Below are 72,089 nucleotides of genomic sequence, written 5' to 3'. Positions count from 1 at the left end.
AGCTAATAGCTGATTGGATTATATGTTTCAGTGATCGTGTGCCCTGCTGAAAAGAAGGTAGAGTTGAATTTGGAAGACTTGACTGTGTTTTCACTAACTATGTAAACTTCAGTAGTCAACCTAAGTTTTAGTCTTACTAACTTGAGAAGTTAACAACTATTCTGCCTGCAACATATGGTTGTTGAAAGGATTACATGAGAAAAATAAATGTTATAAAAATTGCAATTCACAAAAAAATTAATTGTTTCTGTCATACTGTTTTAATGAACCACAAAGCCCTTCTGAAAATATGGAGTCCAGGGACCAGTTCTTGTTCAAATGCATATCATTACATAAAAATATATAGTTAATAAATCCAGCTTCATATCCATGCACATGGAAAGAAACAAAAGGAAACTCTAGAGCTACATTTTAAAAAATAATTTTAGGTATCAGGAAGTTATAAGGTCAAACAATAATTACGTTCACTTGAACACAGCCTTATTGTCCTATATTGAATTTTCATTATAAAAATGCATGTTTATCTAGCCAAATGGACTAAATACTTTGAAGCAAACTGGTAAATACATCAGAAAATAACTTGGAATAAAAAAAGTTTAATTTGTTCTTGGATGACTGTACTGTCAATGAAAATAATATGAATGAGACATAGCCTAGAAGTGAGATTGTCTTACATTTAAAAGAAAATATTTAAGAAAGGCAAATCTGTTCTCCAACTAGATATTGTTGTGACTGTAGAAATCTGAACTCAGTGCCTGGAAAGTTTAACAGAATCCTACAATGCAGTTAATCTTCTGAAACCAGAAATAGTGAGCATTTATTACTGAAGAGTGAGTTGTAAAACTATCAAGCATTACCAGGAAAGTCAAGTATAAAAAGAAAAAAAATAGCTCAAAACAACTTTCCTATTCCATGACTGTTTTTCCTAAAATTTATTTTAAAGTATAATTGCTTTTTCAGTATAAGTTTTATCTCAAAATAATATATTCTTTTAACATTAATAAAAGAATCTTCAATAAATTATAAATGTTTATACTTATTGCAAATAAATAACTCCATAGTAATTTCAATATAATTTCTGTGACAGGAATTTTGCTATTTTTCTTAAGATATATTCATTTATTTATCCAATACATAACGTTGGCTATACATTGATACTTCCCACCAACTGTTGTGCTGGGCAGTAGTAATATATGCCCCTACCCTCAGGAAGTTGATATCCAAGTGGGGAAGAATATACACTAGAGGTGCCAATGTTATAAGAAGATATTTAATTTGATCAATCTCAAATGCTATAAAATATTAGAGCATTGTACAGATTTTAACATCCTAGGAACAGTATTCTTAATAAGCCCTCATTTATCTCCTACTTTACATTTTCAAAATCTTTTTCCCAGTTTTTGTCCTCCTCCAACCCCACTGCCATATGCAGTCAACAAAAAGTCAGAAATAAAATGATTAAACAGTTAATCCCAGGCACAGCCAAGTATGTGTTTTATATTACAATTGTTATGCTCCCAGAACATTTAACAAATGAAATAATATGCAAGCCTGAGGTTATGAACTTTTTCTACATTACTTTTAAAATATATTTAAGAACATATTCATTATTTGAAACATAGGTACATAGTTACGGAGAGGGAAGAATGATCCAAGTTCATGTAAAATTTATTCCATATAAAGGAATAATCTATATAATGTCTATATACTATAAATTCTCTAGAGAGAACCATATAAATGTCACAAATGCAATTCTGAGTATTAAGTATGCATAAAAGATTTTGTCCTCAAGCATTGTATAAGATTGTCTAATTAAATGGTATTATGATATCTCATAGTAATTAAAGAAAAGTGAATAATTCCAGAATCCACCCAAACTCTTTAGCTAGAAAGCATAACAATGTAAAATGATCTCAGGAACTAAAACCACCGTGATTGGAACCAAATTGTCCTCTATTTTCAAAGTTAGGAAACACTATATGTTGTTTTCCCATGACCTCATGGTGTCTTATGTTTCATTAAATACTGCCATTCTTTTCCGAAGCATTTCTACCTCCAAATAATCACGTAGATTTGGTTACGCAGGAAGAAGCAAATGAGAACTGAGGGCAAAGATGGAAGTTTTGATTGTGATATGGCCAAATGAAGGGAGAACCAAAAGAAACACACCGCTGAATTCCATTATTAATGTAGAATAATTCTAATAAACATGGATTTTCTGTAAATACCTTTAGGAAACCTAATTCTTCATGTTTTCTCAATGCCACAGGAATCTCAAAGCATTTAACCGCATTCTGGCAGGACAGAGGCACGCACCACAACTGTAATATGCCTTGGCAATCAAACTGTTTGAATCCTGATCTAAAAGCTTACCAGTTGTGTGACCTTGGACAAGTTACTTAACCTCGTAGTGTCCAAATTTCCTCACATAGAGGAAGAGGCTGTGGTAGATTGCATTTCCAGTCTCCTTAATTCAATGCCTCTAATTCGGTACCCCTCCCTGTGGAAGAACCATACATTCCCAACATATTGAATTCAGTCTGACCACATGACCTTGTCTGACCAATGAAGTAAGCACAGAAATGACATGAGCATCACTTTCAAACTGATGGGTCAGGGGAGCAGCACGAGGTATACATGGGATCTGTCCTTCTGCCACAAGGTCTGGCCATGTCCTCAGACAACATGGAGTAAAGCCTCAGCAAGCCCACCTTGGATACATAATACAAGAGAGTAACTTGTGTTTATTAAGCCACTGAGCTGTTCCATTTGTCCATGAAGGCAGTTTAACCTCGCCTACCCTGATTCATACAGGGTATTCACAGGTGCCAAAAAGATCAGATTAGATTGTACGAGGAAAGAACTTAGAGGCACACCTGATATCATAAAAACTCAATTCATTGTAGGAATTCTTAAGATTATAGTATATACTCTTTTCATTAAAAAATCTTTAAAAGTTTTCAGAATGTATCTTAAATGCACAAATAATGTGTATTTGTGGCTATTTATTAAAATGGTGCCCACTTTCTCAGATTCATTTATTTCTAACACTTCTTGAACATTTCTCCTTTGTAAAAAGTATTAGTTCATCTGAAATATTTTTGTTTGAAAATTAAAATTTGTGCCTGCATTTCCTTGTATATGCAAAAGGGATAAGACTGCTTACATCATAAGGTTGTTATGAAGAAGAAATATATTAACATATGTAAAGCACTTAGGACAGTAACTGACATTTAGTTAGTTCCATACAGTTATTATTATTATTTTAATTATTATTAATGATATAATTCTCTATCTTGTCCTATTGTATTTCCCTGTAGATTACTACAGTATTGCCAACCACAGGAATTAATTTCCCTCTATACAATTAATTGAGGATTTTATTTTTCTATTTAGTTAGAAAATAAGCAAGTATTTACTGTGATTCTATTATGTACTTACAATAGTGGGAAGTAAGAGGGAGATTATTTAGTGTTAAAGTTGGTCAGAAAAGAGGTGAAGAAATAAATTGATCCAAACAACAATAAATGACTTAGTGTTGAAAGAGCCAGAGAAAGTGAAAATTCCATCATTCCCAGTGTAAGTCTCTCCTATCTCCATTAGAATACCCTTTCTTATAGCTGATCTTTGACTAGTCACTTTGCCTTTTAAAATCACTTTGTAGATAAAGTCACCTTTTTCTTCTCCCTGTATTCTTGATCAAATTTAGCCTAGCCTTGAGAGGACAGCACAGCATTTCCACCTGTACTCTCCTTGAGAAACGTGTTAGCTTTGTTTCTGTCAGAAGAGGGTTAAGAAGGTCAGCTACTTTCCAATGTCAGGTGCACCAATGTTAACTTAAGTTTGTTTCCTTCTCTCTCAGGTCCCATGGTATTCAAATAAGGTACTGGGTTTGCATGTAATTAAAAGTATGCATGTAATTAAAAGTATGGTGATTTTGAAAAAGAAATACAGAATGTTCTTTACTGAGTATATTTCACCTTATCTAGGGGATTAAAGAAGTTGGCTCTTGAAAGGTGCTCTTCACCATTGAAAATAAGTAGAAAACTAATAATTAGCAACAATCTGAGGAAAGCCTTCTAAAATGAATGATAGAACATTCTTGGTTGTGGGGGTTTTTCTTTCATCATTTTGAATATATCATGCCACTTCCTTCTGGCCTGCAAAGTTTCTGCTGAAAAGTCAGCTGATTGTCTTATGGGAGCTCCCTTATACTTAGTTAGTTGCTTTTTTCTTGCTGCTTCTAAGACTTTGTCTTTATCTTTAATTTTTCCATTTTAATTACAATGTGTCTTGGTGTGGTCTTCTTTGAGGTGGTCCTGTTTGGGACTCTCTGTGCTTCCTGGACATGGATGTCCATTTCCTTTTCCAGATTATAGAATTTTTCAACTATCATATCTTCAGATATGTTCTCTGCCCCTTTCTCTCTCACTTCTCCTTCTAAGACCCTTATAATACCAATGTTAGCATGCTTGATGTTGTCCAAGAGGTCTCTTAAACTGTCCTCATTTTTAATTTGTTTTCTTTCTTATGTTCAGCCTCAGTGATTTCCACTACACTGTCTTCCAGTTCACTGGTCCATTACTCTGTAACATCTAATCTACTGTTGATTCCTTCTAGTGTATTTTTTATTTCAGATATTGTACTCTTCAGCTCTGTTGGTTCTCCTTTATATTTTCTAATTCTTTGTTAAAATTCTCACTGTGTTCATTCATTCTTCTCTAAAGTTCATTGAGTTCTTTATGATCATTACCTTGAAATTTTTGTCAAATAGATTACTTATCTCCACTATGCTTAGCTCTTTCTCTGAGGTTTTGTCTTGTTCCTTAATTTGGAACATATTCCTGTCTCTTCATTTTGCGTAATTCTCTATGATTGCTTCTATGTATTGGATAGATTGATTATGTTGCCGATCTTGGAGAAGTAGCCTTATGCAGGAGATAACTATGGTGCCTAGTAGCACAGTCCCTTCTGGTTGCCAGAGATATATGCTCTAGGAGTGCCCCTTATGTGGGCTGCAGGTGCCCTTTTGTTGTGGTAGGGCAGGTTACTGTGGTGCACTGGTAAGTCCCTGGCCTAGTTGGCTGCCAGGCCTTGCCTCATGTGGTAGCTACTGGCCCTCTGGTAGGTGAAGCTGGTGGTGAGGCCAGGTCTGCTGTAACTGGCCTCAGGAGGGCCCAGGGCTACAGTTGGCCCACAGGTGAACAGTTAAGCCCCAGCACAAATAGAGTAGAGGGAGGATTCCAAAATTGCATTTGCTGGTGCCTGTGTTCTTGCAGTAGAACTAGCTCCCAAAAATGGTTGCCCAGATGGAATCCTAGTTGCCTCCTGCCTCTATTGGAGACTCTCCAAGATCAGCAAGTGGGTCCAATCATGCTGCTTTCAAATTACTGCCTCTGCACGGGGACTACTGGGATTTGGAGTATGTGAGATTCTGTGTGTGCCCTGTAAGAGCTTGTTGGCCTTCCAAGCCAGGCGTTCTGGAGACTCGTCCTTCTGATGCAGTAACCCCATGCTGGGAAGCCTGATGTGGGACTCTGACCCCTTGCTCCTTGGGGATACCCTCTGTAATTATAATTATCCTGCCATTTGTGGGTTGCTTACCTGAGTGTGTTGTGTCTTGACTATACCATGTCTCCACCCCTCCTACCCTTCTTGTGGTTACTTCTTTATATCTTCAACTGTGGAAAATCTTTTCTGCTAATCTTCAGGTTGTTCTCATAAATATTTGCTCTGTAAATACATTAAGTCCCCTACATATGAACCTTCAAGTTGTGAACTTTCAAAGATGCAAACATGCATTTGCATGTCCAATCACATAAGTTAGTTCAGGTGTCTGGCATACGTTGTCACGTGCGTGCATCCTCTACAAGTGGTTGTGCTTTTGTGTACTTTACTGTACAGTACTGTATAGAGTACAGTAGTACAGTATCTTTATTTCAAACCCAGGATGTCTGGAAACAAGCGTAAAAGCAGCGATGGGGTAGCTGATACTGCTAAGAATCTCCAGGAATTGGAGGCCCCGAGAAAGGACGAAGAGAGACAAGAGGAAAAAGAAGTAACTGAAGAACCAAAGAGATTCACAACACAGGAAGTGGCAAGGGGATTTTCTTTGTTTGAGGAGGCACTGTTAGTTTTTGAGGCAGAGGACCTGAACATAGAACGGTACACGAAGGTTGCAGCAGCCATTCAGAATGCAATCCAGTGCTACCGTGTCATCTATGATGAGAAAAAAAGAGCTACTACCCAGACATCACTGGATCATTTTTTCAAGAGAGTAGATAGAATTGAATCCAGCAAGGAACCAGAACCTGTACCATCAACGTCAGGTGTGAGTGAAATTGCAGCTTGCCCTCCGTCTCTTATTGCTGACAATCCTTCAGCTCTACCATCTCCACGTCCTCTCCCTCCTCCAGTCAGTGACTCTTCTTGCGTGTTCACTCCATGCCAGCCCCTGTATGCCAGCTGTTGTAGGACTATTGTACTTTTCAAGGTACTGTGCTGTAAAATTTAAAATGTTTTCTTTATTTTTTGTGTCTGTTTTTTTTTTTATGTATTATTCATGTGAAAAGTATTATAAACCTATTATGGTACAGTACTATACAGCCAATTATGTTAGTTGGGTACCTAGGCTAACTTTGTTGGACTTACAAATGAATTGGACTTAGACATAGAACAGAACTCGTTCTATGTAGGGGACTCACTGTAGTTGAAATTTTGGTGTGCCCATGAGAGGAGGTGAGCTCAGCTGGTCTTCTTCCTTCGCTATCTTGGCCACATCTCTGACAAATGTGAGTCAGAACAGTCCTTGTAGCAGTCCTCAAGTGGGAAATTGTAACTTCAGCCCTGGTCCAATCTTTGAAACTTGCTTACTTTGTAATTACTTTTAATCTTTACATTCAAGTAAAGTAGCTGAGTTCTAGATCCTGCACTAGACCCAGAAATAAACAGAAACATCATCCATCCATCCACTTTTAAAATGAACCACTACTGGAAAGCAGAATCTTTGAGCCAGAGTTTATCATGAGAAATTAAGTTTTCTGGGTAACACACTGAAATATTAAAAAGTTATTAGGCTTTTAAAACGTCATGATATAGCATTTTAGAAACAATGTTTCTGTACTTTAAGGTTCAAGGGTATTATAAAAGACATAAAGGCCCATAACATTGATAAATTTGGACATGATCTTGCAGTTAGTGGTAATTTGTTAAAGCAGAATAACATTAAATTTTGGAGTTTGATCATTTGTGTTAATAATCTGTCTTCAATGTTGTGAATAGATTTGTTAGATCCAAGTCTACATACAAGGAAACTGGTTAAGAAGCTATTGCAGTAGGAATAGAAGAAAAAAATACACATATTTGAGAATCTGAGACCTGGAATCAGTAGCTTTGGGACTGAGTAGACATGAGAAGTAAAAATGGGAGAAGAAAGTAGGATTGTGCCCAGATTTTTAATTCTTGGACTACGTAACAGGGACAGCTAGTATTCCAGTGTCCATTGTGTGACACTACAATCATCTGTTCAGCTGGCTCATGTCTGCCTAGAATAATGGCTACATTAACCAGCTTTTTTAAAGTTTCCTGTGGTCATGTGACTAAGTTCTGGCCAGTGGGCTATAAGCAGGAGTGATGTGTGCACCTAAATGGAGGTGACCTTAAATGGAGCAGATATGTTCTTTATTTTTAATCTGATGGCTAGTCTGATGTGTTGTCAGAAACTTCACCAGCTATCTGTGACAATGCAAACTGGAAGAACAATATAGGGATGGCAGAGGGATAATACGGAAGCAAATATTTTTTTAAAAATCCATGACTCTGTCATACAAGCCCAGAACTGTTGACTTCTGACCTTTGTATATGACAGAATAAAATCTGGGATTATGAAAACAACATCAATTTGGGTTTTCTGTCACATTCATTACCTTAACTAATGCACCCATCTCTATTTTATGCTGACATCATTCAATGGTAAGAAATACAAGAAGAGGAGTTTCTCGGGGGAAAAAAAAAGGAGATCAATTCTGATTGTATGGGCTTTGGGATTTAAGTTGCTTATGAAACATTCGGACGGAGATATCAGTGAGATAAGAAGAGGACCTAAGATAGAGACTTTTAAAAAGAAAAAATAATAATCTGCTATAGAAATAGAAGCCAGGAAAAACACTAAAAATAGAGGCTAGAAAACCATGAAGTTGTGACAGCACAAAAGACAAGACTGGAGCTCGTTTCAAGAAGGATCAAGTGGTCAACAGTGACAAATGTTGAACTGTTAAGTAAGTACTGAAGCATGTGTCTCGAATAAGGCATAAAGTTATTGGCAGCCTAGGTGAAAGCAGTTTCATGAAAGAAGAGGTGGCAGAAGGCAGATTGCAAGTGGGTTGATGTCTGAGCGGCTGGTGAACAAGTAGAGACAGGCAGCACAGTGGAATGGCACCAACCTCATCTTCACCATTATGTGGCACAACTCTTCCTCCCAGAAAGTAAACTTGGTGCCCACCCTTCTATAGCCATGGCACAATGTTTGTCTTCTCCCATATTCTTTTATAATTCAGTTCAGTTTTGCCCATTAGCTGAGACATACTAGATTTTTGACACACATCTTTCCACCCCTTGGTCATTTTAAGCACTTCTGTTATCCACTCAGCACTATTCCAAATTTAGTCGATTCTCTTGAAATTCCTACCTAATTCTTAAACCCCTAAATCCACAAATAACATCATCTACTACTTCCTAAAGCCAGGTTCTCAACTCCAGCACTATTGATATTGGGGGAAGGGTGTATTATAGGACGTCCAGTAGCATCCCTGACCTCCACCCATTAGATGAAAGTAGCAGCCCCACCAGTTGTGACAACCAAAAATGTCTCCAGATATTGCCAAATATCCAGCGAGGAGGTAAAATTGTCCCTGGCTGGCAACCACCAGAAACAATTTGTCAAGAACTTTTTCACCTTCTTTTTCCCACAGCTACAGATTCAATACCCTTTCACATTCCTCACATAGAGACACAAATGGTAGGACTCTCATTTTGAGAAATAACTTTGCAAACCTTTGTGTCCTTTACTTTTTCCTCTCTATTGAATTGTTTCCCCTTGACCTATATGTAGGTTGGTTCACCCTGATAAAATAACTATCAGTTCTGAATCTCCTTTAGCTATCACCCTTCCTCTAACCTTCTCTGGAAAGTCAATCTTTATAATTCTCTCTAAAAGTCTCACCTCGGGGCTTCCCTGGTGGTGCAGTGGTTAAGAATCCACCTGATAATGCAGGGGTCACGGGTTCGATCCCTGGTCCGGGAAGATCCCGCATGCCATGAAGCCTAGAAAAAAGCCCGCGCGCAGCAACGAAGACCCACTGCAAGCATAAATAAATTAATTAAAAAAAAAAAAAGTCTCACCTCATTTCTTACTTCATAACTATCCAAACCTTATACACAAGCCATGTTAAACAACATATTTATAGTTTTCTTTCCTGTCTTGCTTTTTCAAATCTTTCTTTTGCCCTTCTCTTCTTCCTACATAAAATAACATCTCCTTCTCATTCACTTGTCTAACCCTCCTGAATTCTTAAAAACAATCCAAGAAGCCTTCCCGGCCTTAATATTACGGGTTAGGTTCCTTGGTAACATACTTGAGAACAGCCTGGGTTTCCTTATGTCATTGTACATATCACACTCATACAGTTTCAGTTGACTCTTTCTTTCTCTGTTTTCATAGCCTTGAGATCCTTGAGGCTAGGATCTATGTCTTCTTTTTCTGCTGTGGTTTGCTTTCCTGAATCCAAAATGAACATGAACTGGGCCATATTCTCACCCATAACCAGTCTGTTCCTTTGACTTAATTTTACTCAACTGTGTTCGGACACAATGGAAGCTGTTAGGAATTTCATTTACACCTTGAAGCCTTGCAAATACATCCTCTTCAGCTCTGTTTATTTTGGTCAACTCGTTTTTTCCTATCCATTTATCTGCTCATCAGGAGAGATGAAAGTAATGGAAATAAGGTATTCTGTTCAGGGACTGGTTAATAACTTCTTCTACCTGACAGTGAAGTAGCAATTGGACCCAAGCTGCTTATTTATTGATTGGTGACCCAAAAGGAAATTGTTTTATTTCCTCCCTTAAAAAGGTTAACCACACTTCTAAAAGAGGGTTTTCAAGACCTCTGCCTGAACACTTTACATAAAGTTAATCAAGGATAATGGATAAAATGTGATTTCATGTCACCATTGAATGTCCTAAATAACTCATTTCCATTTTTGTTCAATTGAAGCTATTCAGGGTGATATGAAATTATAACAGCATCAAATGAACTTAACACCAGAAGACATTATACACTATGTTATTATTGGGCTATTGGGCTTACAGTAAAACAGTTATTCAGTTCAATTTTTATTTAAATCCAAGGATCCAGAAGATTAAGCTAAGATTTTTAACCAAAACCCTAAACAATTAGAAAAAAACTAACCTTATATGATTAACACAGTTCGCAAATACTATTATTCAATATTTCTTCTCCTAAGAAAATATGTATAATTTATACAAAGATTTTTGTCCTAGAGGTATCAAAACTTTATTAAAATAATTTAATCACATTCCTAAAACAAATGTATTCTAAGTTGTTATAGGTTTATCCAATTAAGAAATTTGTGGGGCTTCCCTGGTGGCGCAGTGGTTGAGAGTCTGCCTGCTAATTCAGGGGACACGGGTTCGAGACCTGGTCTGGGAAGATCCCACATGCCGCGGAGCAACTGGGCCCGTGAGCCACAACTACTGAGCCTGCGCGTCTGGAGCCTATGCTCCGCAACAAGAGAGGCCACGATAGTGAGAGGCCCGCGCACCGCGATGAAGAGTGTCCCCCTCTTGCCGCAACTGGAGAAAGCCCTCGCACAGAAACGAAGACCCAACATAGCAATCAATCAATCAATCAATCATCAATCAATCTTTAAAAAAAAAAAAAATTTGTAACTCTGCTTCGTTGCTTGATAAACTGGGAATGAAAACACTGGGTAAATAAAAAGAGAATCTTTATATCCAGACTAGTAATTTTGTCTTCTCTATTCTACTTCCTTGAAACCAAAGAAATTCCTTTAAAGGTGGATTTAGAGAATGCTTACTTAAGTAGATGGCCAAAGAGAGGAACTTCTTGAAATTTTTCTCCATCTACCAGTTCTTTTCCTTTTTTCCTTCTCCCTCCATTTCACAATAATAGTGACATCAGGGTCCAGGCATCCATAACCAAAAAGTAGATGAATTTTTAACACTGAGTTAAATTTGCTCATTTGTTCCCAGAAGATGTGTTAAACCAGCAGTATATATATTTTAAATCTATTGGTCTTGGCCACAGATTGTCAAAGTGTTATTTGAAATGCTTTAAGACTATTTTTATTAATACTTATTCTTTGTCAATTTTCCTGTTCGTTTGCATTATCCCTCTCCCAATATAATGTATACTATAAAAGGGCAAGGATTTTTGTAGGACTTTGATAAGTATTTGTTGAATAAATATTTTGATATAAATTATAGTACCTTCATCTGTAATTTCATTTATCATCTGAATAGGACTTATTGTTCAGAGAACCAATCACTGTGAGGATATATTTATTAGCTTTACATGATCTAATCATCAATTTAATAAGTAAATATTTGCATTCTTGGCATAAAGCTATGCCTGTAATGCTATATTGAATTGACCAAATGTTCATGCTTTTAAATAATTAGTACCTTTACAAAATAATGATCACTATACCATTATTTATTACTTTCTCTTACCAGATTCAAACAATAGTTATATGTTTATATATTCCAGCTATTTAAGTTCATGTTATAATTGTTTCACATTTTTCTTGAATCTAGCTTTTGCTCATTGATTCTATTCACCTTATATGAAAGAGAGCATTTTAGGCAATGAAACTCTTTGATCTGTTCTCAGATTGGTAGATGTATTTGGTTCTACTCCCTAGAAACAATTTCAGTCAAGATTAAAATTGTAAGTATGTAATGATTGATAATGCGAAAGTATATTTCAATATGTATACTGAAAAACATATTTTTTTATGTCATTGTTTTGTCTTTACAGAGTTCAATTGATAAATATTTCAATTATTTTGATATTCTGTTACTAAATTCATATCCGTTTAGAATGATTATGCTTCTTGGAGAATTGATGCCTTTATCATTATGCATTGCCTTTCTTTATCTCTGGTAATCTTTGTCGTTCTGAAATTGACTTGGTCTAAAATTAATATAACTACTTCAGCTTCTTCTGATTATTGTTCATGACATATATTTCTCTATCTTATCTCTTTACTTTTAACCAATCTGGAACTTTTTTTTTAAGTGGATTTCTTGTATACCACATAGTAGTTTATGCTTCATTTTTATATCCGTGTAGACTATCTCTGTCTTTTACTTGGTGTATTTAGACCATTCATATGTTAAATGATTTTGTTATAGTTAGATTAATATATACCATGTTTGTAGCTGTTTTCTATTCATGCATTATCCATTCCTACACTTTTTTTTCTGTCTCTGGTTTTAACTGGCAATTTTATCTCCTCTCTTAGCATGTAAATTATACTGCATTTTTTAATTAGAGTATAATTACTTTACAATGTTGTGTTAGTTTCTGCTGTACAATGAAGTGAATCAGCTATGTGTATACATATATCTCCTCCCTCTTGGACCTCCCTCCCCCCACGATCCCACCCATCTAAGTCATCACAGAGCACCAAGCTGAGCTGCTTTTTAGAAAAATTTTAATGAATACCCTGGTGTTTCTAATATACATTTCTAACTAGTCTAAAAGTCCACCTTCAACTGACATTATACTACTTCACCTGTAGTACAGGTACCTGATAACATAGTATTCCTAATTTCTTCTCTCACCTCTTGTGATATAGCTTTCATTTATTTCACTTATCCACGTGCTAGGATCATCCAATAGATTGTTATTATTATTACTTTAAATAAAGTTGTATTTTCAATCAATGAAGCATAAGAAAAATAAAATATTTTTTTACTTTCATTTATTTATTTTCTGATGTTCTTTATGTGTGCACATCCAAGTTGCTATTGTATATAATTTTCCTTCTGCCTCAAGGAATTTTCACATTCTTACAAAGCATGTCTACTAGTAATGAAGCTCCTCAGTGTTTGTCTGAGAAAGTCTTTATTTCTCCTTTACTCTTGAAAGAGAAATTCATTAGGTATAGATTTCTAGGTTAGTGTTTGTTTTCTTTCAGCACTTTTAATATTTACTTCATCTTCTTCTGGCTTCTATGATTTATGACCAGAAGTCTTCTGTCCAAAAGTAATTCTTGTCCTTGTTCTTCTATAGATAGGGTGATTTTTCCTTCTGGATTCTTTCAAGATTTTCTCCCTGTCCCCTTGAATTTTTTCAATTAAATGTAATATGCCTATGTGTAAGGGGTTTTTTGGGTTTAGGCTTTGGTATAGATTTTGATATTTATCATGGATGGTCTTTTCTGAGCTTCTTAAACTTGTGGTTTTGTGTTTGTCATTAATTTTGGAAAGATTTTGGCCATAATACTTCAAATATTTCTTATGTTCTATTTTATCTTTGTCATTAATTTTGGAAAGATTTTGGCCATACTACTTCAAATATTTCTTATGTTCTATTTTATCTTTCTTCCACTCCTAGTATTCTAATTGCATATTATATTACATTTGTTTTTATTGTTCCACAGTTCTTGGATGTTCTGTTCTGGTTTTGTTTGTTTTAGTCTTCCTTCTCTTTGTGTTTCACGTTGGGAAATACAAGCTGGCCTGTGTCCAAACTTATTGATGCTGTTCTTGGCCATGTTGAATCACTGATGAGCCCCTCAAAGGTAGTTTCTATTTCTATTATAGTTATTTTTTCAATTTCTAGCATTTCCATTTGATTTTTCCTTAGTAATTCACCTTTGTGCTTATGTTACCCACCTATTCTTACATGTAGCTTATTTTTTCCATTAAAGCATTAAAGTCCTTAGCATGTTAATCATCGTTGTTTTAAATTCCTTGTTGCTAATTTCAACACGTGTGTCTTATCTGTATTTGATTTTGGCACTTGCTTTTTCTCTTCAGACTGCATTGTTTTCATGCTTTTTGGCATGCCTTGTAATTTTTTGCTGAAAGCCAGACACTCAGGTAATAAGAACTGAGATAAATAGTCTTTTAGTGTGAGGATTTACTTCATTCTGGCCAGGAGTTGAGCTTTGTTGAATGTTTGCTATAGCTTTAGGTGGCAAAGACTTCATATTCCTCTAGTGCCTTTGTTTTTGTCTCTCCTCTGGTCTTTGGGTTTGCCTAAATATTCCTCTTCAGAGAGATTCTGCATCTTGCAGAACTGCTGGTTTTTGTAGCCCTGTTGATGTAGAGGAGGTGATGGTGGTAAACCATGTGTGGAGGAGGGAAAGCGGAATTCTGTAATCTTCTGATTAAATCTCAGTCTCTTAATGGGCATGTGTCTTAGGGCTGTGACCAACAGAAATGCTTTTCCAGTGATATAGCTTTTCCTCCTGCCGCCTACTCTCTTTTTTGGCTACCACATCCCAAGTCTATTTTCTTGAACCTCTGATCCCCGTGACTGTTTGTTTGTTTGTTTGTTTGTGTTTCCCTTAGGTGAAACATGAAGTCAGTAGCAACTGAAGTGGGAGTAATTCCCTTCCCCCAACTGGGATCAGTCTCTAATAAAGTCCTTTTTTTAGGGACGAGGCTTTTGTCATGGAGAAAGCTCTATGTGTACTTCACAGTGATCATACCTCTTCTCCTGCCAACACCACAAAGTAATATTTCTTGACTCTTCATCATTCGAACCTGATGGGGTTCCTGGAGGTAAAGCGCATAAAAGAACGGGCACCCCCAGGAGTTTCTCACTTTCACATTAATCCACACTCAGCTTCCAGCAACTGGTCAAAATTACTATCTTCATGTTCCTACAAGTGTGTGGTTCCAGCAGCTTCTGCTCTAGGTAAGCAGGTGTCACCCGTGCTTTTCCGAATGCACCTGTCTATCCAGATTTGCAGGTGTAGGTTTAGTTGGTAATCTCAATTTTTTAATGGATTCAAGAAAAAAAACATTGATTTTCAGTTTGTCTAGCTTTTTCTTGCTTAAAGGATGGAGTGATGATCTAACCTCTTTGCATGGGAAAGCTGAAGCTGAAAATCCCTGATGGTAAACATTTTAACAACATTTTCTTATTTTTCTATTCTGTTTTGATAAGTTGAGTCACCACACTGCTTTTTAAAAGACCTAGTGAAATTACTGTTGTCATACCATCAGAGGAAACTATTGCTATCAAATTGGCACTTACAAGAGTCAATGAAATGAAAAGATTTTCTCTAACTGAGTCATAAATGAAATGGCTTTCTCAACCGTTTTATAGGAAAAAAAATAGCTTGTAAAACTAAATATTGTCATTTTATCAAAGTAAAAATTTATCTAACAAGGCTTCAAGTTCAAGTAAAATAACATTTGAGTTTCAACTTAATAAGGCCTCCTCCCATATGCAATACAGAGTCACTAAATTTTCAAACTAGAAAGGATTTTAGAGTTCATTTAAACCAACGGTCCTTAATCCAAGGTTTATGTAGTTCCCAGGGGCCCAAAATTGAAATGGCAGCCTGTAAACCTGATGTAAACCTGAGAAGTGAGTGCTTCTCACAAGAACTGATCCTTTGGACCAGCATGAGTGAGACACATGCTGTCGCACACAAGGCAATGCTGAGCTGCTTGCATAGATTTGAATGCCATGGCTTATTTACATCATCATTTCTGTTGCATCTTCAAATGATATTTTCATTGGTCCTCTTCTTTGTGAGAATTCAGGTACTCTTTCTTACCATAAACACACATCAAAATTGCATTGCTCTTCTGTAGCTTTTGTATGTTGCTTTTCTCGTATCCCCTCACCACCCAGCTACAAAAGAAGAAATAAAAATGGAATATCACACTTAGGGACTCACTTGTGTAATGGGCATAGAAGAAGCACAAATATCATAGTACAAACACTCAAACTTATTGTCAAAACAAACACTTAACTACAGGCTCTTGACATTACAGCGATCAATATGGTGATGCTGATGGTCATATTCAGGATCTTGAAGTCATTTATGTTTGCTTTACTTAAGAAGCCCTTTTTACAGATTAACAATCCTAAACCCATAACTCAAGTGTATCTTTATGATTTCTATATCTTATATTAAATTCTATTTTAAGCATCAATTCCATCATATAGAATAAACAATTTTAGTCTGTTCATTTCCCAATACGTTTTTCCTTAATTGAATATGAGATCCAATTGAATCTAAGATTCATATTTCCAGGGAAGAGTGATGTGTGTGTGTGTGTACGTGTGTGTGTAAAATATCTTTGGTAGCTGGTACTATATCCTGAAACTGTATTCTGAATCCATTTCTCCAAAATATTAACACTTACAGGCACATCAACATGTGACTCTGTAGATATCATTAGCTTCACTCCAACCCCGACGTACACAGATGCAGACATATATATCCAGAGTTTCATGGCTAGGTAAGTACAGCTGGCTATAGATAACGTCCTCACTCCCTTTGACTAGGGGACAAAGGGGAGGAGGAGGGTATAGTACTTGTACACAATCCACTACACTTAGTGATATTAAGGGGCATGCTAATTTAGTTGTTTCTACCTCATTTGGAAGATAATTACTAGATTTTTTCTCTTCTCTCCTGGAAAAGATTTGGTTATTTTAGAAATTCCTATTTCAAGATATAGACTTAAAAATCACCTCCCACAGATCTCCTTGTTTAAGTGTTCTCAGAACTGTCACTGGGAAAATTGAGTATTGCCAGTTTTTACTCATCCTCCCTTGCTTCTGAAAATCACACTTTATTTTTCCCAGGATGTTCAAAACAGTCTATAGAATGACTTCAAATTTCTTCTCATCATACAACCATGGAAATTTCAAGTTAGCCATGAATTCTGAGAGTCTACCCCGTCACTGGCAACAATTCTCTGACAGAGTCACGGACAATGATTTAAGATTCTTTTGTTTTCATTCTAGTCTATTATTTTTATGACATATAATTTGCAAACATAAAATGCATCCTTTTACATTTTGTACTTTTTAGAATATTCTCAAAGTTGTTCAGTCATCACCACTATTTAATTTGAGAACATTTCATCACACCAAAGAAGAAATTTAGTATCCATTAGTAATAACTCTACATTCTCCCTTCCTCTTGTGCCTGGCAAATATTAATCTACTTTCTGTCTCTAAAGATTTGCCTGTACTATTCATATAAATGGAATCATACAATACGTGGGCTTTTGTGACCAGCTTTTTACACTTAGTAAGATTTTTTCAATGTTTATCCAGTTTGTCACATTCATCAGTACTTCATTCCTTTTTACTGCTGAGTAATATTCCATTGGGTAGATATATGATATTTTGGTTATCCGTTACATCAGTTGATGGATATTTCAATTGTCCCCACTTTTTGATCCTTATGAATAATCCCACATGATCATTCATATCTAAGTTTTTATGTGGACATATTGCTCTTGGATACATACCTAAGAGTGGAATTGCTGGGTCATGTGGTAACTCTTTTTTTTTTTTTTTTCCCGAAGAGTGGGTGTGGAATTTCTGGTTTGTACTACCATTTTTCCCTGATGGTATCTTCTGAAACTATGATAATTCCCTCCAGTTTATCTGCCCATACAGGTCACTCTTTGTTGCTCATTTCTTTCTTAAGGTGTCTAGATTAAAAACAACTTCTTTTTTCTTTCTGTGCCCCTCTCTGGCACATAGGAATTTGTCTCCCTGCTTGCAATTTACATTGGGCTATGAAAAACTCCTCAAGACTATTCAGGAACACTTTGCAGCCATGTCTACTCTGAGATCTGACTGTCCTCAAGGATCTCGACTCAGGTCTTTATACACACAGCTCCCACTAGTTACTCTTGTGTACTTCCAGCATCTTTGACATTTAGATCTAGACCCATGAAGTGGTACTCAGGATATGGCGTCCCATCAGCTTTTCGGATATCCTCACTTCTCTTTTGACTCCACTTTTCTTCTACCAACTTGAGAAACCTTTATTTATACATTAAGATTCATCGTTTCCTCTAGGTCCTAATTCTTATGAAACCCTAGATTTTCAAAACTCGAAGTCACTATGTATTTTCTGTAATGTCTTAGCTTCCTTGAGGCATATTACGTCTTATAATGTAAATAATTGGAGGAAATACTGAAGAGAAAAAGTTAACATTTCTATATGTTATTCACGAATAACACAAAGTATTCTAATAAGATGTCTATTTGTATGTCAAGAACAGGAAGCTGCATACAATAGCTAAAAAATAAGTGATTCCTATGCATTAGAATTTTTTTAAAAAGGTTTTGGGGTTCAAATGCAAAAATGAACATAATATTTCCTTTCACCTAACTACCAGATCTAGTCTGGAACTTGTGACAGACAAGAAATCTCATAGAATAGGAGATACCAATGGTAGTGCTCTTATAATGGGCACTCATCTTCATAGATCTACTGGTGTTGGGGTTAAAATCAGTTGTTGTATTTATTGGTAATGGTCATAGAAGAGTTATCATTTTGTGAACCACAGCAATGATTTTTGTGCCCTTTGTTGTCAGAGATTTCTTATGGAATCATAGAGGAAAACTTAGTTCAACTTAGTTAGTTAGTTAGTTAGTTAGTTAGCTAGTTAGTTAGTTATTCCAACTTAATTCTACTGTTGAGGCAACTAGAAAAAAAATAATATGTTGTCCAGTTAGAGGAAGATGGGTCACATACCAGCATCACATGATGTATGCTGAATTGTTACACACTTTCTAGAAAGTTTTTCCTTCAAATTGAAGTATTCCTTAACCACCGTTGTGACTGAAGTAAACATCCTTAAATCATTACATCATTACCTATTCTTTAATTATTATGAAGAAATTGATAATGAGTACACTGTCATTTTTTAATAGAAAACTTAGTTTGCCTTCCACAGTCAAATATTCAAATTTTGAAAAGCTCTAAGTCATATTTGTTCTTTTGCATCCAAAAACATTTATGTGATGATTTAAAATAGAGGGTTTATCTTCTGTCTAGCAGGAAGAGTTAGAACTATCAAAGTACCTAAATGAACTTCACATGTTGCTGAAATAAGCATAGTAATGACTGGTGTTTTATTAGAAAATTCTTATCTTGGATAAAGAAACTTGAGAAGGGAAATGGTATTATTCCATTTAATATTAAAATATATTTCCAAAAATAAATATGTGACCATTTAACTAAACAAAATTCGTTTGCAACAGTTGAGTGACTCTTTCTGTGGGTATCATTCTTCTAATGATATTAATGAAATGGAAATAAATAGATTTTAAATTAATTTGTCTTAAAATAGATTGTAACAACAATGGTGACCTAATGAAAGATGGTTTCTCAGTTATGAGGCAATGGCCGCAATGGCCACAACTGAGTAGAATTTGCAAGTATACAGCTTGAGAATTTCTGATATGTTCAACCCTCATTTTTTCTATAATGATGACAGCACTGGACTTTTCTTCTACCATTAGCTTCTACTACATGCTGGTAACATAAAGAATTTTCATCACTTTTACATGTAAAACAAAAGCCAGAAAACACTTTAAAATAGAAGTGTTGGCATGCTTGTAGTTACTCTATCAAAAGTTTCTCTTTGCTTAAACATCATTGAAAAAAAGTTACAGGAGAAGAATCACTATGTAAATTTTATGTATAGTTAACATTATTGTGAAATTAAAATAGTCAAATTGATAACATTTGACTATATCTTAATGCAAATGACTACATCTACTTTAAGAATGGCAGCAATAGACCAAATTTATTATTTCTAAAGACAAATATAGAAACTAGATACCTAAAAATGGCCACCTTTCTCAAGGTGGCAGCATGAATTATTGACAGAAGAAGAAACAAATCCTAGATGTTTCTGACACCAAGTGCTGTATTGCTTCCAACATATAATAATGCTTATTCAAACGTCTGTGATAAATGAAGAATGGTATCCCTAGTATTCATTACACAGCAACACAAAGCACTAACGTGTTCCTTGGAACTTCTGTATTAGATGAAAGATCTGGTAAAACAAATAAATTATAAATTTTGAAAAAGAAGGCAGAATCAAGTCTGCAACTGGCCCCTCTACAAAACTCCATCTGACAAAACTTAATTGTTTCCTACTTTCAAATTTAGCCAAAAACCAATAGATCCCCAAAATAATGATAACCCTAACAAGGCATGCTCCTACATTACAGTAGGTACAATGATTATTCAATACATAAAAGAGCTCAGGATAGATATTAGCTGAATTGTATGTAAAATATGGGAGATTAACCCCCAGCAAGTTATCTTCTGAAAGGAGCTACATTTCATATAACCAAATAGTTACGTTGATTTTCAAGCATTACAAATGCTTAATGTTGATATCCCTCTAACATTCATACTTTATCCTTATATGATCCTGGATACTATAAAATATCACCAATGTATTAATCATGTTTCAGGTTTCATGAGAAATATGGGCAAAATTTTGCTTAACATAAGACCATACCATGAACTTTCAACGCTCCTCACCCCCAGCTCAAGCAAGCAAAGTTAGTGTCCTGGGAGCTTATGCTGAAATGTGGGCCACCACTCACTGCTGGTCAAAGTTGCCATCAGGGTAATTTGAGAAGCAGCACATCGTGGGGCAATTGTCCAAAGAACAGAAGACTGTCCAAATAGGTAATCAATCTGTTCGGGATGGGCAGAGAGACAGCTTCCAAGATATGATGCCAATGACAGAGACATCCAGGAGCCCAGACTGGAGAGAGGGTTTAAAGCAGATGGTGAGGATTGTAGCCACCTGGAATAGTTCTCTGAGTCAATTAGCAAGCACCAGTAGTGGGTTTTTGGATGACTCTTCAAGCCATGGAAGGGAAAATGTCTGCCTTAAGAATATAGGTTGGATTTAAAAGTAAGGGGAAAAGATTTTTCAATTTATCCTTCTTTTTATCCCTTCTACAAGCTCCCTTCTGTCATCACTTCATTCCTCACTCAGCCTAGACCCCACTGATGATTATCTTAATTTCTCCCCACAAGGAGCCTCATCTAACCTGCTGGTGTTTCCTTATGTTACAACAATGGATAAACATCACAACACTGACTCTGCTCCATAATTTAGGCTCCTTAGTACTCTAAAGAAAAAGGTACAACCCAAGGATTTTTGCTAGTACAGATTTTTCTTGTAACCTGACCCCTTCTTAAAAAAAACAAAAAATGGGTTGGCCAAAAAATTCGTTCGGATTTTTCCGTATCATCTTGTGGAAAATCCCGAACAAACTTTTTGGCTAACCCAATAATTTTTATTGGAGTATAGTTGGTTTACAATGTTGTGTTAGTTTCTTCTGTACAGCAACGTGAATCAGTTATACGTATACATATATCCCCTCTTTTTTTAGATTCCCTTCCCATTTAGGTCACCACAGAGCATTGAGTGGAGTTCCCTGTGCTATACAGTAGGTTCCCATTAGTTAGCTGTTTTATACATAGTAGTGTATATATGTCAATCCCAATCTCCCAATTCCTCCCACCCCTCTTCCTGCGTTGGTGTTCATAAGTTTGTTCTCTACATCTGTGTCTCTATTTCTGCTTTGCAAATAAGTTCATCTGTACCCTTTTCCTAGATTCCACATATAAGCAATATTATACGATATTTGTTTTTCTCTTTCTGACTTACTTCATTCTGTATGAAAGTCTCTAGGTCCATCCATACCTCTGCAAATGGCACTATTTCATCCCTTTTTATAGCTGAGTAATATTCCATTGTATATATTTCCCAAATCTTCTTTATCCATTCTTCTGTTGATGGACATTTAGGTTGCTTCCATCTGAACCCTTCTTTATAATCTATCAATTGTTTTCTTGTCTTTAACCAATTCCCTCTATTAAGCAACAATTTTATTAATTTTAAATTTAATTTAGTTTTTTTTATTGAGGTATAACTGACATATAGCATTGTGTTAGTTTCGGGTGTACAACATAATGATAGAATATATGTATACACTGCAAAATGATCACTACAATAAGTTAACATCTGTCAAACATCAGTTACTGTACATAGTTACAATTTTTTTTCTTGTGATTACTTTTAAGATCTACTCTCTTAACAACTTTCAAATATACAATACAGTAGTATTAACTATAATCACCATGCTGTACATTACAACTCCATAACTTATTTATTTTATAACTGGAATTGTGTGGATTTTGACCCCCTTCACCAATTTCTCCCACCCTCTTCCCCTCACTTCTGGCAACCACCAATCTGTTCTCTGTATCTATGAGTTTGGTGGTGGTTGTTTTTGATTCCACATATAAATGAGATCATACAGTATTTGTCTTTCTCTTACTTATTTCACTTAGCATAATGTCCTCAAGGTCCATCCATGTTTTCGCAATTTTAAAATTTTGCCACTGGATGAATTCCCCACACTAACCCTTACCACCTCTTTCTCATGTGAAGATCTACTTCTACGACTTTCTTCATCATTATACCTCCCATGCCTATATCTTTTTTTTTTTTTAATTTATTTTTGGCTATGTTGGGTCTTCGTTTCTGTGCGAGGGCTTTCTCTAGTTGCGGCAAGCGGGGGCCACTCTTCATCGCGGTGCCCAGGCCTCTCACTATCGTGGCCTCTCTTGTTGTGGAACACAGGCTCCAGACGCGCAGGCTCAGTAGTTGTGGCTCACGGGCCTAGTTGCTCCGCAGCATGTGGGATCTTCCCAGACCAGGGCTCGAACCCGTGTCCCCTGCATCAGCAGGCAGACTCTCAACCACTGCGCCACCAGGGAAGCCCCCATGCCTATATCTTTATATCTGACCTACATTCTTAGGCTTTCGTCTAATTTCCAAAGTGATTATATATTCCTTCATATTCAAGATAACATTAATCTCAGTTGCATCATCTCCTCAAGGAACTGGCATCCTTCCTTTATGCTCAAATGTTCATTCTCCCTCTGTGAAGATGTTCCTCCAGCTAGAAAATATGCTGCTGGTGTCTTAGATTTAAAGCAAAAGAAAAACAAAAAGAAATGGTAGATACTTTTCTCTTGGACCTAAGTTTCTCTTTAGCTACTGATTTCGCTCCTTCTCTTTTCATTTCAAATCTTCCAAGATAATTCTTTGCTTTCTCACTTCTCAATTAATTCCTTTCTAGACTGAAAACTGGATTCTGCTTCCCAAAATTACTCTTGCTAAGATAACCAAGGACTTTCTAATTGCCAAATCATAAGACCACATTTCAGTTCTATCTGCTATGTTTAATACTGTACATAATACTTCCCTTTGTCCTAACATTCTATGTTCTATTAGATTGTTCAGTTCATTCTTGTGACACCCTTCACGTCTCCCTGATCAGTCCTTTTCAGGTTTCTTTATGTCCTGCTCTTATGTTGTTCATCATTTAAACCTTGTTATTGCAGCCATGATTCTATTCTCAGACCACTTCTCTTTTTAGGCCACTCTTTTTCTCAAGTTAACCTCTTCCATTGTAAGACCTTTACTTAATGTGTACAGGGTAGGACTGCAGGGTAGGACTGTAGGCTGGATACCCAGGAAAGAGTTGTAGTCTGAGCCCAAAGGCAGTCTGCTGGCAGAATTCTGTCTTGCTGTGGGAAGGTCAGCCTTTTGTTCTATTCAGGCCTTTGCTGATTGGATAAAGCCCACCCATATTATGGAGGGCAATCTGCTTTACTCAAACTCCATCAATAGAAAAATTAATCTCATTTAAAAAACACCTTCACAGAAACATTCAGAATAATATTTGACCAAATAGCTAGGCACAATGGCCCAGCCAAATTGATACATAAAATTAACCCTCAGACTATGGAATCCAAATCTTCCACTCATGTCTTTCTACTAAGTTCTAGAAATATATAACATTGAACATCTTCATGTAAATGTAACAAAGACATCTCAAACTCAAGGTATCCAAAACTGATCTCTCTTACCTTGGCAAACTTTCTCCTCATCCTAGGCAGAAAATTCTTGTGTCTTTCTGTCTGTCCCTTAAAATCAATTACAAGCTCCTCTCAAATATTTCTTGACTCTGTCCCTCATCTTCCCACCACCACAGCCCTAATTTAGCCTTATAACAAGGTTTTGGCTGAACATGATAAAAGCTTTCTACTCGGGTGAGACAAGAATGTCAACCCAGATGTTCCCTGCAAACACCGCTGCTGGACTGAAATTCCTGCAACCTTCTGAGGCTGCAGACCTCTAAAGCATTGTTATGATACAATTAGAACTTCAGACTCGCTTGCCTCATTGTGCCCATTTCTGCTGCACCAACCACAGATGCCAGCTGAGGAGCAAAAGAAACCTCTGAGGGACCACACCTTGAGGAAAAACCACCAACTGCCCAAGCCACAGGTGATTCTGTGTGGCCCAACGATCCATGGAGCTTCAGGAGGCTCTTAGAACTCAGATTCTCCAAGCTGCTCATCTCTAACGGCTGGTATTCAAAATATCAGCACCCAAACACATAAACACACGTGCACACACACACACACACACCCATGCACGCATACACACACACTCTAAAGCTACAGTTCTCATATTTGCTTCATCATAAAAATCACCCACTGCACTTGTTAAAAATTCAAATTTCTAGTTCTGGGGATTAAACCTGGGGTTAAAACTGGGAATATGTATTTTAACCCAAGTGCAGTTGAATTTTCTCATTAGGAAACACCGTTCTACCAATCTCATGCCCATAACTCACTGTGCTCTCTCGACTTAAGACAAATTCATCTCGTGCTCTCATTATCTCTCTCTCTCTTTCTCACTTTCTTCCCATCTGCTAAACATTGTGCCCACTAAAATTTCTCTTGCCAGGCTCTTTCCTCCATGTTAACTCCATGTTTTGACTTCATGAAAGCCTGAATTTCTGCCGAGGACACATCTTCCCTTGACTTGTTCTCAAGTAAAGCTGCTCATTTCCTCATACCCCATGTACCTGTGGGTTGAGAAGGTTGATCTACATCTTCCTTATTCCTTCTTTCAAGTGTTTGCATCTCATTCCTCTTATGAAACCCCCTTTTAAACTGTAGCTACAAAGAGAAGGAGGCGGGGTGCAGAGATAACACAGTGTGAGGATAATGTCGAGTCCAGGGAAGTATTCCTACGCTGGGAGAGACTCAAGCAGGGTCTGGAAGGGAAAAAAGGTGGAGAACACATGAGAGAGATCACTGTGAGTGTAAGTTTTCTGGGAATTAGACTCCAAGTCATACGTGGAAAAATTAGCCTTTGAAACATGAAGGGGCACTTTCTGTACTGCGATGTGAAAGAAAAAGAGAAGTGTGAGTATAGACACGCTTTGACTTTCATAATTTTGGTGGAAAATTGAGAGAATTCCTGTCTGGTGACTTTTATTGAGTTATTCAAGAAGGAGGGAAGGTTCTTTTCCCAGAAAGTACTGATTAAAACGGGCTGTTTGAGGTTTTAGAAGATCAGAAAAGATTTGAAGTTGTTGCTGTGAGTAGCATGAAAGCAAACCTCCTAAAGAAATACAGTATTGAAGACTAATTTATATTGACATCGGTCTGATTTGTGTGTATGTGTGTGTATGTTCTCTCTACTAGCTGCTCTGTTTCATAGATGCAAACCCAGGCAGGGTAGGTGGTTGGGTTCATCAATGATGATGGTGGGAGTGCATGTGACACAGTTTTCTAGATGAGATAACGATTAGAGAAGAGGGTTTAGAGCATTTACAGGAGCGTAATTTAAATGTTGATCATTGTGAAGATTCTTCCTTGTGTGAAGGACATCTACCTCTAATGGTACCTTATGAACCTGGTGTGCTTAGGATATGGTTAGGGTCCCACATGGCTTTTGGAAGACACTACATCGATCTCTTGATATTCTGAGTCCTGAGATATTAGTGTCACTTCAGAGCCAACACAAGTCACTCCTGAAAAGCCTGCGTGTTTTCCATTCACACTATCTACCATCTGTGCAAATAACCAAAAGTCATATGGGGAAGACTAAGGAGAAGTTTCCTGGATATTCTTGTCACGTTATAGAGTTCTTCCCTAGGAAAACTCAATTGCTTTCTTCCTTCAGAACATTCTGTGTCCATGAACACACTGAGGATTTATCTAATATTGGGAGAAGGGCCATATACTCTCAATTATGTTTGCTCAAGCCAGACCTCTATTCATGAGAGTTGGGATACTTATATTAAAACAACTGAAGAAAGAGGATATTGAGTTGACCATCAGTATCACTCCTAGATACCTTACCATCAATTAGCTGATGTGAAAGACCTTAGGAGGTTATACAAATCTCAGAGGTCTAATTATAATGCCAGTCTCACCTTCTGTTGTGAAAATCATACCCACTTAGCCCTTGCTGGCAAATATGACCTTGTCCATCTCTGCCACATGGTGGTTGTCTCATCCCCATTGACCTCGGGGTACCCGTATAGAGTCTGCAGATTCTTCTCAGCCTCAGCTGTCTCTAGGGTAGTTGACCGCAACCATCTCCACCAGGCCACAACAGAAGTGACCAAGTCTGTATGGGCTCTGACTAACCTCATGTTAGTATAACCCAGTAGTGTATTACTTCATGCCAACATTACCACATATGACTCATTTCCTGCCCAAGGGTTTTCCTGTGAAATTTCAGATGTGAAACCATGTCGACAGTCTTGGGGACTTCAAAGGCAAAATGAAGGAGTGCAAGGGAGACAGTAGTTGATGGATAAATTCTTCTCCCTTCATCCCCTGGATGGACTGTCCTGTGATGTTGTTTATAAGCCACTCCCAAAAGATCCAGTTGTCAGTTTTATGTGATTCCAAACAGGGACCAGTTTGTTGTCACACCCTGATATTTGTTCTCTTCTTCTCTGTCTCATCCCTGCGTTTTTGGTTTTGCATTCCTTAACAGCAGCTTTTGCTGTAGGCTCTTCTCTCTGGATGAATCCAAGCTAACAGTCCATTTCATTTGTAGAGTATTCCACCAGCATTTCTGGCTCAGAGAAAGCAATGAGTAAAGCACTATTCTAAACAAAACGCATAGTTTCCTCAATATTTTCTCAATTCCTTGGTAAAGAGTGACCCCTCTGGATTTTTCTCAGGGAATATTGGGCTTTGGGTGAATGGGATGGGATCCATGTGATGGAATAATATAGACATTGAACACTTCTTTCTATATTTGTCAAGGTCTATCTGAACTCTCAATGTCTTTAGTAGGGGTCAGAGTTAGTCTGTACTGTTAGTGACTGCCACTCAGTACTTATGAACTCTAAATAAAATGTCATTTCCTACTTACCCTGTCTTTCTAGGTGCTCCCAATTGTCTTTGAGACGAAATCGAAGCACTTTAGCCTCATACACAGGAGTCATCTGTGTATCTCTCTAGCTTTATCACCTGCTACTCCTAACCCTGTACTTTACAAACCGTATTTTCAGTTTCACACACACATCACCCACATACCTGCTTCTGTAATTTTGTTCATGCTGTTCCCTATTCTGGGAACTCCAGCCCCACTCTTCTCTTTCTTGTAAACTTTTTATTCATAAAGACTGAGATAACTTCACTTTCCTCCAAGAAACGTTTTCTGACTTTTTCTTCCCACATCCATGTCACCCTAAGAGAACATGTTAGTATGAAATTGTATTATTATGGTAAGATCATTTGTTTCCTTGATGTCTCTCGAAGTAGAACAACTTCTTTGAGAGCATGGACCAAATTTTATTTATGTATGTATCCTAGGACTTTGAACAATGTAGGTTATACAGAAAGTGTCAAATAGATGTTTGCTAAATTGTTAAAATACCCATTAGGAGAGGGTCTATGGAAGTCCATTAGACAAAAGCACAATTGACCAGAAGATAGAATTCAAAGAAAAATACTTAAGTTTAGCTACAAGGAAAAGACACAAGGAGTGTTAGAGAAGGCAGGCAACAGAGGTTTCAAAGAAACACAGAAACTGAAGATGCCAGACACCAAACTTCTTCCTGATTGTAGGCATTGTTTCTAGCAAACTGTGTCTACTTCAATATTTCTCTAAGATAAACTGTTTAGTTTCATTATAAACACTGACTCCCAAAGTGATTCCATTCAATTTACCCTCCAGTCGGTGTGGTTATCACATAGGCTGAGAACATCTTTATTTATTGCCAGATGGCTTTGTTTTCCATTTTGATTATGATTATGTTATTGTCAAATATCTTTGTTTCTAACAACTTTGGATACTTGGACTTATTGATAAAAACTCTGTTAAGAAGCATTTACTACAAAGGTTAGAAATAACTAACACCCCAGAGACTAAAATAATTATGATTATTATCTTGCTATTATCAGATATGATAATCATAGTTGCTACTATGTGTTAAGTGCCTACCACATAGGAAAGGTTCAGTATCAGATACTTTGTCTTTAATCCTCATAAATAAAATACAAGGATTTTTTTTTCAAATTTAAGTCTAAGGAAACAGAAAATATCTCAGAGAAATTAAAGGATTTGATCTGAGCTCAGATCTATTTGAGGCCAAACTTGTTCTATTAAAAGAACAAACGTACATGATGTAATAGAACTAATTTTAATATCAATAGGTAGCTTCATGATTGTAAAATTTCAAAAATAAGAATAAGAAACTTTCAACCTTTAGTCCCAAGGGACAGGATTCTGAAGAACACACTGAACTATATTTCTTCTTGCCATTTACTGCTGACATTCTTTTCCGTTTCATTTGCTTTAAGTGTTGTCTTTCATTTCAAATTGCTTCCACTGTTACTAAAAATGAATTTAGAGCATAAAGAAACAAAAAATACTGACAAGTTATTTCCACTTCCCTAGATGAGATTTCCAGGGCTCTGTCATTTTGAAAAAGAATCTTTTCTTTTTCTACCCGTAGAAAATTACCTAACTCATGCTGAAAGTGATTGTGGCTTTTCTTGTGTGTTGGGAAATTGCCCTTCATGGTCTCATACCCCCCTCACCCTCACAAATCCCTCAAAATCTCCTTAATGAAATCCAGCAGTTAAAAATATTCAAGAGTAATATCTTTCACCTATGCTTAAAAATTAGATTTATAAATGGAAAATTTGTTTTTTTGTCAAGAGCTGAGGCTTCTGTCATTGCTCCTGAACCAGCACCAAGACTTAATAACATATCGGTAAAAATGAGAACCCTCTAGTTTAGACTGAGATCATCCCAACCACAGTGGCAGAAAAGGACTTCAAGGGCCCCCAAAGGGAACTTCAGTGTGTGGGAGGGGAGATCAGGGCTGTGACTCAGTCGCCTTCCCCTGCAGACTCGTTCTTAGCCAATCTGGAAGGGCATCCTGGCTAAGAACACATGCTCTGGGGAAAATGTCTGAGCACGTGAGTATTAACAAGCAACTCTGACTGGAAAAGTCCAAGCATGAGTCCCTCCACCTTCCGGTCAGGCAGGGGTCTACGCCAGCCTGTGTGTGTTGTCTCCACTCTGGGCAGCATGGGGACAGCTTGCAGGAGAAATGTACTATGGCAGCAATGAGAGTGGAAACAGGCAAACACCTGGTGTCCCCCGAGCACTGAGGAACTCTCTAGTTTGCCTTTAAATGGAATTGGGAAGCTGGAACAGTATCGAATAAGTCTCTGCAGTACTGCAGCAATTCAAGCTGTAAGGGAATTTCTCTAGAGAAATCCCAGATTTGCTCCTAATCTGGAAAATGGGGCCTCTACCAGTTTTAATTTTGAAATCAGAGAGATACAGTCATACTGCCGTACAGTACAGTTACTGCACTGTATTCTAGTGACGTCTGTCCTACCAATTGCAAGTGTACATCCAATAATCAAGTAAGCTGCATATAGCGTTTCTACTGAATAATACGTAAGCAATTTGAATCTACCCATGCTCCTGTTTTGCTTTAGGTGGAACCTCCCTAACCACTAAAAATCAAGATCGTGGTGTCCAGAATAAGCAAAATCAAGCACAAGTACCCTTACAGAATGTGGTTTTAGTAAGGCTTATTTTAGTCTGATTGTGTTACGCGTTATAAAACCACAATTTTCATGCCACTGAGAAGCTCTTATTTCAAGCTGACCACATGTTGATGATCTTAAACAAAATATTCTTTCCCTGAGTTAACTGTGATGAAACCCTAACGTCAGTACTGTCATATTATTTTAAACTGAATAATTCTGATACATATATTCCAGATACATAATGCGATTGTTTCTAAGAACATGGGTTCATGACCTTGTATTTTGGTAACTGTGATACTGTTTTGCAATGTCTAACTGCAGTGTCCTTTTAGGAATGCACAATGACGTAACTGAGTATTTCAAATGTAAAAATTCTAATGAAGGCTTTACATTTAAACTTAATATTTAGACTTTATTGAGGATTGTACTGCCTCCTTAATTATACTTAATAATTACATATCACATTACATATTTTCAAACCACTTTTCTCATTAATGAACACATTCCATATCATCATTCACTAACTTTGAAAAAGATGAGCATTATACTCTCAGTTTAGGGATGCCAAACAGAGAACGATTTCCCCAGAGTCATAGAGGTATTAGCCCATACCTTTATGCTTTTGGAGGCCATTTGCTGAGCAAGTAGGGCCAGTCTTTACAGTTATCCTGGATTGACATTTAGCCTTTCATAAAGCTCCAAGGGCTCAGAGAGATGAGGTCTTCATCACAAAGGTGGGTTCATCCTCCAGCACACCAACCAGAGTCCAGCTAGAATTAGTCCTTCAGCAGAGGTGCTTCTCCAAGCATTGCTGCTAGAAAAAGAAGGACCAGATGCGTTATCATGTAAGATTCCGCCTCCTGATAGAACCAGAATACTGTGCTGGCCACTGCTTGCTTAGTGGAACAGCAAGCATCTTCTTTAATGGAGCCCCAAATCTAGCTTTGCACCTAAACAACAAGTTTCCAATATTGAGAAGGATTAAGACCCTTTGCTCAACTGCCAAGCCAAATTTGAAACAAGGAACATATCCCGACTTTTTAATTCTCTACAAAGTATTAATTCTGAGTTGCCCTGTAGATATCTGTCAGTGAGTAAAGTTAGGCATTTGTAAAAATTCTCAAGAATCTATAAGGCAAAAGTACCAGCATGAGCAGGTTTTCTGCCAGATGTGTGTTCACCAGTCAAAAGCTCTCATAAACCCTTGGCAACAAATATGTGAGTGCTAGCTGCTAGACACGTGCAATTCCAACTTCCATCTCAGTGTTACTTTGTTGCAAGGCATGGAGCCGCGCGGCTGCCGCATCATCCCGAGATGTCTGGCCATGGGGAAGAATATTTAATCAAAAAGCACATTTGATGGTGGCTTGACTTAACCTGAGCTTGACTTAACAAAGGTAAGAAAAATGACTTTGCACCTAGTAATGTAGTATCTGTTAGTTTCATATAAACAACATGTTTTTTGTTTTTTCTCATTCCTCCCTTAGGGGTACATGGATACCTATATGTCTTTAAAGTCATCATTATATTAGCATTTTCCAAAGTGGCATGCATACTTCCAAATTTATCTCTAACTGTAAAGCAAATGCCCTGCTAACACCACCCCATCGTGGAAAAGTAATCAGAATTAAGTTTTTGATCAAGAAAAAAATACTGTTTTATTCTTCCCTAATTGCAAAATCCCTTTACCTCAAATGCCAGCTTGTTCATTTATTTCTAGCTAATAAAGCACGTGAAATTGCTGCCTTGGAGAATAATTAAGAAAATAACAAAATTTTGTTTCTGTAATACATTAAAAACATGCAAAATGCAAAACAAGAGCAAAGTTTCTGCAAAGGAGAAAGATAGTGTTGGGAGATAATTCTCCAAGGATCTGCTGTATCTGTACATCTTCTGAGCAAAAGGCACTGACAACTTTATTCAAGGATGTTTACAAAGCTGCTTCTGAGCAGGGGGCAGATTTGCTTAAATTCCAGGGTTATAAAGCTAGAGACTCCCTCCCATCTCCTGACACATTCCAGGGTGATAAAGATGATGATGTCTCTGGAGGGAAGGATTGGCAAAGGCTAGCAGTTTCCTTGTAAGACTGGGCTTTCTTAAGGTCAGCGTTCCTCAGGTGTGGCCAGGATCAACTGTGTCCCTTATCACCATTCTGGGAACTGGAGGACAAGGGGAAGCAGGTAAACAGGAAGCTGTCCTCTGTGCTGTTAGTAACAAACTGTCTAAATCCACTTGGACCTATTGTCTCCTTAACGCTGGAGTGTGGCCCGCCCACCTAGCGGCTTCAGTAGTAACTGCTTCTTAGGAACTTCACCGCTTGACAGGTAGACATAGAAAAGTAAACTCTGGTCTTAGAATGTACTGTTCACTCTGTTAAAAAGGAGGAAGCCAGAAAGTGTGTAACAAGGTGATGACACAAGCTCTAGAATGAAGTTTTCATAGGAAAATATCCGTCTGAGTACAGGGTCAAAAACACTCCCTTTCTGCTAAGAAGTTTAAGTAAAAACTATCCTGTATGTGTGTGTGTGTGTGTGTGTGTGTGTGTGTGTGTGTGTGTGTGTGTGGTGTACGTTTTCAGCTCAAGCATCCAATTTATTCTGTGTCTGGGATTGTTGACAGGATGAAATGAGATTTTTGAGCCAACAAATCTGAGATATAAATGAGAGGGAAAATAAACTTTGACTGTGGCCATTATCAAACACACACACATACACACATTTATAAACTTTGGGAAAGAAAAATTCTGAAAGTTCCTATTGACCAAGGGGAGATAAATGAAAATTGGTAGCAAAGCTCCTATTATTTTACAAAACAGAGAATAGTATTTTTATTCACTTAATTGTTATTTATTATTTTATTTCAGTGACAATCAAAATATTTCCATGTGCCTTTATAGAATTAGCTATTTTTTTGATCTTCTAGCCTATTTTTCTAATGCAGTTTAATATCTTCAATGGGACTCCTGTAAGGATAGAACCGTGACTCCAGCATTGGGAAGGGATCACTGTATTTCGCACTAGAGGAAAGTTGCTACTAGAGTTCTCCTTTGGAATTAGTTTCACCAAAGTTTTGTTGTTTGTTTGTTTGTTTGTTTTTTTACTCTGCATAATTCTAAAGTATTTAGTGCACCATCCTAAATCCTTCTTTAGTAAATTAAAACATTGGAGACTTAAAATGACTTACAAATGACTTTTTTGGAGCATGTATATTCTGATTTTCAGTCCAATTTTTTTCCCCTGTTTTGGAATTTGTCAAGAATGTAAAAATTTCCTATGTTGGTTAACTTTCAAACACCAATTGTTATTCAGATATATCTAAAAATCTATATCTATTATTATCTATAAAAATAATAGAATATGAAAAATGCTTACATAAAATATAGGACTCATTCTTTTAGTTACCTTTTTAAAATGTTCCTTTCTTCAATTAAATAAGGATAAAATTAGATTTAATAAAAATGTTTGAGTATTGTTTATTGATGTAAATTTATACTTATAAAAAAAGCAAGGAAAATAATTGTATCTGTACTATAGAAAGAGTTGCAGACATTTCTGCTAATTCATTTCTGCTTAAATCTGAATTCTAAATCATTATCTCCAACTCACCAAAGTGTCATGTTCTAAACATGCCTTGAAGCTAAATGAACCTCAGACCACATTTTCCCGTGGAAACAAGTATCATAAATTATATTTTGATTTCTAAACCAGCGCACAAATCTTATTTCCTCCTTGTATACAGAGGTCATGGCAGGACGTAGTGTCAATATTTTTGGCTTCTAAGTTCTGAGGAACTCTACTCCTCTGAAGAGGCACAGCCTTCCAAATGAGTCATGTGCTCCCTTGAATTAGAAGCAAGAGCCCAGCAATGAGAAATCTTTTCAGAAGTAATGCGGGAGAGCTCTAGATGAGAAAAGGGAGGGACAAGTATCAAAAGAATGGATGGCAAAGCATCCCAGCTTGCAAAGGTCGGGGTGCGGACCTCTACTCAACTGCTTTGCCACAGTTCAAATGGCAAGTACACTTGCCCTCGGCCCAGCATCCAACCTCCTCCCACCACACCACTCAGCCCATCTTTCTTGTCTCCACTTCAGAATTCCAAAGTCTAACTTGAAATAAAATCTGTGCTGAGGTTCTGATTATTTTCCGTGAAAACGATTCAGAAGTATTTTGAGATCAGAAAGCCACCGGTCTATATTTTTTTATTCATTCATTCGTTCTTCATGTATGCAATTGTTCAGTATATTTGTACTGAACATATGCTTTATGTGGCAGACACGCAAAGTTTATTCCTTAGCCTTATAATTCATATTTATGTCCCAGTTAGTGTTTGAGTCTCTCAAATTTGTTGCTGAAGAAGATGTCTTATAAAGCCATGGTCTTTAATTACAGGTGAAGCCAGTAATCTTCACACAGTATCAGGTATACAGATGCTTTCTAACTCTTCTTAGCCCCCTGTAGGGTTACATACAAGAGGAACCAAAGAGTAGAAAATAAACATATCCAGAGTATGCCATCACCACGTCTTCATATGCAATCCAAAATGTACACCTTCATTCTACCCGTAATACTAAGAAAGAACACTGATCCAAAAAAAAAAAAAATCTGCTAGACTAGCATCAACAATTTACTACCAACATGTAAGTTTTGATTTCTGTAAAATTCAAATGTCCCTAGGAGGAACAAAACTGGTAATAGTTATCAAAACTGATAATGATGAGTCAACTTCAGATTATTTGGTAAGAGCTCTTGGTTTAAAAAAAGGAGCAGGCGAAAAGAATATTATAATAGGCACTGAAGTTTTTCATGACCAACTAAACTTCCAAATGAATTGAAATGAAAGGTCCTTATTTAGAAATACTGCTTTAGGTAGAGGTATAGCTGGTAGAAGTTCTGCCAAAGAGGTTATTCGCTTAATTAACTAATCTGACTTGTTAAGAGCCAAAGCTTTCAAATTAATGAAATACTGTGTTTGCTTTCTGAATAATGACCCTCCCCTATTTCACATCTCATTTGTCCATTTCAATATTCTCCTTCCATTTCTCTTCCATTTTTCCTCATGTTCATCCAATCTATCCAATTCTTAGAGTGATGGCAAACCAGACTCCCCAGATCAATTACACTGAGAAAGCAACACGAAAACAGACCAGACTGAGCAAGTATTCCACAAAGAAAGTGAATGCTCTGAATTAGAATTAAACATACAAAATGGATATATGTATTTTTGTGCTGATCTGCTATTAAAATATTTCTTTGCCACAATTAGTATGTATTATTCTTTAGAATTAATTTTGCCTAATACCTTTATTTTGGGAATAAAAATTTCATTTTGAAGTCAAATGACTGTGTAGTATCAATCTAGCCATCATGAGGAGATGGGTTTTTTATACATCTTAATGTTGATTATGGGATGACTGACCATGAAAATATATTTGATACATATACATTTTTTCAGTGTAATCCAACATTCTCAAACTTCGTTTGAAAAGGAAAGCTTATTAAAAATCCCTCTCTCTATTATTTCTTTTAATGTAAACTTAATAGCATTTTGATAAATATATACATAAGGTAAAAATATCATTGTTGATAATATTTCTTGCTTAGCATCTATAAGGAACACTTTTTTAATTAAAAGAATTCAGATTTACCTTTTTCTCAAAGAAAAGAAAAACAACAACAAAGTACCACTTCAGGAATTTAGTAAGTTTTGGAACATTGACAAACTGTCGGCATAAAATTGACGGATAAATATGTGAAGTTATGAATGAAAGAAATTTAACCTATTACAAATCAAATTTTAGGATGGGGGTATCAAAATTCCCAATGTTTATTTATCATCAGAGTTATGTTTTATTTATACTTTTGCAAAGTTGAATAACTTCAAATTATGTAACTATTATGTTACACTTATATTAACATTCATCTAATGACATGATTGTTCCATTGCTGCCCTTCTGAATTCTAGCATATTTTCTCCTGTTTGAGATGGATAACTTGCTGCTGATTTATTCAAAATCTAACATCTGTTTCACTGTTGATCAACAGTGCCTGTGATAATCATTGCTGCTAAACAAAATTCCCCTGGTCCAGTAGCTAACAGGCGTGGTAGGTGGTAGCTTGTCCTCGAAGTATCGGGTCTTCAACTGACACGTTTCTCAGTTAAAAAGAGTGGAAAGGAGTCCCCAGCAGTCTAGCCAGGGTCCAGAGGATAAGCTCTTTCAAATATGCCACATACATGAAGGTTGGAAGCTGTACAGATTCAGGACAAATTCTGAGAACCCTCTTACAGCAGAAACAAGGCACAGATACCAAAGCATTTCTTTAGTTAAACTCAGCTCATCAGAGGGCACCAGGGCAATCTGATTGAACCCCAAGTACTATCACAACTGTGACCGCCTGCTGTTTTAATTCTCACACAAAGCAGTTTTCCTAGGTGCAAATCATTCCCAGCAGGACTTGACCAGCAACACTTCTCCTTTCTTCTCTCCCAATCTCCCTGCCTAATCAAACATACTGGATGCCTGTCTCTCTCTAACAACATGATAATTTTATTCCAGGGCCTCCATTCACTTTCTTGCCTCTGTACTTTGATTAGGTCCACTCAAATCCATTCCAAAATTGTTTTCAAACTCTAAATCTTGGGGACAGATGCTTGGAGACTGTTGACCTCTTCCTGCCAATAAATGGATAGGCCCTTAGACAAATCAACTCAACCTGCTGTCAGCTTGGGAGAAGCCCAGATAAAAGCCAAAGAGAAGACTGTAAATGGTTTCAACATCTTTTTTCCTACCTATACTCTGCCAGGCTCACATCCGAGAAAGTTCCACAAAGTCTATTCAAAATTATTTTCTAACTTTGTTCCTTAATTGAGGAAGAAAGAAAAAATGTTTAGTAGGAGAAAGAGAAAAAAATTTCTTTTGTAGTGCTTCATTCCATCTTACAAATCCATTACCAACACCTGACAGGAGTGCACAAGGAACACCAAAGGCATTTTGTCACCCTTTAATAGCCATCAATGTGTTATTATTCAGCATGGTGATTTTTATGGCTTCTTCTAAATGGTATCTTATAATTAACACACTCAATATGGAAACTATAGAAAAGTTCAATTTTATTTAGTACAACTCAGGCCTTTCCGTGAAACCTGTGCCCAGTTCTGACTTTTCAACTTAAATGGGTCAAGGTTAATTGGAAGGCCATTCAGAGAAAAATCTGACCTCATTTGGTCTGCACATTGTCTTTCTTTTGGTGATCAATGTCAGTAATTCTCATCTCACCAGTACTATTATTCTTTGGCTCTAGGATAATACAGAGAACAAAGAACTCTTTGGCCTTACAGAGGAGACGTTCATTTTATTTGCTACTTTTCCCTGGGAGTTTTATATCTTAATGCTTAAAATTTATTAAATGATTCCCTAAATAAAACTGTATCTTTCTAGTCTACCCTTTTAAAATTCCAAAATAACTTTTTTGAACACAATGTTTATTTTGTCATACTGGGTCTTAAAATGATATCAGAGAAAATCCCTAGTAATACTTAAGAGTGTGGATACTTTTCAAAGATTTTTTGTTTTGAAGCCTCTCCTAAATACTAAATACTTAATCTATCACTTAGAAATAGATAAAATTAAACTTCACGTTTAGTTTCATGTGTATTTAAAATATGTATTATGCAAGGTTTTATGAGTTTCGAGAAAAGCTTTGAGTGTTTAAATCGGTTTTAAATTATTTTTACAGAATTGCAAATTATCTTAACCTCCATAAAATGAAATCCCTAAAGGACTGTCTGGTAAACTTAAAAATTTTAATTAATTTAAACTTGGCAAAATTACTTTCCAAAGCATCATGATTAGATTCAATGATTTCCGAAGTGTTGGTATCTGTGTGTGTGTGTGTGCGCATGTGTGTGTTGGTGTGTGTACGTGTGTGTGCTTACTAGAACTACTTTCTCATTATTTTTTTAAATGTATAAAATTGAATCTCTTTGCATTACTCCATATATGAAATTGTATATTAGTGGAAGATTAAAATACCTCATTACACAATTGCTTAAATGTATTTTTACCAAGTGATGTCATAATTACATAGATATGCTGAGATGATGGGGGAAGAATTACAATTAATTAGCACAGAAATATGAATGCATATGTTAACTACACTCATGAATAAAATATTCTGCTTAAAAATATGATAACATATATGTATTTAGAAAAAAATATTTTGTAATCAAATTTGTTTTATCTATCTAATGTTAGTGACACCCAACATGGAAGGGACATATGCTTCTCTGGAATGAATTCTGATTTGTCTAACTCCTTATGCTAATTTATGCTCTAATTTATATAAGTCAATCAGTGGCCAACACTCTGTTGTGATAATGGTTTAATATATTTATATGACATTAAAATTAGCTAAGAAAGAGTATCTTTAAACTCAACAATAAAACAATTACCCGAAATGAATACTATGAAGTAGAGAAAAATGGGACAGATTTCTCACATGTAAAATGACAATATACATTTATAATGCAGATTAGGTGACCGAGAGGGATGAAATATTGTTTTATATGAAAGCACTATTAGAAAATAATGGGTCATCATACAGCAACTAGGTTTTTTTTTTTTATTATCACACAGTTTTAGTCCATATTTATTCCTTAGCTCTATTTTTTTTAATCCCCAACTCTTACTGTCAAAATCAGATCTTCTTAAACTAAACATTAAAATGTGGCATGTCATCCAGATACCACACAATTCCCCATATGGTGCTGTCATCACATTCCACACACTACTATCTCAGACTTTTGCACATATTCTGTTTCTATGTCCAAAAATAAGTAAATATAGCTTATGTGAAAATAAAAGACCCCTATCATCAGATACTTACATCCCACTCAACTAAGCTTCCTTTCTTTCCCCATCTCAAGCACAGTGTTTCAGAAGAAATCCTGTATCCCCTTGAATTTGCAACAAGAAAATCTGAGAGAAAAATTGTATGCAAAATTTCTCCTAATCGTTATGGTAGTAAACTCTTTGTTGAGGAATAGGATTGTTATTCAATTAATAGTTTTTTCTTAAGTATCTATTATATGCAATGCAATAAGAAGAAGGAATATAATTGTAAATAAAATAGACATAACACCTGCTCTCAAAAAACTTTTGTTCCTATGTGCAGATAAGATATTTACTAAATAATCTCAGTGATAAATGTATAATTATATAATTTATGATGACATATTAGGTTGTTCACTGCCATAAAATTGTATGACAAATTGGGTGGCTTAAAAAACAGAAATTCATTATCTCACAGTTCAGGAGGCTAGAAGTCTGAGACAAGATTATCAGCAAGGTTGGTTCCTGCTTTTTACTGTGAGGAAAAATCTGTTCCATGTGTCTCTCTTGGCTTCTGGTGGTTTGCTGGGAATCTTATTTCTTGGCTTATAGATACATCACCCTGATCTTTGCCTTTATGTTCATATGGCAACACGTGTGTGTGTGTGTATGTGTGTGTGCAAATTTTGCCATTTTATAAGGCACCAGTTATTCTGGTTTAGGAGCTTACTTTACTTTAGAATGATGTCATCTTAACTCATTACCTCTGCAATGACCCTATTCCTAAATAAGGTCACATTCTGAGGTACTGGGGGTTAGGACTTCAACATATGAATTTGACAGGGGTGGGGATACACAATTCAACCCCAAACAAATGACAAGTGCTTTTAAAGAAAAAAAAACCCTATTCCATAAGAGTATAAGAGTACAACAACTTGAACTAGGGTGTGAGGACAGGAGAATGGTTAGGGATAATTTGCCTAGAGAAGTGACTTAATGAAGGAAATAGAAAAAGAGAAATTGACAATGGATGCAGAAAGATGGAAAAGGGTCATTATAGAAACTCTTGATCTTCAAGGTGATTTTGTTCAATAATGCCCAACAGCACAGGAAGCCAAATCATTGAAACGTTGAACGGACCTATCCTATTCAGCAACTAAAAGATCATTGTTGACCTTTTCTACTGCAGTTGGGATGAATACCTATGAATGTTTACAGAGTAGACAACACTTACAAATAGGGAAAATGGTCATGAATGAGAGACCAGATTCACTAGAGAAAATTTAAAAAGAAGGGAAAATTCAATGATGAGACCCCAAATGTATAGAACATCAATATATGCAATTAAATTTATACAGCATGCACTGGTGTCACAGAAAAGGGTTAAGAAAGATAAACCTACAAAACAAGGTGAATTTTTCAAAATAAAAATTGGTTAAGTAATTTCAAGATAAATATTCTACAATAAGTAGATATGGTAAGGGAAAGATGGAGTAATTTTCTGGAGATGTGATAAAATGAAATTTTGGGCAAGGGCAGTGATTGGGAACAGAAAGGAGCCCAGTTTTAGAAATATCAACATATAGCAACAATTTCTGAAAAATCTGAAGTATATTCCCCTGAGATGTTGTCACATATCAACTTTATAAGGCAGTTCCTGTGAGATAAGTGGGCAAATCTTATAAGAATGTAATGCTGGTAAATGTTTAACCATTGGCTTTCTGAAAATAAATAAACAAAAATATGTGAATATGCATATATATGTGTAGACATAGATATTTATATAGATATACAAACCTAAGTCTATTATAAATTTAACTGATATAAAGGATGTCTAGCAAACAACTTGCAAATAATAAGATATACATTACTCTTTATTATAAGTTTCTTACAGCAAATTGATTTTCACAAAATGCTTTCATTGATTTTTGCCAAATTCTTGTATGGACAATCTAGATTATTAATTTAATGAGTGTAATTCCAATATGAATATTGGTTGATATGAATGTTGGTTTATTAATGAGTAAGATGACATTGAAATGACATAGGCATATGTTGGAATTTCACTCATTCACCAAGGACCTGGAATTTTGCTCATTCATCAAGGTCCTGAGTGACTTCTTTGCTGATTGGATAATAATAGTCTTTGGATAACAGAAGAATATTTCCTCCATGTTTGTGCTATTCACAATGTAACAGCTACAGACATAAGGCACTCTTAGGTTTAATTGGCATTATTAACATTTTTTTCCATCACTTTCTTTAGTCTAGATAATCAAAAAGTAAATTAGGGACTTCCCAGGTTGATGAACGCATTAGGTTCCCAGAGCGGGTATGGAAGCTCCGCGCGCCGTCTCCTCTCCACCACACCTGCCCTATGCATCTTTTTCATTTGGCTGTTTCTTAGTTGTATCCTTTATAATTAACCAGTAATGATGTATGTGTGTGATGTGTGTGTGTGTGTGCATGTGTGTGTGTGTGTATATATATATTCATATATTCAGGATCTGATTTGTAGTTTTTTTCCAACATCCATAATGTAAATACGTCCAACTGTTGCTGATTTCAAGCTCCCAACCTGATATCACTGAATGTAAGGTTGGGAAGAGGTGCATAGAAGCACCACATTATATAATATTTTCACCATATAGATACAATAGACATAACCTCAGAAATATAGATAATAGTAAAATAATTAGAAAGCCATGAGTACTGAATATTTATTACTTTTGTTCTTAAATTATTCAAGTGTAAGATTTTATAATTTAATCTCTAATAATGATCATGTTTAATGACTAGCTCAAACATTTCTGAAGATTTAACAGTCAGCTGTCCTGAGCCTGTGAGAGCCAGCTTCAGCATACCACTAGAGAGAACTCATCCTGAAATTACCACCAGTCAACTAGCACCAGGACACAAACTCTGGATATTGTAGAATGAAGACACTTCAATAAAAGAGTAAAAACTGAGAGTTGTTGCCTTAAAGTATGAATGGTATTTGGTTATTAAAAGTTTAAAGCTGAAAATGGATTCAGGAGAGACAAATGTAGAAAGATTTCAGTATTCCTCTAAGGAAATACCCAGACCGAGTATGGGTAAAAAAAGTTAACAGAACTTTCAGCAAAACCCTAAGAAAAGCAATGAGATAGCCATCACTCAAAAACAAATAGTGTATCAGACATTTTAGAACAACTGGTTCCAGTGGCACCTGAAGCTGACATCCAAAAAACTACTCTTGTTAATGTCACCAGCGACCTTGAAATTGCCAAATACACTTGACAATTTTAGTCTTTAACTGACTTGACATTTTGTCAGTATTTGACATTGATGTCTGTTTTCTTCTTTTTACACATTCCATCCCCTTTCTTCAATGGTACCATTTTTTTGTTCGTTTGTTTTTCTACTTCTACCTTCCTGGTGCTTCTCCCATGTTCCTTCTCTGACACATTTTAATACCAATGTTCCCCAGGGATCTACCATCGACTTTTTCCCCTTCTCACTTCACATAGTCCAGTAGTTCTCAATGGGGGAAATTTATTTTACCCTCAAGGGACATTTGGCAATATCTGGAGATATTTTTCGTTGTCACAACTTAGAGTCTGTTACTGATTTCTAGTGGATAGACACCAGGGATGCTGCTTACCATCCTATAATGCATAGGACAACCACACAACAGAGAATTATCCAGCCCAAAATGTCCTCTTCCACCTATACATTGATAACTTTCAAATCTGTGTCTCAAAGCCAGAACTGAGCTTGCAACCTGCACTTCCCTTTATTTATTGCACATGTTCAGTTTGGAACTCTACCGGCATCTCACAAGGAACATATCTAAGACAAAATTCATCATCTCTTCCCCAGATCTGCTTCTCTCCATGCAGTCTCTAATTTTGCAAAAGTAAAATTGAGATTTCAGTCTATTAAAATCTAGTCTCCATCTCTTCTACGTTTCCTGTCTAATTAGCCTCTAAGTCCTGTAGTTCTGTCTTCAATGCTTCTCTCAAAGGCACTTCTGTGCCTTAGTGCTAATATGTATCCTATCATATCAAGGACCTCTTAACTAATTATCCTTTGTCCAGCTTTAGCCCCAGTTAAGCCAGACTCCTACATTTCATTTATAGACATATTTTTTTTTAACATCTTTATTGGAGTACAATTGCTTTACAATGGTGTGTTAGTTTGTTTTATAACAAAGTGAATCAGTTATACATATACATATGTCCCCATATCTCTTCCCTCTTGCATCTCCCTCCCTCCCACCCTCCCCATCCCACCCCTCCAGGTGGTCACAAAGCACCGAGCTGATCTCCCTGTGCTATGCGGTTGCTTCCCACTAGCTATCTATTTTACGTTTGGTAGTGTACATACGTCCATGCCACTCTCTAACTTTGTCCCAGCTTACCCTTCCCCCTCCCCATATCCTCAAGTCCATTTTCTAGTAGGTCTGTGTCTTTATTCCCATCTTGCCACTAGGTTCTTCATCACCTTTTTTTTTTTTTCCTTAGATTACATATATATGTGTTAGCATACTGTATTTGTTTTTCTCTTTCTGACTTACTTCACTCTGTATGACAGACTCTAGGTCCATCCAACCTCATTACAAATAGCTCAATTTCGTTTCTTTTTATGGCTCAGTAATATTCCATTGTATATATGTGCCACATCTTCTTTATCCATTCATCTGTCAATGGACACTTAGGTTGCTTCCATGTCCTGGCTATTGTAAATAGAGCTGCAATGAACATTTTGGTACATGACTCTTTTTGAATTATGGTTTTCTCAGGGTATATGCCCAGTAGTGGGATTGCTGGGTCATATGGTAGTTCTATTTTTAGTTTTTTAAGGAAGCTCCATACCGTTCTCCATAGTGGCTGTATCAATTTACATTCCCGCCAACAGTGCAAGAGTGTTCCCTTTTCTCCACACCCTCTCCAGCATTTATTGTTTCTAGATTTTTTGATGATGGCCATTCTGACCGGTGTGAGATGATATATAGACATATTTCTAAAATAAAAATCTGAGTACGTTCTTCCTTTCTGAAAAACTGTAATGGTCTTGAAAAACATTCAGTCTCCTTAATATTGATTCAAACATTTCATGACTATCAATATCAGGTTGACCCTCAACTCCATACTAAATTTCAACTTTCCTGAAAAATACATTTTGAGAGTAGCATTCCTTCTGTGCTTTTATGTATTTACCCATGATTTCATCTTACCCATTCTTCTCTCCTTCCCCAGCGACATGGCTAACATTCTACATCCATCATCACACAACTGAAACACCACCTGTTTTCTACTAGAATGGCAATATTTTTTTTAATGATAATATCCAGTTTGATAAGAGTATGAGTAAAAAACCATTCTTATGTACTATTGATAGATTTATAAATTCCAACAACCATTTGAAGAACAATTTGACATTTAAAATGTTAATATTCTTACTTTTGACAATTTTAAACATTCACATGCATGAAAGGTTCATTTATATGAACATTTATACATAAAGTTCATATAAATGTATAAGGATATATTTGAAAAGATGCCCTTTGCAGCATTACTTGTTAAGGCAAGAATATTGGAATCAATTCAACAGAATGACTTTAAAATATGTAATTAACATCTTAAAATAACTTGTAGCCATTTTTAAAATGAGGTAGATTTGTGTGTATTGACCTGAAAATCCACCCTATAATGCTGGAAGAGAGAGGAGCAGTATGTTAGTATGATCCTACTCTCAGCAGAATAAAAAGTTTATTTTCACTTTTTAAATATAAACTTTTAATTTGTTCATTTGTTTTGTTTATTAAGATTCCAGGTATAAGTGAAAGCATACAGTGTTTGTATATAACAAAACAGAAACAGACTCACAGATACCGAGGACACACTAGTGGTTACCACAGAGGAGAGGATGACATAAGTGAAGTATACCTTTATATGGTGTGTAATCTATAAAAATACCAAATCACTATGTTGTACACCCGAAACTAACATAACATTGTAAGTGCTCTATATTTCGATAAATAAATAAATAATTAAAAATAAAAATAAAACTTTTTTATTTTGGAATAATTTTAGATATGAAGTGTGTCGTCCACCGAGCTATCCTGGAACTCTGCTCTCCAGGATTCCCTTCCCTGCACGATTCCGAATTAGTGTGAGCCTAATGTGGCATTTTGCATGAGATTTGGAAGGCGGAAGTGAAGCTGCAGCGTGTTCCTGTATTCAGAAGTCGTACTTGCTCACCTGTGCTCACCTGGTTCAGGCTGGGCTCCCTCCGCCCACAGCTCCTTCAGCTCCTGCCAGACCTACTGGGTCAGCATCTCTAGCGCTTCCCCCAGGTTGCGCTGAGCTCCCTGAGCATGACCCAGACTTCTCTCTCAGGACGCCTCGCCAGGGAAGCTGGAGCCTTGGAAGCAGTGAAAGATCAATGTAGGTTCCAGTACGTTCTCATGGTTACATCCTGCCCTGCCGTTTCTGGTTCCACTTTGTCCATGAGTCCCCCACTCTGTTTCTATTTTTCCTTCCGGACCACCAGCCCTGTGGACCTCAACCCCCAGTGTCGCACAGAGAACAATCAGCCTCACATAGATTGGGTAACTAGCCCCCCACTTGTGTAAGGTCAAATCCCTTGTAATATACATATCCTCTGGAGACTCTTTTTTATGGTCAAGCTCTGAATGACCCGTAGAAATTCTTAGCGTTTACAAACAAAAAGGAGAGAGATAGACTAAAACCAAACAAACACATTTTACAACTCTTGGGAGAAACTTTCTATCTGCCATATTGGATGTTGCCCTACTCAAGAATGGTGGAATGAAAAGTGTACTAGATCAGTTTAAATAAACAAATAAACAAACTTGATTCCTAATGGGAGTGCAGATGATCAAAACGTGATCATAGTAATAGCAGGACAGCTATGATGATGTGTTGGTTTCAAAGATTCTCAAACAACTAAAAACAGTCTTAAACCACCCAGGGAGTAAAGCACAAACACCTTCAAAAATGAAGACTGTGGACACTGGTACCCTGTGGTCATTTTAATTTTTAAGGGTTGTATACTTTTACACAGGCTTTTCTTTTTATCTAATTTGAGACGATAAGAGTATAGCTTATAAATTACTCTTCCTTAATTATAACACAGTTTCAATTTGTGGAGTACAATTAATTGTCTTTTAAATGCAGCTTAAGAAGGAAATATATCAAGCTAGTCCTTGTCCTTGTAGATACTAGAGGAACTGTGTGCCCATCTGTCAGTTTTCTACTTCTTTCTCAGAATGACAGACAAGAGAGCTCTCTGGGTTGAGTGATCTGTTTACAGTGGAGCTTGAGTCTGTCAATACGTTTTACTAAGTGTTTCTGCTAAAAACAAAAACTGCCATTGAAAATGAATTGTAAGGTTAATGCCAGTTTCTAGACTTGAGACAAATGACTAATACTAGCTATAAGACAGATTACCTTCAAGTATCTCAATTCAACTGACAAAGCCTGGTTATTTAGAGACTTTCTGTGATACGTAAAAATAGGAGTGATTGTGGCTTTTTAGTCACATATTGGCATGTAAAACTTACAGCTTAAATAGCTGCTTTCTTTGCAATGTCAAAATGACAAGTTATCATTAAAATGGCAACTGTTTACTACCAAGTATTTCCTAACAGGGTGAGTGGAAGAAAGGTCAGGAAGGAAGAAATCAATTATTGAGAGTTAATCATCCAAACTTGAAAGGAGAAACACATATATATATATATTTGTTTGTATATTTGATATATATATATATCACTTAACTTTATAGGAAAATATATCAAATGCACTACTGCTGATTAGTACACAAAGATAAAATATTGATATAGCACATATTTGCCTTTCCATTTAAAAAGAGGGCTGATATTAATAAAATGTAGGCAAGATATTTATTGAACAAAAAGCCATGTCTCTTTCTATGAGGAATCATACATATTTGGCATTCTATCTACTTAATGGCTAGAGTGGTACACTTGGGAGTTGACCCCTCTCCCCCAAGAGAGCTTCCTGAACCTTATGAAAACACTCTTCTCTTTTACCTGCCTTGGTCTCCTTTAGGCCAAATTTTCTTGACTGTTTAAAAAACAAGCAATAGAAAAACAAGTGAATTGAGTGTCTAATTACAAAGAAGGACACTAAGGAGACTTTGTCAGGAGCCCCTTAAATTTTCTTTTTTCCTGGCAAAATGTCACATTACATGGTTTTGTTTATCCCATCAGAAGTGTGTCAAGAACTGTGAAGGACCTGAGGTTTTACCCTATTAGAATCATAACAAGTTAGCCTGTTACATTTTCACAGAAGCTGACCAAAGACACGAGATTCCTGGGACAGATACAAAGGACTTACTACTCACAGTGTAGCAGGAAGCACGCACCTCGTGGTTGTGTGGGTTCCTCGTGCTCTCCAAGTTTCATGGGGTGAAAGAGAGGGGCCCAAGTGGATGCTGTGCTTGTGGTGGGTTTGCATCACAGCTGAGGAACCTCAAGCTTAGAAAACTCCAATCTTTTATATCATGGGCTGCAAGCAAACCTGACCTTTGCTCCAGAAGTGAAGTATTTCTATCTCCCAAGGTTGTTTGCTACACAAATATATTTGAAAAGATAGCTAAGATGAAAGATTGTCAATGCTTCTGTTCTGAAGATGTACAAAATTGTGAAAAAATGATGGAGAATTATCTCCCAACAAAGGTTATGGTGGACTTAGTTCAACATCTTCATAATAATGAAGAACAGACATCTGCCTAATCTTAACCACAAAAAATCTGAAATGGTAAACAGAAATGCTCGTTAGCAGGATAGAATTAATCCAAGTAATTTATTAAGCTTCCAATTATATATGGCATTGTATTAGAACCATATCAAGCAAATTACCTGTTAAAAATGGTTCCTTCCTTAACTACTTCACTTTACATCTCACAAGAGTGATGTTCTAGGAATATGTTTATTCACATTACTATGAAAATAAAATTCTGCCACCACAGTCATTAGGCATATTTAAAGTGTGAACAGAGAAATAAAGATAGATATAGATAATGATAGTTTTTTTTTTTTTCAAATTGCACACTAATACAGAGCATACATTGAGGATTGACTGATGGCCTATTTTTTGTGCTATGTTCTTAGGGTGGGAGTGGGAGAGGGTTATTGAATTAGGAGATATGATTGCTATCAGCAAGGGCTTGTTTTCTCTGTGTCAACAGACAGAATTGTGTTTACTTCTTAGGCTGTGTTCACAGATACATATTGGAAAGTCAGAACTCACCCATAAGAAGGATAAAAATAAATTTAATTAGAGATACTTTGGATGGTTTGTTTAAATTATGCAAAAGTAAACAACTTGAATTTTCCACGAGATATCTGTGCATTACAGGAGTTTAATCTTACCTGTGTTTTTTCATATCAGTTGTTATTTTTCAAATGCTAGGTTTCTGGCTTTTTCACATCATCCAGTTTACCTGTAGGTAAAATAATGTTAAACATCCACTAATTATGGGATTTTTATAGATTATAGATGTAATACATTTTTGAATCTCATAAATATAGATGAAAAGATGGAATCAAATGTTGACACCACCATGAGTTAAGCAGCCACAGCAGAACCAAGAGTCAGAGAGCCTCTGAGACCCCCAGAATCCAAGGCTGCAGAGGGGAGAGCCTTCCACCTACAGGTGCACATTTAAGTAAAAATGAATGGGAAGAAGGAAAGAAGCAAGAGTCATACTCAACTATGTTAATGGCTGATCTAGAAAGAGGGAAAGAGAGTAGACTCTTCCTCTCCACCCAGTGGGAAGTCATCTGTCCTGGATCTCCACTCCCAGCAAAGTAAACATCCCATCCACAAAGGGATTCAGGGGCATCTCATTCTATTTTACCTCCTACGACATGTTCTCACTTGGCAATTCTATCAGTTTTCTAGCCCCTCAAGTTAACATCTAAATTTTCTCTGTAAATAGGATAATTACTCAGAATTCAGCTATTACATACAGGTCTCTGTATTTGATCATTTCACTGATTACTCTCCAAAAGGCTATGTGTGAACTAAGAAAGCAACTATGTCACATATTTACTGAACTGCAAGGAAAGGAAGAAGGTCAAATTTTCTCTTGTAACTGACTCATTCAAAGTTGAACAAAAACTTAGATTTGAATATTTCAAACTGCATACATTTTTATAGTTGAAATATTCTGTATAAGACATTTTTAAGATATAAAAATTAAAGATGCGTTTTACTTTCTCACATAGGCAATGACTCCATTATCCCAACCCATCCAGTCTTTCTTGGCTTTTTATTTTTATTACAAATAAAATTTATTAAAGGAAAAAAAAAGTTTTCCCATGAACAAAACTCACATTGTGTGTGTGTGTGTGTGTGTGTGTGTGTGTGTGTGTGTGTGTGAAAGAGATGACCAAGGATCATTGAAAGTCAAGTCATGACCTCAGTGAAAATCTAATTATTTTATTTTCTACAAGATTCCTAAAAAGTAAAAAGATCACTGTACCTCAGAGACTCCTACACACATATATCCATTTTTAAGTATAAAGTACATCAAAACCAATTAATACAGTGGAAAGAATTTGACCATTAGAAGAGGAGTATATGCTTTATTTGGTTGCAAATTCATCAAGCAAGCATGTTGTTATATTTCTATCAGTTCAACAGTACTTTTATGTAGCTTTATGCTGCTTAAAAAAAAAAAAGCCTCCAGCACAGAGTATTCAAGTTCCCTGAGCTGGCAGAGTCTAGGCAGCCTGGTGATTGACAGCTGGGAGAATCTTTGTGATTGGCAGGAGACAGCAACGCCCTCCAGGGGGACTGTTTGCACGCTGACACTAAAACTCATGCCAGCCCCTCTCTCCTACTTCTTTTTCCAAAATCTTTTATTAGTAAACTCTTCCTGCTGTTCTACCTGAGCCATTAAATACATTATAGGCTTGCTTTCCCGGAAAGGGGAAAATAAGATATTAGCTAAAGTACCAGTTTCAACATCAGCACCTCAAAAGCTGAACCACAGTGACATGCCAGAAAGCCAGGTCAAATTCCCAGGTGAAGAAAGTTGAAAAGGTTTTCTCTTACTCCTTAATTCTAAAAAGGTACAAAATATTCTAAATCTCCTCCATAATTGTTCTTCTCTTATTCCTCCAATCTTCCCTGATAGGGGATGTGTCTTGGACATAGATGGTGATCAAGAGAAGAAAGATCTAAAACATCCTTCTAATCTCCATTCTTTTTCTAAGCAAGAATACAAAATTTTGAATATGAGACATACTTGCTTTCTCCATTCTTTATTTTCTAACATAAAAGCAATGGGAAAATATACACTAGACTCCAGTCATGCTGACCTTCTTTCTTTTTCCTCATTCTAAAGTCTTCTTGGGTTTGCAACAGCTGCATTTTTGGGAGTCAGAAATGTTCTTATCCCAAATCTTCACATAGCAAACCCTTAGTCATTTAATATATTCTAATCTCATGGATAAATGAACAAAATAGGGTGCTAAGCAATATTGCACTAAGCTTTATTAATAAACATGCATTAAGCAAAAATAATTACAAGTTACTCGGGGATTTCTTCTACTTTATGGAAAACTAAACCTATCCTTCCCCTTTCTCCCAAAGAACAGTTATGTTTCTTCAATATTTAATTCAGCTAATTTCTAGATTTCCCTAAATATTTTTTGTAGCTAAAGAGAATGGCCATTTTAAAAAATTCAATGGCTCACCTCAAGACCTATTCTAATTCTAAACAGACCTGGTGAGACAAAATGTGGAAGGGAAGGAGGAAAAGATTGAACTGAGTGAACTAACACTGCTTGCAAAATAATGTGAAGTAACATCTCCAGCTTAAATGCAGTTCGGAATGCCTCTGCTTTTCAATGCTAGGAGCTAGGTTGTATTATTTCTGACAATTAACATTTGACCTTGAGAAATGGGGGTGGAGAGAGAGGCGGAGATTCTCTAATCTGAAGAATAAAAGTCTGCAATTTATACTGGTGAATAAATGCGGAAGGGGACTTGGAGAAAGCTCTGAACCACCGACACTTGGCAGGCTAAATGCCACCACACACTCCTGCTGATGCACCGCCCACCCCACCCTTAATCATTTTTGAATAAATAAACCCTCTTGACTTTGGAAAACATAAAACAAGAGGCTGGATCCTGGGAGTGAATCTATGGGTAGTGAGTAGAATTTCCCCAAAGAAGAGTAAAGGTTGGATAATGGAGATTAGAAACAAGAGAAAATTGCTCTCAAAGAGAGACACAGAGACAAGACCAAGGTGGACATTCCAAAACACTCTGAACATAAAATATGGCTTTTGAGGCACAAGTAATCAAATATTTGATGTGCAATTTAAAATATTTCTCTTCTGGTTTAAATGGTTCTCTTGGTACCATTTGATAGAGTCTGACACTTTCTAGAGTTTTCTACAATACAGCTCTAGAGAACAAAACACCAGGAAATGAAGGGAAGCATAGCCCACTCCACATATACCTCTCAGCAGGCCCCAAAGACAGGAAATGGCCAAGATTGAGAGTTGTTGATCGAGCAGCTTCAGTGGGTGAACAGCAGGGATGTGAGTGATGGTTTATGATAGAGCAGAGAACAGGGAAAGGGTGATGTTTGGGAGCAGCATTATGCCAGACACAATGAGGGCAGTGAGACAACCCCTCTTTTCTTTCCAAGATAAGAGATGGAGGGGATCCTCGATTAGAAAGAGGAAAACTGACCCACAGGTTATCTGTGCTGCAAAATCACATGCTTCACAGTTAGAGATTTCTATTGAACATCAACAGTAATAGAAATATGTACAAAAGCTCACCACTTTGATATAACTGATGTGCTAATGGTGTTGGACTAAAGGGTACTATGTTGTGAAATGCACTGATTGCTGAAATGTATATTAAAGCTTGCTGCTTTAAATCATTTTTTGGGGAAAAGTTTGATGTTAGCTCATTAATTCTGTATCATGTGATGCTAATGAAATCTCTTGGTTTCTACACAGTAGCAGTGTTAAATGGAGATTTTAAAATAATGAACAAAATGACTAATAGATAAGGTCATTGAACCAATTAATGAAAACCCACATTTATGAAACAGATTTATGAGGAGGTAAATATATTTTTCATAAAATGACTCAGTAGGGTGTTCATTAAGAGGTCAAGATTTTTAAAATATGAATAAATTCCCAAAATCACATGTGTAAATTTTCTAAAACATTTCTACCTTAAAAAAGAGAAATGTTTCTGTAAATAGCAAAATCTCAGCCTTGCCAAAGACTGTTCATTTGGTGCCCAGAACACTCTGCGATCATTTCTCTACTTCCAGGCATCCCTGGTATCAGGTGATCCTGAACACTGCCATTTGTCTGAACTTCTTAAAATACCACATTTATCCTTCTTCTACCCAACAGATTTTTTTGTGGGCCTTCATTGCTTATTAAACTTATGTCAAATTTCTCTTCCAGGGGTTTATGTTTTACCATATTTTTCCAGTTACCTATTGCTTCACAGCAAATCATCCCAAAACTAAGTGACTTCAAAAACAATTCTCATTTTTATTATCTCTCATGGTTTTTGGAGGTCAGGATTCAGAAGGTGGTCTGGCACTAAGTGTGTTTGAGGTTGCAGTCAAGGGGAGGCTGGAGCTGGAACACTGGGATTGAAGCAACTGGGATGAGTGAAGCATCACTTTGTCAGTGTCAGAGCTTCTCCATGTGGTCCTTCTGGAGGTGGTACATTGGGGCTTCCTCACAGCATGATAGCCTGGGGGCAGTCAGATACCTGGCATGGCACCTAAAGGCTCCAGTGTGATTGTTCCAAAGAAGTAGTCAGAAGCTTTTATCTGCCTATATAATGCTTACTTATCCTTAAAAACTCAGTTCAAATATCATCTTCTCCAGAAAGCCCTTTCTGAGTCAAATTTCATTGTAATTCTACTTTTTTGGTATCCCCACTCGACCCTGTAAATATTTCTATCAAAGCCTGACTTTGGGGAAAATAATAGCATGTACTAGTCACTGACTGAGAGATAAATCACATTCTTTAGGCTAGCACTCCAACTTGTAGAATAATTCCATGTGTCATCTGGGAAAGTCTGGAATGTGAACAACGTAGCAATCTAATGAGCCTGTGAGCTCAGATGTAAGTGTGGATGAGAGCTGAACAGAGCAAGACTGGTTCAGTTATTTCAGTAACAGAATCATCAAATTTGTAGACGTCACTGAGTATGTCTGATTCACACCATACAACTGGTAAGTTGTGAATACTGAAGGTCTCCATGCCATCACGGTACTGACAGTTCCTGAAAATTATCAGTTGCCCTTGAATTTTCCAAAGATGTAAGTAATCAGGCAGCAAGTCTACCTCCACAAGCAGTTGTTCTATAGACATTTAAGTCACAATTTTTGTAAATGAATCATAACTAGGCTCACAATACTTCCTGATTCTTAGGAAAGTCCTGATTTACGCATTTTAACCCAGCAAAACTGTGGATAGTATACATTTTACTCTCAAAAATGCCCTAATTTAGATATTAAATTGTATTGTCACCATGGTCACATTTTTGATGCAAAGCAGATATTTCCATATAAATTTGCAGTTACTTTAAATTCAACACTAGCCAATTATTATTACTTTAAATACTATTAGACAATACTTTTTTGGTTTTACTTTACTTTTATTATTATTATTATCTTTTTAAACATTTTTATTGGAGTTAAATTGCTTTACAATGGTCTTTTACTTTCTGCTTTATAACAAAGTGAATCAGTTATACATATACATATATCCCCATATCTCTTCCCTCACGCATCTCCCTGCCTCCCACCCTCCCTATCCCACCCCTCTAGCTGGTCACAAAGCACCGAGCTGATCTCCCTGTGCTATGTGACTGCTTCCCACTAGCTATCTATTTTACATTTGGTAGTAAATATGTCCATATATACACTACCAATCTCTCACTTTTTCCCAGCTTACCCTTCCCCCTCCACGTGTCTTCAAGTCTATTCTCTAGTAGGTCTGCGTCTTTATTCCCGTCTTGCCCCTAGATTCTTCATGACCACTTTTTTTTTTTTTTTTAGATTCCATATATATGTGTTAGCATACAGTATTTGTTTTTCTCTTTCTGACTTACTTCACTCTGTATGACAGACTCTAGGTCCATCCACCTCACTACAAATAACTCAATTTCGTTTCTTTTTATGGCTGAGTAATATTCCATTGTATATATGTGCCACATATATACATTCTTTATCCATTCCTGTGTCGATGGACACTTAGGTTGCTTCCATGGCCTGGCTATTGTAAATAGAGCTGCAATGAACATTGTGGTACATGACTCTTTTTGAATTATGGTTTTCTCATGGTATATGCCCAGTAGTGGGATTGCTGTGTCATATGGTAGTACTATTTTTAGTTTTTTAAGGAACCTCCATACTGTTCTCCACAGTGGCTGTATCAGTTTACATTCCGACCAACAGTGCAAGAGGGTTCCCTTTTCTCCACACCATTTCCAGCATTTATTGTTTGTAGAATTTTTCATCATGGCCATTATGACTGGTGTGAGATGATATCACATTGTAGTTTTGATTTGCATTTCTCTAATGATTAATGATGTTGAGCATTCTTTCATGTGTTTGTTGGCAATCTGTATATCTTCTTTGGAGAAATGTCTATTTAGGTCTTCTGCCCATTTTTGGATTGGGTTGTTTGTCTTTTTGATATTGAGCTGCATGAGCTGCTTGTAAATTTTGGAGATAAACCCTTTGTCAGTTGCTTCATTTGCAAATATTTTCTCCCATTCTGAGGGTTGTCTTTTCGTCTGGTTTATGTTTTCCTTTGCTGTGCAAAAGCTTTTAAGTTTCATTAGGTTCCATTTGGTTATTTTTGTTTTTATTACCATTTCTCTGGGAGGTAGGTCAAAAAGGATCTTGCTGTGATTTATGTCATAGAGCGTTCTGCCTATGTTTTCCTCTAAGAGTTTTATAGTGTCTGGCCTTACATTTAGGTCTTTAATCCACTATGAGCTTATTTTTGTGTGTGGTGTTAGGGGGTGTTCTAATTTCATTCTTTTACATGTAGCTGTACAGTTTTCCCAGCACCACTTAATGAAGAGGCAGTCTTTTATCCATTGTATATTCTTGCCTCAAAGATAAGGTGACCATATGTGCATGGGTTTATCTCTGGGCTTTCTATCCTGTTCCTGTGATCTATATTTCTGTTTTTGTGCCAGTACCATACTGTCTTGATTACTGGAGCTTTGTAGTATAGTCTGAAGTCTGGGAGCCTGATTCCTCCAGCTCCGTTTTTCTTCTCAAGATTGCTTTGGCTATTCGGGGTCTTTTGTGTTTCCATACAAATTGTGAAATTTTTTGTTCTAGTTCTGTGAAAAATGCCAGTGGTAGTTAGACAGGGATTGCATTGAATTTGTAGATTGCTTTGGGTAGTATAGTCATTTTCACAATGTTGATTCTTCCAATCCAAGAACATGGTATATCTCTCCATCTATTTGTATCATCTTTAATTTCTTTCATCAGTGCCTTATAATTTTCTGCATACAGGTCTTTTGTCTCCTTAGGTAGGTTTATTCCTAGGTATTTTATTCTTTTTGTTGCAATGGTAAATGAGAGTGTTTTCTTAATTTCACTTTCAGATTTTTCATCATTAGTGTATAGGAATGCAAGAGACCTCTGTGCATTAATTTTGTATCCTGCTACTTTACCAAATTCATTGATTAGCTCTAGTAGTTTTCTGGTAACATCTTTAGGATTCTCTATGTATAGTATCATGTCATCTGCAAGCAGTGACAGCTTTACTTCTTCTTTTCCGATTTGGATTCCTTTTATTTCTTTTTCTTCTCTGATTGCTGTGGCTAAAACTTCCAAAAAAATGTTGAATAATAGTGGTGAGAGTGGGCAACCTTGTCTTGTTCCTGATCTTAGTGGAAATGGTTTCAGTTTTTCACCATTGAGGATGATGTTGGCTGTGGGTTTGTCATATATGGCCTTTATTATGTTGAGGAAAGTTCCCTCTATGCCTACTTTCTGGAGGGTTTTTATCATAAATGGGTGTTGAATTTTGTTGAAAGCTTTCTCTGCAACTATTAAGATGATCATATGGTTTTTCTCCTTCAATTTGTTAATATGGTGTATCATATTGATTGATTTGCATATATTGAAGAACCTTGCATTCCTGGGATAAACCCCACTTGATCATGGTGTATGATCCTTTTAATGTGCTTTTGGATTCTGTTTGTTAGTATTTTGTTGAGGATTTTTGCATCTACATTCATCAGTGAGATTGGTCCGTAGTTTTCTTTTTTTGTGACATTTTTGTCTGGTTTTGGTATCAGGGTGATGGTGGCCTTGTAGAATGAGTTTGGGAGTATTCCTCCCTCTGCTATATTTTGGAAGAGTTTGAAAAGGATAGGTGTTAGCTCTTCTCTAAATGTTTGATAGAATTCGCCTGTGAAACCATCTGGTTCTGGGCTTTTGTTTGTTGGAAGATTTTTAATCACAGTCTCAATTTCAGTGCTTGTGATTGGTCTGTTCATATTTTCTATTTCTTCCTGGTTCAGTCTCGGAAGTTTGTCCATTTCTAAGAATTTGTCCATTTCTTCCAGGTTGTCCATTTTATTGGCATATAGTTGCTTGTAGTAATCTCTCATGATCGTTTGTATTTCTGCAGTGTCAGTGGTTACTTCTTTTTCATTTCTTATTCTATTGATTTGAGTCTTCTCCCTTTTTTTCTTGATGAGTCTGGTTAACGGTTTATCAATTTTGTTTATCTTCTCAAAGAAACAGCTTTTAGTTTTATTGATCTTTGCTCTCATTTCCTTCATTTCTTTTTCATTTATTTCTGATCTGATATTTATGATTTCTTTCCTTCTGTTAACTTTGGGGTTTTTTTGTTCTTCTTTCTCTAATTGCTTTAGGTGTAAGGTTAGGTTGTTTATTTGAGATGCTTCTTGTTTCTTGAGGTAGGATTGTATTGCTATAAGCTTCCCTCTTAGAACTGCTTTTGCTGCATCCCACAGGTTTTGCGTCGTCGTGTTTTCATTGTCATTTTTTTCTAGGTATTTTTTGATTTCCTCTTTGATTTCTTCAATGATCCCTCGGTTATTAAGTAGCGTATTGTTTAGCCTCCATGTGTTTGTATTTTTACAGTTTTTTTCCTGTAATTGATATCTAGTCTCATAGCGTTGTGGTCAGAAAAGATACTTGATATGATTTCAATTTTCTTAAATTTACCAAGGCTTGACTTGTGACCCAAGATATGATCTACCCTGGAGAACATTCCATGAGCACTTGAGAAGAAAGTGTATTCTGTTGTTTTTGGATGAAATGTCATATAAATATCAATTAAGTCCATCTTGTTTAATGTATCATTTAAAGCTTGTATTTCCTTATTTATTTTCATTTTGGAAGATCTGTCCATTGGTGAAAGTGGGATGTTAAAGTTCCCTACTATGATTGTGTTACTGTTGATTTCCCCATTTGTGGCTGTTAGTATTTGCCTTATGTATTGAGGTGCTCCTATGTTGGGTGCATAAATATTTACAATTGTTATATCTTCTTCTTGGATTGATCCCTTGATCATTATGTAGTGTCCTTCTTTGTCTCTTTTAATAGTCTTTATTTTAAAGTCTATTTTGTCTGATATGAGAATTGCTACTCCAGCTTTCTTTTGATTTCCATTTGCATGGAATATCTTTTTCCATCCCCTCCTTTCAGTCTGTATGTGTCCCTAGGTCTGAAGTGGGTCTCTTTTAGACAGCATATATACGGGTCTTGTTTTTGTGTCCATTCAGCCAGTGTACGTCTTTTGGTTGTAGCATTTAATCCATTTACATTTAAGGTAATTATCGATATGTATGTTCCTATTACCATTTTCTTAATTGTTTTCGGTTTGTTATTGTAGGTCTTTCCTTCTCTTGTGTTTCCTGCCTAGAGAAGTTCCTTTAGCATTTGTTGTAAAGCTGGTTTGGTGGTGCTGAATTCTCTTAGCTTTTGCTTGTCTGTAAATGTTTTAATTTATCCGTCAAATCTGAATGAGATCCTTGGTGGATAGAATTATCTTGGTTGTAGCTTTTTCCATTTCATTACTTTAAATATGTCCTGCCACTCCTTTCTGGCTTGTAGAGTTTCTGCTGAAAGATCAGCTGTTAACCTTATGGGGATACCCTCGTATGTTATTTGTTGTTTTTCCCTTGCTGCTTTTAATATTTTTTCTTCATATTTAATTTTTGATAATTTGATTTATATGCGTCTTGGCATGTTTCTCCTTGGATTTATCCTGTATGGGACTCTCTGTGCTTCCTGGGCTTGATTAACTATTTCCTTTCCCATATTAGGGAAGTTTTCAACTATAATCTCTTCACATGTTTTCTCAGTCCCTTTCTTTTTCTCTTCTCCTTCTTGGACCCCTATAATTCGAATGTTGGTGCGTTTAATGTTGTCCCAGAGGTCTCTGAGACTGTCCTCAATTCTTTTCATTCTTTTTTCTTTATTCTGCTCTGCAGTAGTTATTTCCACTATTTTATCTTCCAGGTCACTTATCCGTTCTTCTGCCTCAGTTATTCTGCTATTGATCCCCACTAGAGAATTTTTAATTTCATTTATTGTGTTGTTCATCATTGATGTTTGCTCTTTAGTTCTTCTAGGTCCTTGTTAAACATTTCTTGTATTTTCTCCATTCTATTTCCAAGATTTTGGATCATCTTTACTATCATTATTATTCTCAATTCTTTTTCAGGTAGACTGCCTATTTCCTCTTCATCTGTTAGGTCTGGTGGGTTTTTACCTTGCTCCTTCATCTGCTGTGTGTTTCTCTGTCTTCTCATTTTGCTTAACTTGCTGTGTTTGGGGTCTCCTTTTCGCAGGCTGCAGGTTCGTAGTTCCCATTGTTTTGGTGTCTGCCCCCAGTGACTAAGGTTGGTTCAGTGGGCTGTGTAGGCTTCCTGGTGGAGGGGACTAGTGCCTGTGTTCTGGTGGATGAGGCTGGAACTTGTCTTTCTGGTGGGCAGGTCCACGTCTGGTGGTGTCTTGGGGTGTCTGTGGCCTTATTATGATTTTAGGCAGCCTCTCTGCTAATGGGTGAGGTTGTGTTCCTGTCTTACTAGTTGTTTGGCATGGGGTGTCCAGCACTGTAGCTTTCTGGTCGTTGAGTGGAGCTGGGTCTTTGCATTGAGATGGAGACCTCTGGCAATTTTTTGCCCTTTGGTATTACATGGAGCTGGGAGGTCTCTGGTTGACCAATGTCCTGAACTTGTCTCTCCCACTCAGAGGCACAGCCCTGACGCCTGGCTGGAGCAGGAAGAGCCTGTCATTCCACACGGCTCAGAATAAAAGGGAGAAAAAAAGAAAGAAAGAAAAATATAATTAAATAAAATAATTAAAATAAAAAACAAAAAATAATTATTAAAAAAATTTTTTTAAGTAATTTAAAAAAAAAGAAAGAAGAGAATAACCAAACCAAAAAACAAACCCACCAGTGATAACAAGGGCTGAAAACTATATTAAAACAAAAACAAAAACAAAAAAACGGACAGACAGAACCCTAGGACAAATGGTAAAAGCAAAGCTATACAGACAAAATCACACACAGAAGCATACACATACACACTCACAAAACGAGAAGGAAAATATATATATATAAATCGTTGCTCCCAAAGTCCACCTCCTCAATTTGGGATGATTCGTTGTCTATTCAGGTATTCCACAGATGCAGGTACATCAAGTTGATGGTGGAGATTTCATCCTCTGCTCCTGAGGCTGCTGGGAGAAACTTCTCTTTCTCTTCTTTGTTCGCACAGCTCCCGGGGTTCAGCTTTGGATTTGGACCCGCCTCTGCGTGTAGGTCGCCTGAGGGCGTCTGTTCCCCGCCCAGACAGAACGGGGTTAAAGGAGCAGCTGCTTCGGGGGCTCTGGCTCACTCAGGCCGGGGGGGAGGGAGGGGTACGGAGGAGGCGGGGCGAGCCTGCGGCGGCAGAAGCCGGCGTGACGTTGCAGCAGCCTGAGGCGCGCCGTGCGCTCCTCCGGGGAAGTTGTCCCCGGATCACAGGAGCCTGGCCGTGGCGGGCTGCACCGGCTCCCGGGAGGGGCGGCGTGGAGAGTGACCTGTGCTCGCACACAGGCTTCTTGGTGGCGGCAGCAGCAGCTTTAGCGTCTCATGCCCGTCTCTGGGGTCCGCGCTGATAGCCGCGGCTCGCGCCCTGCTCTGGAGCTCGTTTAGGCGGCGCTCTGAATCCCCTCTCCTTGCACGCCGCGAAACAAAGAGGCAAGAAAAAGTCTCTTGCCTCTTCGGCAGCTGCAGTCTTTTTCCCGGACTCCCTCCCGGCTAGCACCGAAGCCCGAGCCTCAGCTCCCAGCCCCCGCCCGCCCCGGCGGCTGAGCAGACAAGCCTCTCGGGCTGGTGAGTGCAGGTAGGCACCGATCCTCTGTGCGGGAATCTTTCCGCTTTGCCCTCCGCACCCCTGTGGCTGCGCTCTCCTCCGTGGCTCCGAAGCTTCCCCCCTCCGCCACCCGCAGTCTCCGCCCGCGAAGGGGCTCCTAGTGTGTGGAAACCTTTCCTCCTTCACAGCTCCCTCCCACAGGAGCAGGTCCCGTCCCTCTTCTTTTGTCTCTGTGTTTTCTTTTTTCTTTTGCCCTACCCAGGTACGTGGGGATTTTCTTACCTTTTGGGAGGTCTGAGGTCTTCTGCCAGCGTTTGGTAGGTGTTCTGTAGGAGTTGGTCCACATGTAGATGTATTTCTGATGTATTTGTGGGGAGGAAGGTGATCTCCACGTCTTACTCTTCCACCATCTTGAAGGTCCTCTTATTACTTGTATTAAATTCAATTTATATACAATAATATGTACTGATTTTAAGTATAAAGTTTATTGAATTTTGACAAATGCAGTCACACATGTATACACCACTTTAATTAAGATATAGAACAATTCCATTGCCCTATAATGTTTCCTCAGGCCCCTTTCTAGTCTATTTCCCGCTTCCTCCAGGCAATTATAGTTCTGATTTCTATCACCATTCTTCAGTTTGTGTATGCTGCAAGTTCATATAAGTGGAAATATAGAGTATATACTCTTTTTCAATTTTTTTGCTTATTTTCCTCAGGGAAATGTTTTAACATTCATACATGCTGTTGTGTACATCAATAGTTTATTTCTGGGACTTCCCTGGTGGTCCAGTGGTTAAGACTCTGCACTTCCAAAGCACGGGGTGCAGGTTCAATGCCTGGTCGGGGAACAAAGATCCCACATGCCGTGTGCTGTGGCCATAAAAATAATAATAATAAAATAGTTTATTCCTTTTCATTACTGAGTAGTACTCCAGGTATGCATATAACATAATTTGTTAATCCATTCACCTGAGGATGAGTGTGTGGGTTGTATTCAGTTTGGGCTATTATAGGACAAAGCTGATATAAATACTATAGTACATATGTCTTTTGTGGCCCAAAGTTTTTATTTTTCTTGGATAAGTACCCAGTAGTGAAATTGCCATGTCATAGAGTAGGTATATGTATAAATTTACTAAACCATTACCAAATTCTTCCAACTGGTTGTACCATTGTTTATTCCTAACATCAGTGTATGAGAGTCCCAAATGCTTCACATCCTTTCCAACACTTGGTATTTACAGTTTATTCAGTTTTAGTCATTACAGCAAGTAGAAGTAGTGAAAATAATCTTTGACTATTAAACATAACCAAAATAATTTTTTAAATTATTTTCCAAAAATACAATCTACCATGAACACTGAAAATAGAGCTATTTTAATTAAGCCAACTAACCCCAAAATAAAGAGAACTAATTTTGAGTCTTCCAATTTATCTGTATTTAAATACTTTGGAATATATTTTTTAAAGCATTATATAACAACATTTTGAAAAGGAAAGGGAGATTGGCAGAACACATTTATTTTGACCACAGTTTTCTTCAATTAAGATGATTATCATATTCCAATTTTAGAAATGATTTTAATTTGTGCTTCTTAATAACTCAATAATCATTTCAAAGGAGGTTTGGGGATTCATTTTCATGGTCAAGTTGGAAAATATAGAAATAATCTTAAAATCCTAAGGTTTGAAAATTTTATTACCAGTTCAGAAAAATTATATTCTCTTAGTTTGCTTAACTCACTTTAGAGTAACATTAAAGCTATGTTCAAAGAAAATAAGGAACGAAAAATCTGAAGACAAAATACACAATGCTAATTTTGTTACATTGTTATGTGATCACAGCAGATCATACCAATTCTTACTTAAAAGTGAATTATTATAGTTAAAGGTAGCTGAGTAGCAGTCTCAGCCTGAATGTATTCATTTCTATTTTTAAGCATCTGGTTAGAGTTTTAAGGAATACTTTTAGTAAAGAATATTTAAAAAGCGTTAATACAGTGTTAGACTAAGTCAGAATTATCTAAATTCAAGATAGAATTCAGTGTTTGTACTACCCACACACATAGTCAAGGAAGCAAATGACACAAAGGTAATTTACCTGTAATCAGTTCAAGAGCTCAGGCTGCTCAGTGAAGCAACCCAAATTATAAAGTGAAAAGCTATTACAGGTAAGGCTGATTATTATCCAAAAATAAGTCTCTATAGTGTAACTTTGGGAAAAGACATTCAATGACTAGAATCAATCATCAGTCACCACATTAACAGAAATTCATTATTCTGGCAGCCTAGGAGCTTTGTCTAAAATTCATTTGAAAACTCTTAATGAAAGATAACCTTTTTGCTAAGAAAGCAATTAGAAACACAATTTAATATTAAATAGAAAGATACATATACTTATTAAAGCTACATTACAATCCAATTGTCTTTTTGAATTTATTATATACTATTAACATAGCATTCACCTTGTTTTACTATCTAAAATAGATATTATTTACAAATCCCTTACTTATTAGAAAAATATATAAATATATGTAAAATTCTTATTTTAATTTTATCAAAAGAAGAGTTAGAATACATTAACTTCTGCGTAGCCACACTAAAGCACATATAGTGATTCACCGTGCTTCACTAAGCATTATATAAAAACAAAATTCCCGAAATTTCAGATATGGCAAGAAACTAAAAGCATCCAATCTTAAGAAGGAAAAAAAAGAAAAAATAGCCAGAAGAAAGTCTTAAAGTACCTTGATAACAAAAGACATAAAATTAATAAAACAAGGTAAACATGCTTTGTACTCTCATAGAATGTCAACTAAACTCAAAATATGCTACCACAGCTGAATGCGGCCAGCCATGGAAAAATTTAGTACTCTACATGATACCCATTCACCCCATGTTCTTTTCTTGGACTCAGCTGAGCCATTAGCTGTCTTGGAAGGCAGATGTTGTGGCATCTTTGTGCATTCTGCCTTTATCTCCATAACTCAGTGATCTCAACCTTTCCATCAAGATGGTGCCATGCTTAGGTTTTTCTAAGTCCAATATGTGTTGAACTATATGTTTATTCATTAGAGAATCTGATTAGCTTTACTAGTATTTTTATTAGGAGTATTCTTGTCTTAGTAAACTAGTCACAATGTTGCCTGTGGTTTTAGTGGCCTACTTTTGACCTTGTTTTTGGCCTAAGCCCCTTTAATTTTAATCTGATGATTCTACAGAGCATGAGGGTTTTTTTAGGAACACACATATATACAAGGCACGCATACATAATCTGTTAGGTGCTTCCACCATCCTCCACTTAAGAGAGCAAATGAACCCGTATGGAAAAATTTCTGTCCTTGTCCCAGCCCCACCAAGCGTTTGTGCACGCGTGCACACACACACACACACACACACGCACACCCCACTGCTTATAATCACTCTACCAATGAGCGTGATGATTACATTAAACATCTAAATGCCATAAGGTATCTTGTGGGAGTTCATTCATAAATTTAGCACCATGGTAGGCACTTATATGTATGACAGGGCATTCTTACAGACCTCTGGATGCTTGCATTCTTAGGATGGACCCAAATAATATGCACAAAACTGTTCAAAGTAATTTTAAAGGCAGTGAGATTTTTTGTCAAAACAGGAGCCTCTTATAGGAAATATCAAGAGTTCAGAGGAGGCAAGGTCCCTGTGGGGTCAAGCACAAGGTCAAAGCAAATTAAGTACAATCTAGGGTGGCTGAGAAGCTGGAGGAGACAGGGACATATTCCATCCTCCTGAGCATCAATTTCACTTAATGGTAATTGACAATTTTAATCTTATCACTGTAAAATATGGCTATTTGTCTAAGTCAGGTTTCAACTATGCATGCATGCTTTAGAAGAGCTTTCTGAAACCAGACACTCCAGGCTCACCCCGCCACTCTTTCCATCCCCTTATTTTATTTTTTAATTAGAAAAATGTCAAACAAACAATGAGAAAGTATTATTCTAAATGCCCATATATGTACCATCCACATTGAATATTTTGCCTCGTCTGCCTTAAATTGACACTTCAGAGGACCATTAAGGAGTTAATGCTCCCTTTGTATCCCACTATGATATCTAACCCATCCCTCTCTCTGCAGCGATGACTCATCTTCCTAAAGATATCAAACATACTTTCTGTTCATTTGTTCATGCTTTTAGCCATCAAGAGCTATCCTTAAACAACATACAGTATTGTTTTCAATATTTTACAAGTTCTCATAGAAGAGATCATTTTATATAACACTGCATGCCTAGTTTATTTTTTTCCCATTCATTGTGTGTTTTTAAGAATTATCCAGGTGGATGAATGGATCCTAGAACACTCATTTTAATGGCTATAAAACATTCCATTGTATGGATATGCCAAAATAATTTTCTCTCTTTCGTCTTTGATAAACATTTTTCTCTATTGCAAGCAATGCCTCTAAGAACTTTTTTGTATCACCTTTTGCATACATACAGAAGTATCTCCATTCCTAGAAATGGAAATGTCAAGTCATGGATTACACACAACTTCACCTTCAAAGGACATTACCAAATTGTTATGCATGGTATTGATAGTGCTAACCTTTTGTGTCACTTAGCAGATATATCTCTCTGCTTTTCAGCCATTTCTGCCCCACTTAGATTTAGGTGGGACCATGTGACTAGTTCTAATCAATGAGTAGTGGATAGAAGAGATGTTACTTTCTGCTATTTTTAAGCATATGAAGTTATTTTTCATTGTGTTCTAATTTTATTTCCCTTGATAGTATGTAAAGAGGTTGTGCATTTCTTCATTTGTTTATTGACTATTACAGTTCATTGGCCATGGGGATTTCAGCTTCAATCAATTCATATCATTGCCAATTTTTCTTTGGCATTGGTTACATTTTCATAATCATTCTGGGTCCATACCAATTAACATGGCATAAATTACCAGTGCCTTCTCCTAGCCTGTGTCTTTTTTTTTTTTTAATTTTGTGTAATGCATCTTCAGTCATAGAGACCATTTTTAAAATTTAATGTATTTAAAAAATAAGGTTATACTCTTATAATTTAAACCTTTTGGCATATTTACTGATTTAAAATAGACTTTCCTACCTCTGTCATAAGTGTGTTCTCATAATTTTGCTTCTTTTTTTCCTTGGAGTGTTTTAGTAAAAAGAAAAATTATAATTTGTGATATAGAATACTATACTTCTTTCAAAAATAATCATAGAGACATATAAAATTTATTTTATATAGTAGATTCATTTCTTAATATTATCCAATATTGGTAAATCAAAATATATTTTAAATATGTGAAGTTACTCCCTCATTTATGAAACCAGTGTTAAAATATTTTGAATAATATGTAACTGCCTTTTCATATCTTTTCAAAGAAAGGATCTTAATTTTAGGTTTTGTAAAATGAAAAGAAATGGTTCAGAATAGAATAGAGTGAGCAAAATAATATGTTTTATTGCTATTAGTGAGACTACAAAGCTGGAAGAACATTCAAGGAAGGTTATTTTCTGCAATACTAAATGGATATTTAAAGCATCAACAAAATGGGACTTCTGTGAACATTAATGTCAACTGATAATTCAGACTAACCCTTCAAACAAGGATAATGAAAAATAAGGATTAAATATGTTTTTTTTAAAATCATCCTAAAAGTATCAACCATTAAGAAAATATTTACCCGGCCAAAACCTAGAAGAAAAAAAAAAAAATAAAGACAAGGTCAGAACTCAAAACTTTTTTTCCCCTTGGGATGTTTTTTTAATTATGAAAGAAAAGCCCTGAGACATAATGGGCTTGAGTGATAATGCAGGACCAAGGGAAAAATACCAAAGTCCAGGGGCCACCTGAGTTTTGAAACATTTGGTTGGGAATTCTAATTAACCTCCTCCTGTGAAGCACAGATCCAATGATTAGATTTCAGAGTAAGTGTTAATTGAAGTTAAGCTAGCCTTCTCACAAAATTGCAATCTAGCTTCAAATTATCTGTGTAGTGAGGAATTCCCGAGCCTTGAACTTGGATTAAAGTGGTATGGGGGAAAGATATGCTACCATGGGCAACTATGTACTGTCTCAAGCAGGAGTTGGCAAACCCAGCCCTCTAGCCAAATTCAGCCCACCATTGGCTTCTGTAAATAAGGTTTTATTAATACACAACTATATCCATTTGTTTTATGCTATCTGTGGCTACTTTAGCTCTACAATGGCTGACTTGAGTACTCACAGAACAGACAGTATGGCCCACAAAGCCTAAAATATTTACTATCTAGCTCTTTACAGAAAAATTTTGCCCACCTCTTGACTAGAATACACCCTGCTGGGTTATCTTATTCTGATACTTTGGGAGGTATTTTAGTAAATTGTAGATAATTGATAGAAATACACAATAATTCTTGTTTATGGTTATGAAAAGTACAGGTTCAATGGATTTCTCTCCCCCACTGTGGACAAAGTTAGTTTTATCTCCAGTTTCACATTCATTTCAATATCCCTGATAGATATATATACATATGTATATATGAATAGTAGGAATACTTGGTTTCTTTAGGACATATTGTGATGTTGGTGGCAATTTTGCATGCAGTTTCACATTGAACTGTCAAACCTCAGCCAGGACAGATCCACTAGGGTCTGACATATTGAGATGTATGAAATACATGACTCCACGCATGGACAACGGTGCCATTTGTAGTACAGCACATGTATCTGTCCTAAAAACATGAGAATTCTGATAAAATGCATATTGCAGGCTTTCCATCAAAAAGTTGGTACATTTATAATTGGATTTGCTGTGTTATTTAGTCCATTTTTGAAAGAAATTCGTTCAGTGAGAACTAAATTTTGCACTTAAGTTTTACACACCTGATGATGAAGGACATTTTCCATTGACTTGTTTCTGGTTCTATACATTTTGTCTTAGTATGATTGGGCTGCTTATAACAAAATACCATAGCCTGGCTGGTTTGAACAACAGGCATTTATTTCTCACAGCTATCGAGGCTGGGAAGCCTAAGATCAAGGTGCCAGCATGGCTGGGTTCTTGGTGAGGGCCCTCTTCCTCCCTTGCAGACAGCCATCTTCTCAAAGTATCTTCACATAGTGAGGGAGAGAGAGAAAGCTCTAGTCTCTCTTCCTTTTCTTATAAGAACACTAATCCTGTCTTCAGGACCTGACCCTCATGACTCTTCTAAATCTAGTTATCTCCCCAAAGCCCTATCCCCAAATACCATCACATTTGGGAATAGGGCTTCAATAAATGAATGGGGGTGGGGTGGAAACAAACTCTCAGTCTATAACACATTTCAAAATGTGTTTCTATTTTACAACACAGATATTTTCACTGCTGTTTATAAAGGAAATGATATACTGAAATAGGTAACAGTAACTGAACCATACATGAATGTGAAACCACTCAGATATAACCCACTGAATACAAACCAGCAGTATCCTTGTCTCTACCTCCCCTTAGTTGAATCCTAAATGTACCTGATTCACCCTACCTGAGGGGAAGTTTCTTAGAGGAAGATAGACAGAGCAGTGTCAACTAAACTGCAGTTAAAATGTTTTACTTTTTAAAGCACTGTTGGGCCTTTCCTGAGGTAAACAGTAAACTGTCTCTCACTACACTCTTGGCTCTTTCATTTTATGACTTTGCTAGCTTAAAGCTTCTTCCCTGTTGAAATGTAGTTCGATGATAGGTGATTTGAGAAAGAGAACATTTCAAATATCATTATATCTTCATGTGAATACAGGGTGAAGAGGCACAGGAAATGACCAAGATCAAGATTTATTTGATCTTGTCTTACTCAATTACAAAACGTAAAGGAATGTTTTTAAATGAAAAATCGTCATTTTGCAACAGCATAAAGTTTAGCCCTAAAGAAAACACTCCATTTGTTTCCTGAAAGGAAAAGGAATCCAACCTTCTCAGATAATCAAGGATAAAGCCTACGTATGGAAAATCCAATGGAAAGCCCTATGTGGGGAGGAAGCAATAGATATCTCAATTATCCATTTAAGATTTAATCTAAAGGCTCTCAGGAAAAAATATTGGTCTCATTTCTATATATAGACCTAATGTTTTTGTGAATTCTTTCCAGGTACACAGTTTCCATGAGACTGTGTTGGTGGCACCCTATTCTCACAGAATTCATTATGCTGCAGCTAGATTGCAAATCTGTGAAATTATTGCCACCTTATAAGGCTTCTACACCTGGGAATGGATGTAAAATCAGCCTTTCACTTGATCTTTTCTCATCTCCAAAGCCAAGTCTTTAGAATTGTTTATTTTTTACTGCAAAAGAGCATCTAAGTGTTTGACATCTTGAATTTTTCAATTTTCCACTATTTAAATGGACAGATGTCCCACCGTTTTGATGTTTGCCTATTGAATTTATATAACTGCTCATCATAAAAATATTAAATATATAGGAATGAATGCTTCAAATGAACATGCGTGTTTAGTAGAAAACCTGCAAGCTCCACTGAATCTCTGAGACTATTTTCAATTCATTAAATTTAAAAAAAACAAAAAACCAATCCGACCCAGTGTGAGTATTGATTAGCCTTATACAACCAATCTAAAAAATATATGTGCTTTCAAGTATAAATTATATCATTATATACCGTAAATATTAATAAGCTTAACCCTATAAAATACTTCCAGGTAAAGTAATCATATTTAACATACTCACCTACTTTAGTTTTTTCCCCAAACCTCGATAAAAAACATTAAGAATATCGAATTTTAAAAGCCTTGAAATATAACATTAAAAGCCACAAAAATGATTGGAGAGGAAACCACAGCAATAAAATGTTGAAAGTTGAAAAGTACAAGGACTAGAGGTACATGGCTTAGCAGACCTAAGAGAAATGAAATATAAGTTAACGGCATGAAAAGTCAATTAAAAAATCCTTATTTATGCTGCAAAGTTTTTAAAAAGCTAAGGAATTTGAGGCACCTGGAATTTACAGAACTAAGGAAAAATTAGGGACTAAACTAGAAAGAATGTTTAAAAATATTTTTTAAGGAATAATAAGATTCCTAAGAGCTCTCTATTCTGGTAAAAGCTCTCTATTTTGATAAGTACCAAAACAGAAAACTAAAAATGTAAAAGTAATGGTTGCTTCTGAGGAGTGAAAAGTGTGGATGGACTTTATGAACCTTGTAAGTCTCAATGATGCTATGTATAAAACTGGTAAAAACAAAAATCTTAAATGTAAAAGTAAAAAATAAATGCAAATAGAAATTTTAATATTGTTCAATAACTTTACATGTACTGTCACTATTTTGGAGGCCACTGATACAGAGGATGGATTAGATGGGGGTGAATTAAAGAGTAAAAAAAACAGTAGTGAGACCCTCACTTAGGATCAAGAATAGGTGCTAAGACCTCACTGCCCCTAGGTCTTGGGTGCATTTTATCCTCATCAGAAGTGAAGGAGAGTCACAGATGAGGTAGCACCAGCTCCCAAAGAAGTGCTCAGGTCAATCAAGAGACAAAGTACACCCCCAAGTGAGATTGTGTCTCCTCTAACTGAGGTCAACTGTTATACCCAGTGTACGCCTTCAACTTGCATCACCACAGGTCAGCAGGAAGCCACCTCTCCTTATCTCTTACTGTCCTCAGCTTCACCACTATTACTTGCCTTGAATCTACCTGGATGCATCTCAATAACCAGCCATTTATCTTTGTGTCAGTTGCTCCAAGTTCCCCCACGTTTTGTCTCAAAGTGTCTAAGGTTCCACCCAGATCTCTGTACATCACCTAGGACTCTCTTCTCCCATCTCTCCCCAACTCCTAAAGCCCTTCCACTGTGCTCTCCAGAATTCATGGTCCATAACAACAGAACATCTTGTATCCTTAATCTATTCTCTAAATCTTCTCTTTGCTCTGTTCAAATCTCTGATTTTTGTTCTAAAGACACTGCTTCCTATGTTGCTCTCTCAAGTGGGGACTGTTTTCTTTCTCCCAAGGCTCATGTCCATGTTCAGATGATTCTCTGTCACTCCACCCTAAAATCTCTCAGCTTTGATTCTGACATAATCAGATTATACCACCCACTGCCCCCACTGTTACTGATTTCTATGGACTCCCAGTTATTCCCCTTTGTACCTCAATGATTTTAGCTCCTGGGTTCTTGTCACTCTGTCCAATATCAAACCTGCAAATGTAAATGTAGATTTTCCTTCCAACAGTTCCTTTTCTTCATTTCTTGAGTTTTTATCCTCCAACAATGTAATGATTTTATCTAGCAACCTACCTCAACAACTGACTTTTATGACCTTGGTCTAGATTTTGTCACTACAAAAAATTCCATAATCTCAATTTAAGCATCCCAATTCACAAATTTTTCCTTTCATTCCCTCCTTTCATCATCCCACCAGCATCCATCCACTGGCTCTGAAAGAATCTCCAAATCTTTGATTCTATCACTCATCTGCTGTCCCTCGTTCTGTTAATACCGTCATTCACCCCCCTCCCCCAGCCAATTTAAATTCCACAGTTAACTGTAATCATGCCACTGTAGCCACTCTCTATTCCCTTTCCCCCTTCTCACTTTGATTTTTCACATGGTAAAACCATAGCCTTGGTTAGACGCGACCATACACCTATTTGGTCCCCTGGAACCCATGTAGCTGTGTGCCTGAAAGAAAAAACCATACCTACTCTAGTGTTATTTTAAACCCATGAGCACAAACCTCAGTGAATCCTTAATGCTACAGACAATCACATTATATACCTCTCATCAATGTATCCTTCCACTCAACTAGATAAGAGATTTTTTTTTTCCTCTCTCTTTAAACCCATGTCATTTTCGTTAATCTCACCCTCAGTTGAGAACTGAATTAATCTGCTTGAGCTACATAACAAAATACATAGACTGGGTGCCTTAAACAACAGAAATTTATTTCTCACTGTTCTGGAGGCTGGGAAGTGTAAGATCACGGTGGCGGTATGGTAGGTTACATTCCGAGGCTTCTTCTCTTGACTTGTAGGTGGTCACCATCTCACAGTATGCTTATGTGACCTTTTGCTTGTCTGTGTGTGAGGATAGAGAAAACTTTCACTCATCTTTTTATAAGGGCACCAATCCTATCATATTAAGACCCACCCTTGTGACCTCATTTAACTTTAATTACCTCCCAAAGACCCCATCTTCAAATACTATCACATTGGGAGCCAAGTAGGTCTTCAACATATGAATCGCGGGGTGGGGGGAAACACAAACATTCAGTCCATAAATATAAGTTTGATCCCAATTTCGATTAGGAAATAGAAACACAAACTTGCACAACCTCTTCTACCCACTGAGCAGCATCTATACCCCTCACTCTTCCTCCTAGTCTGTTACCAGAGATGAAGTGTCCATGCTCTTATCTAATGTCCGTGCATACACTTGTGCATTGAACCTTATATTCTCTTGCATATTCAAGGATATGGTATCAGATCAGCTATTCTGTTTTTCTCAATCTTATGCAATCAATTTTTTTTTATATCAGTTCATTTCCAGCAGGGTACAAACATGCTGCATATTTTCCCATTTTAAGAAAACCACCTTTTGACCACACACCCCTGACATTTACCACATTCTTTCTCTTTTGCAGCAAACCTTTCTGTATGTACCTATATTTACTGTCTCTATTTCTCTCTTCCTTTCTTTTGGTTTCCTCTAATATGGTTTTTGACCATATCATTTCACTGAAATTGCTCTCATAAAGGTCTCCAAAGTCCTCCACATGTCTAAATCCAGTGGTCAATTTGTCCTTACTTACTTGGTCTTTATCTTACCGAACTATTCGCACCATTTGGCCCAGATGATCATTCCTTTCTCCTGAACACATTTCCT

Source organism: Eubalaena glacialis, chromosome 4, assembly GCF_028564815.1.
Source record: "Eubalaena glacialis isolate mEubGla1 chromosome 4, mEubGla1.1.hap2.+ XY, whole genome shotgun sequence".
Taxonomy (NCBI): domain Eukaryota; kingdom Metazoa; phylum Chordata; class Mammalia; order Artiodactyla; family Balaenidae; genus Eubalaena; species Eubalaena glacialis.
This window is presented reverse-complemented; position numbering follows the sequence as displayed.